A 58,484-nucleotide genomic window follows, 5' to 3' on the forward strand; every position below is an offset into this window, starting at 1 on the left:
TGTGGCTGATCAGAGTTGAAGGCCAGCGGAACCTTGAGGGTCACACAGGTCCCCTGGCCTTGCGCAACCCTGAAATGTCTCTTCTTATATCGATGCATCCTGGCTGCACTTTCAGAGGATGCCTGGCTGGCAATCCCAAGCAGGATGCTCCCTTGTCCCAGGGAGAGGCTGGACTACGCCTTTAAGGGGCAGGAGCGCACGGGGGCCAGCCTACTAGAGGAAGGAGGAGGCTGCTGCTGTATGTCTGCGCGCTTTGAGCCGGCGTCTCACTTTCGCGTCCTCGCAGCGCTTGCCATGTGGATGTACGCGCTCGTGGGCGCGCTCCTCCTCCTGGGCATTTGGAGAGCTTTAGGCACCCGGAGCGGCTCTTCCAACCCTTTCCGAGCAGATTCCAGGCGGCCGCCCGCGCCTCTGGTGACCGACAAAGATGCGCGCAAAAAGGTCCTCAAGCAAGGTAGCCACCGGCCAGCCCCAGCTAGCCAGCCCCGGCGTGGGGCGCTGCCAGGGTGGAAAGGGAGCCCCCCAAAAAAGGGCTGCTGGGTGGGGAATCAAGTGGCGTGTGAACGATGCTCAGTGGTGGTGGGCAGCGCGGGCGTTCTTAACTGCACTCGCCGTGCCAGCCTATGCATCTTTACTCCAGAGTAAAGTATGTTCAATGGGGTTTACTCTCGGGTAATAAGAGAAGGGCTCCTGCTGGTTTCTGTTGCTTCGTGCCCTGTTGAGTTCAGCTCTTGCTTTGCCTGCCAGAGTTCAGCAATCTGGGGAAAAGAATCTGAGTTAGAGGTGCAAAAAATCCTTCCTGCTGCCCCCTAGCTCTTCCTGGACCCTGACTACTGCAAACTTCTCCCCTTGCACAGTCGTAGCCAGGAATTTTTGTCACGGGGGTCAGGCCTTTTGTTGGGGGGGGGGGCAGAACCTCAGTTAGCTATGTATTTTTATTGTTTTTTGTTGACTGGGGGGCAGCTGCCCCTCTCTGCCCCCACATGGCTGCCTCCGTGTCCCCATGTCTCACTTTGACCTTAACTCTGCCCAACACTTTGCTCCCACAAGCATCCCCTTGTCACTCTTATCATCCGACACCCCTCCTTAAATCCTTAGACTGACATCCTATCTCGTCTCAAATTCCACACATGCTTCTAGTCCCTACAGGTCACTGGTCTCCCTCACCCCGCTTTCCACTTTTACATGAGCTCCCGGACCTTTGCTCTCGCAATTTGTCAGCACCCTCCGCTGTCCAAAGGTTTCATGGCCTTCCAAGCGTTCCAGGGACTCTCCCGGAATACCACCACTGTGTTCAGCCATGTGGGTGTACGCGCTCGTGGGCGCGCTCCTCCTCCTGGGCATTTGGAGAGCTCTAGGCACCCGGAGCGGCTCTTCCAACCCTTTCCGAGCAGATTCAAGGCGGCCGCCCGCGCCTCTGGTGACCGACAAAGATGCGCGCAGAAAGGTCCTCAAGCAAGGTAGCCACCGGCCAGCCCCAGCTAGTCAACCCCGGCGTGGGGCGCTGCCAGGGTGGCAAACGCAGCCCCCCCCCCAAAAAACGGGGCTGCTGGGTGGGGGATCAAGTGGCGCGTGAACGATGCTCAGTGGTGGTATAGCGAAGGGATCAATCCATTCCTAGGAATGCTTGCAGCGGATTAAAGCGCTGTTCCGTGGGGGCTCCCTGGCTGGCAAGAGAGCACAGGGCCGCAGCCTTAAAAAAAGGTTTTCTTCTCCCTCCCTTTGTTGCTTCGCGCGCTGTTTAGTTCAGGGCTTAGGGGGCTGTCGAGCTTAGTATAGATGGTTATCTCGTGTTTTGCTTGCCAAAGTCCCCAAATTCTGCCTCTTTGGTATTTTCAGTTTAAAAACATGCAATGGGAAAGAGCCACCTCTGTTGGAGACCCTTCCAATCAAAGTTGCCAGTGCTGGGCTAGATGGGAAATAGGCTAACCTGCTTCAAGGCAGCTTCTTTTTGTTGCCTTAGCACTGTAAGTTATATACCACATTTTTCACCATGGAGCTTTTGGTGGTTCTCCCCTCCCCATTTTTATCCTCGCAACAACTTCGTGAGGCAGGCTGCTGTTGAAAGCCACCCCCTGAATTTTACTGCTTTACCTTTAAAAACTAACTACTGTAGTTAAAATCTTCCTGGTTTTGCTCTGTCTGCTAACACTTTCATATTATACTGAATATTGTATATTACACAGATGTAAATAAAGTGATTACTTTCCCATCTAACAGAGGTTTAATTCAGCCAGCACTGAGCCCTTTGAGCTTGTTTGGAGGTTCTAGCAGGGGAGCGCAGCTATCGTATACCCTTGACTGAAGAACGGTACACTCCTTCTATCTGGGAAGGTCGTCCTCTTCCACCGAGCGTGCAGCTTTGGGAGGGACGCACATGAGCGTGCAGCTTTGGGAGGGACGCACATGGAGCGGTGAGGGAGGAAGGGGACACCCGCCTAGCCAGCCAGATCAGCCGAATCAACCCTGGTGATCAATGGGGTGACAGATGTCGCAGCCAGATCGCCCTCACATCCAGCACTGAGCCCTTTGAATGGAAGAGAGAGCTTTAGCCCTATGCAAACTTTCTTGGGAGTTGATACCATTGAACACTGCGTAAGCATGTATGGGATGCTGTTGTACAGCACATGTTTAACTTTCCAACTGGAATCAGTGGGGTGTTAAAATGCTTAGCTTCAATTGGCTTGCTCCCTTGGAGTTCAGTTTGCTAAAGGCTGTTAACTTCATCCCTCTTTCTTTTGATAACTTCTTAATTTTGGCTGGAGAACTTTCTGGTTTCCATCATTTTGCTAAAACTAGTCTGGTTGCTGTAGTGACATTATTACCGGTATTTTTTAATGACATTGAGACTGTAATTTGAAACTGGTGCCAAGACTAGTTTGGGGCGGGGTATACTGGTAAATAATAAATTATTATTATTATTATTATTATTACACTGATTTTGGGGGAGCCCAGTGCCAATCAGGACCCTGGCATGGGTGGCAAAGGGTTCAGCCCCCACTGCAGTGCCAAACAAGATCAACTGAATTCCCACTATTGCATTGGGAAGGAAACTCCCATTGGAATGAATGGAAGTGGGGTTGTTGTTGTTGTTGTTGTTTGCCCTGTGAAAATAGCACACATAGGGAGTCTGAGGCTGCAGCAGAGCAAAGGGCTGAATCCTCCTCCTCCCCATACCAGGGTACCAATTTGGGGGGCTGTACCTGCAGTTCATTCACACAATTCCATGAATGGCATTTCATCTTGTTTGATCCTAACTTGCTAACAGTGAGGGGGTCTACTTATTAAAATGAACTAGACTTGGGCAAGGGCGCTAGAGTGTTCAGATGCATATGCTCTAGTTCAGTTGCACAGCACGGAATTCCCAGTGGGCTGTCCCCCTGGTATATATCTCTCCTAAGCTACAAATGGTTACCTCCCAAACACATCTGATAAAATGACACTTTTGTGTCTCCACACACCCCTGCTTTGCCTCCAGGAAATTCCATCATTTATCCTAAGCAAATTGCAGTTGCTGGTAGCTGGGGTGCTTGTGTGTGTGTGTGGTGTGGTGGTGGTGTGTGTATCTCAATCTTCTCTGTTGTGGTGGATCTGAGAGTTCCTACACACAATCTAATTTTGGCTGTGATGTGGCAAATTAGGATAACCAGCAGGAAGAGGTGAGTGGGAGAGGTAGGTCGAGGATTATAGCAACAGGATTACTTCAGAGGTTGGGGGGTCAGGGAGAGAGGTGTGGGAACATGGCAGGGATAGTACATGCCAGATTATGTGGCTTTTAAATTCTTATGCTATAGCCTAATAGCTAGCCTGGCTACATGATACCGTAGGAAGATACTCATGTCTTCTGTGCCTGTCTTCCAGCTTTTTCCAGGGACAAGGTTCCTGACAGCCTGGACGCCATCGTCATTGGAAGCGGCTATGGGGGCCTGGCGGTGGCTGTGATGCTCTCTAAAGCTGGGAAGCGCGTGCTGGTCTTGGAGCAGCATGGGAAGGCAGGGGGCTGCTGCCATACCTTCAACGAGAAAGGTTTCGAGTTTGACGTAGGTAAGGTGACCCCCCACAATCAGGGAGTGGGCCTGAGCAGTTATGACTACGTACATGCAGCGGCGGAGCAAACCGATTGGGCGCCTGGGGTGGCGTGCATGCCCTGTGCCTGGGGGCGGGGCCAGCCGCCCCCAGGGGCTCTATGGGGCCTCTGAGGAGTCTGCCTTCCTCCTCCCACTCAGCCGCCCTGCAGCTGAGGGGGAGGCAACGGGCAGACTGTTTGGGGCAGCATGGAGCCTATGGGTGCCCATGCCACCGCGTCACTCACAGGAGAGACCCGTGGCTCAGGCGCGCTGCAGGCCCTGCGGTGAGTGCCGCCCAGCATTTTGTCACCCCTCTCAGTGATGACACCCGGGGCCAGCCGCATCTACCGCACCCCACCTTGCTACACCCCTGCACACATGTAGGGATGTTGGGGAACCCTCGCAGAAATTGCCGGTGTAGGCTTATTCATTTCCTATCCAGAAAAGAATTGATTCCAGCAAATACCGTTTGCTGCAGTTCAACTCCTGACAAAACTACATTTATCTCGCTGTCTGCTACAGGTGAAATTGGACACAATGTATGTCATCGCTACATTGTCCCCCATCCTTCATTTAAATGCAAAGGAAGCAGAATGCAAATTGCCGGGAAGAAGTCATCAATTATGCAGTGTTGCGTATCATTTGTGGACTAAAAATCAGTTGCTTGTTCCACCCCAACCCCCAAGCAGGCCAACTGTGAAAGATGCACAGCACACACGCACACCCCAGTTCTAAAATTTAGGACCTAATCTCTTTCGTTATCACTTTTCCGTTATGACACTTGACCCATTCATTGCCTTCCAGGGATCCATTACATAGGGCAGATGCAGGAGGACTCTATCCTACGCGTGATGATCGATCAACTCACGGACGGGCAGCTCCAATGGGCCCAGATGGACTCTCCCTTTGATACCGTCATTCTGGGAGATCTTGACAGCTGCAAGAGGTATTACCTGTACAGTGGAGAGAAGGAATATGTCAAAGGCCTAAAGAAGCAATTTCCTGGCGAAGAAGCTAATATTGACAGATTTGTGACGCTTGTCAAGGTAATCATTTTTTTCATTGCGCCTTGGTGAAAGACCTTTGATTTTTTGTTTTATGGCTGCAAAGTCTTAAACCCATTTGTTAGATTAAGTGATATATTTGAACTCAGCAGAGCTTACTTCTGAGAAGGTGTTCAAAGGATTTGCCGTAGATGAACTAAAAAGGTGCCCTAGTTCATCAGAGCAGGGATATTTTTAAAATACAAGTGCATATACAAATTGCAGAAAGCAAGCCACATCTTAAGGGGCAACCCCTCTTCTCTCCAACACAAGGGAAGTGCCCTTGTAAGCTGATGCCTGCTTTGATTGAGGTTGAATCCTAACAAGACGAAAGTACAGTTTGTGGGGGACAGGAGGCGGACAGGTGTGGAGGACTCCCTGGTCCTGAATGGGGTAACTGTGCCCCTGAAGGACCAGGTGCACAGCCTGGGAGTCGTTTTGGACTCACAGCTGTCCATGGAGATGCAGGTCAATTCTGTGTCCAGGGCACCTGTCTATCAGCTCCATCTGGTACGCAGGTTGAGACCCTACCTGCCTGCAGACTGTCTCGCCAGAGTGGAGCATGGTCTAGTTATCTCCCGCTTGGACTACTGCAATGCGCTCTACGTGGGGCTACCTTTGAAGGTGACCCGGAAACTACAACTAATCCAGAATGCGGCGGCTAGACTGGTGACTGGGAGCAGCCACCGAGACCACATAACACCGGTCTTGAAAGACCTACATTGGCTCCCAGTATGTTTCCGAGCACAATTCAAAGTGTTGGTGCTGACCTTTAAAGCCCTAAAAGGCCTCGGTCCAGTATACCTGAAGGAGCGTCTCCACCCCCATCGTTCTGCCTGGACACTGAGGTCCAGTACTGAGGGCCTTCTGGCGGTTCCCTCGTTGCGAGAAGCCAAGTTGCAGGGAACCAGGCAGAGGGCCTTCTCGGTAGTGGCGCCCGCCCTGTGGAATGCCCTCCCATCAGATGTCAAAGAGAAATACAACTACCAGACTCTTAGAAGACATCTGAAGGCAGCCCTGTTTAGGGAGGCTTTTAATGTTTAATCAATTATTTTATTTTATTTTTCTGTTGGAAACCGCCCAGGGTGGCTGGGGAAACCCAGCCAGATGGGCGGGGTATAAATAATAAATTATTATTATTGACGTATAAGTTCACCATCTAAGAACAAAGGACTATTTCTTGCTTTAAAAAGTTATGTGACAGCGCTGAAGCCAGTTTTCCTTTCTCGAAACAATGAAAAGGTAAACCACCGTGAGGTGCAAATATATGTATAAACAACCTTCACATATACAAGGAGATTCAAAAATGTGTGCAAAATCTCATGCTCGCAGTCATAAAAGTCCAGTATAACGTGCAATAATCAAGTCTGACAATAAAGTGCTATGATGTATCATGCGTTCTTATCTCTTCCCATATGTTCTTATCTCATCCGATGGGTGGCCAGCTTCTTGCCCGTTTCACAGGAATGGTTTCCTCAGGGGGCGGACTCGTTCTTAAATAATAAGAAGTTCATATGATGCACCATAAATGCTTATACATTTCTTTAAAATATCATACAGAAATGTTTAAAATTACTCACCAAAGGTTCATGTGTGAAGGCTTAACAAGACTGCCAAAGCTCACAATTCTCAAAGATTGGTAAAATGCAACAGTTGGTTACAAGGTTAAATACAAGGTTCAATCAGTAAATCATTTCAAATCACCAAATCCTTACAAGAAGTACAACACCAGCAACTCTTAAAGATATACAACTGTTAATAATCTCACGAATAGGATAAAAAACATTCCCCACCATATCCTTGAAATTCCTCGTTCATAGAAAGGCACTAAACTCTGCTTGGAGATTTAACCCTGCGGGTGCTAATGAACCGAATCTATGTATCCAGTATGCCTCTTTTTCCTTTCTCAGCTGAATCTACCTCACAAAATGTGTAATCTTAAATAACGCATATATTTACCGAGGTTATCAAAAGTGCCTTTACCAGCTGCAGCAAAAAGGAAGCAGCCTTGGACCCAACATAGAGGCTTCTAAATCCTGGAGGAATAATAATAATAATAATAATAATAATAATAATAATTTTTTAAAAAATATTACTACTTGTACCCCCACCCATCCCTAGGTTGTCTGGTTCTGAATATCCACCGTGCCTTCTGAACAAAGGAAGTTCCCTTCTTGGTCCATCTAGTCAAGTATCAAATATTCTGTCTAACAGAAGCTCTCCAGGATCTCGGGTGGGTTGTGGGGGGGGGGCAGTCTTTCCAACCACTTGCTAGCTGCATCACATGTGGTCTTCCGCTCAGCCGTGGCTGTGCTTCTGTTTTGCCGGTTGCTCTACAACCGCTTCTATCTTGCTAGCGAATGCCAAAGTCCTCAGTTCTTGTGCTTGTAACAGTGAGGTCTCATTGTGCTGCGTCTTTCAGGTGCGCATTAAACGCCATCTCTTTTCTCTCTTCCCACCTCTCCTCCCTGCTTTCCCGCCCTCCCGCAGAGAGTCGCCAAAGGGAGCGCCCACATGGCAATTCTGAAAATGCTCCCGATGCCCTTGGTCTGGTTTTTGCACTGCACTGGCTTGCTGGCTTTCATCTCCCCTTTCTTTAGGATGCTATCCAAAACCCTGTCAGAAGTGGCGGCTGAGTTCACGACCAATGCAGACCTGAGAGCAGTGTTCAGTTATATCTTCCCTACCTATGGTAGGTAATGCTGTCCCCTGCTGCCTCAAGGGCATGTGCATCATAAATTTATCATATCAAAGGGCAGTGTTTCTCAACCTTTTTTGGGCCAAGGCACACTTGTTCCATGAAAAATATCACGAGGCACACCACCATTTAAAAAGTTTAAAAAATTAACTCTGTGCTGCCCTATATTGACTATATAATTATGACTGTAAGAAACACTTGCCAATTGCTGTGTTGGTTGCAATCTCCTGTAATAAGGCTTCACAAGCCGCTGATTTCTCTGCCAGCACAATCCTTTGCTCAGCAAGTTTCAGGTTGAGCTCATCCAGCCAGCTTCTTTAAGTTTGTCTAAAACCACCCTCCCGTGGTGGTGGCTGTTGAGAGCTGCGCTCGCCCCGCGTCGTGACCCGGCCGGCTTCCTTTCCGGCGGGTTAGCGCTGCCTATTGGCAGCCGCCAGGCACGTGACAATGCAAATCGCCCTTCTCGTCGCCGCACATTGCGGCACACCAGCCAGCGTCTCGCGGCACACTAGTGTGCCGCGGAACAGCGGTTGAGAAATGCTGTCAAAGGGCAATCCCTTTGCCCCCTTTAAGGGGACTTAAACTTGTAACTGTGGGTGGAACTAGACAATGCAAAAGTATATCAACGTGGCTGCCATTGGAAGTGGTGGTCCTGAGTCTCTTCCTACCCTGGTATCGTTCAGTAAATATCAAAAGCACAACATGTCATTGTGTTGAATTTCCCTGTGCCTACGAATGGCCACAAATGAAGTGTGATAGAAGTGGAGAAGCTCAGCAGGGTAGCATCCTGTTTTTAATTTTTACACTGGAAGCTGAGGGAAAGTGTTGGGCCTAGGCACACCAGCCATTATCCTGGTTAGTTGAAACCAGGTTTTCTTGTCCCATATAAACCAGGAAACTGTTTTAATCTCTGCTTAGTCAGACTATCCCTTTTCTATAGGAGCCTTTTAAAATATGAGTGTATTTTATATGCAAGCTGATGAGGCAGCGGGAGACAGGTAAATATGTTGGATCGATGCTCTTTGTCAGCTTAATAAACTGGCTTCGTATATCTGAACCACCCCTCGAACAGAATGTGCCAGAAAACTTCAGCAAATGAAATAAAAGCTTAGGCAAATAGAAATGTCCCTGGCTGGCCTGAGAGAGGAATCATAATAGGTACCAGGTGAGCCTCCTTAGGAAGAGCATTCCTATAAGCAGGGGCCACAACCAAAAAGGCCTCCATCCTGTTCCCATTTGCCTAACTTCAGATGATAGGAGGGGGCAGAGGAGAGCCTCGTGGGATGAATGTAATGTTTGGGTAAGGAAGTAAAAAAAAATCCTCTAGGAAATAAAAAAGAGGCAGCTTTTATGCAGACACCCCCAGCCCTAAGTCCACAAACGACTATCTTTGATTAGACATGACATTATATATTTTGTGGTACCCTGTGAACTAATATTTTAATGGACTTAATTTCCAAGCTGCTGTGTGTGTAGACTTGGGCCATTCCTGTGTAGACCTTGCTTGGAAAGGACTTCAAGAGTGGGGGGCCCCTAAACCACAATTACAATTTCGGCTTTCTGATTTAATAAGCCTTGTTCTGTGTCTTACAGGAGTTATTCCAGAGAAGTCAAGCTTCCCTTTGCACGCAATCCTTGTCGATCATTTCTTGGAAGGTGCCTGGTACCCTCAGGGAGGTTCCAGTGAAATTGCATTTCACTCCATCCCCATCATTGAACACGCTGGAGGGGCTGTCCTCACCAAGGCACCTGTGCAGAGCATCTTGGTGAACTCGCAAGGAAAAGCCTGTGGTGAGCTCTTCCTCAGAGCTGTTTTAGTAGAGTAGCTGAGAGTCTCTATTTCAAATTCCATCCTGGTCCCAGTGTAGCAGGAGAGAGGAACTTGTGACCCACCCGATGGTGGTGGACTCCAGCTCCCATCAGCACCAGCCATCAAGGCCCATGATCAGAGCATACCTGCCAAGTTCCAGCCTGAGAAATAAGGGACTGGACCGGAAGTAGCAGGCCGGAAGTAGCGCTGCCGCCATTTTGGAACTGGGCGGAGCATGCTCAGAAGCTACTTTTGATGCTGCTCTGCCCTGTTCCAAAATGGCCGCCGCACCAGAAGTCACGCTGCAGCCATTTTGGAACTGGGCAAAGCAGCATCAAAAGTCACTTCTGAGCATGCTCCCCCCAGTTCCAAAATGGCCACCGCGCCAGAATAAACCGAGGGAAAACAAAAAAATCCATTTTTTCGGCTGGGAACAGCTGGAAAAACGGGGGGTTTCCCGGGGAATATGGGAGAGTTGGCAACTATGGATCAGAGGGGATGGGAGCTGTAGTCTAACAAATATATGGAAACCCCAGGTTTTCATGCATTATCGTTTCTGCCATGAATTCACCTGGCTAACTCAGGTAACCTTTGCCACATCTCTCCTTCCCCACCTGCAACATGAGGACAATACTGATCTGTATTAGAGGATTGCTTTGTGGATTATAACAAGAAGATCCAGAGCGCTTTGCATTGTGCCTTAAGCATCCCGTGTAGCCCAAGGAATTGCTGCGTGGATGGGGAAGAAATGGGAAGCCTCAGGGCTTATGTGCAACCCCTTGATCATGCTGCTTTAATTTCTACCCCGAGTGATTCTGGGGCTCTTAACCTTATTTACTTTTCCATGCAAGAGCTCCCTGTTGTAGGAAGCTGCTTTACTGGTCCATCAAGTTCAGGATTGGCTACACCAGGAGAGGGGACCACAGGCCTGGGGGCCTAAGTACTCTTTTCAGGCCGCACACCCCTCACCCCCCCTTGAGTGTTTTTTGTCTGGCTGCTAATGCATGCCTGGATGGAGGGCGCTGTGGTCTAAACCACTGAGCCTCTTGGGCTTGCCAATCAGAAGGTTGGCAGTTCGAATCCCCACAACGGGGTGAGCTCCCATTGCTCAGTCCCAGCTCCTGCCAACCTAGCAGTTCGAAAGCATGCCAATGCAAGTAGATCAATAGGTACCACTGTGGTGGGAAGGTAAACAGTGTTTCCGTGTGCTCTGGATTCTGTCATGGTGTTCCGTTGCACCAGAAGTGGTTTAGTCCTGCTGGCCACATGGCCCGGAAAGCTGTCTGCAGACAAACACTGGCTCCCTCGGCCTGAAAGTGAGATGAGCGCCACAACCCCATTGTCGCCTTTGACTGGACCTAACCGTCCAGGGGTCCTTTACCTTTTTGCCTTATTTAGGAGTCCCTTCTTTTGCTCTGTCTACCATTGGTATGTGCCTCCCATTGGTATGTGCCTCGTCCACCATTGGTATGTGCCTCCCAGGAGGCTGGCCGGAAGGGAATGCAGCCCTTGGGTTGAAAATAGTTCTCTATTCCTACATTGGTTGGCTGCAGCTCTCTTGGCTTAAAGTATTGGCCTCATTTGAATGTGGTTGTAAACCATGGTTGATGGCTTACTATGAACAAGCATGTCTCTGCTTTGTCCCTAGAACAAGCAGAAGTAGCAAGCCATGAAGCTTGTGACGTCTGAATGTTAGATCACATTTGCTTTTTCCCAAAGCAGACCACAATCTGGAGGCCAAGAACACACCTTGGCTTCTAATTGTGATTTGTTCCACAGTCAGCAGGTGAACCATGGTTTACTGTGGCATCTGCATGAGACCATTGTGTATAAGGATGTTTTCTGAGCTCGGCTGCTGGGTGTGGAAAGAGAAGCCTTTAGAGAAGGAATCATCAACATGCTCTTGCTTTCAGCTGCATTTCCCAGGATGCATTTAACTTGCAAAAATTAACATCACTCTGCCGTTTGTCTTGCCTGAAATTTAGGTGTGTCAGTGAGTCTCTTGTGAAGGACAATGGAAGAGGGGAGGCTTTGCACCTTCATGTGAACCAGGGCAATAAACAATCCTACCAAAGCTCTTCCCACCCACATTAAACTTCTCTGAAGGTGTTTAAGCTGCTTACATGCTTAAACCCTCCCTCTTAATTTCACTGAGCCTCTTTTGCCAGTTGAAGGATTGCCTGTAATATTGATTACCCTCCCCAACTCTTCTTCCTCTGACCATCTGCAAAATGAGGGTGACTGTATTGGCGTACTTTGCAAAGTTGCTGTAAAAACTAACAGAAACCCTTGGAACTTGAAGGTGCCACCGAAAAGAAGCATTAAAAAAAAAACTCACCTCCTTACCAGCTTCCACCTATGAATTGTCATTGGTTGAGACTTTTCTGTGATCGGCAGGAAAGGATTTCCTCCCTGCTCTTTGATTAGACCAATCAAAAAGAAACTTTATCTGGTCTGAACACATTTTGATCTTATTTTCAGGTGTAAGCGTAAAGAAAGGTCGAGATCTTGTCAACGTCTATGCTCCTGTTGTGATTTCTGATGCCGGCATCTTTAACACCTATGAGCAGCTCCTGCCAAAGGAATTGCTAGCTTTGCCAGGTAAGAGTACACAGGACAATTTGTGCTTCCATTGTGTAGGTGTATGGAAGGTTTGTAGCCGTGTAGGGGGCCAGATTTTACTAAAGGGAGGGGAAACACAGGTGGCTGTAATGTGGATTGTGTGCATATATTATACATCAAAATCTGAGCACCCCACCGCTACTCTTAAAAGAATCTTTAAGCCGGGATCAGAGGAATTTCTATACTACAGTTTTATCACGCTTGATATTTTACCTACTTACTTACTTAGCCTTATTAGCTGCAAGATTGTGGAAGATCTTACTTCAGCCTGCTATGACTCCTAAGCTCCTCTTTTGTACATTCCTCTGTACATACATTTTTGGCCTGTATTCCTTTATCCTGAATTCTATTCTCCCAATAATTAAAAGCTTGTTTGTACTAAAAATGTTTTTGTGGCTAGCTTAAACCAAGCCTTCAGTGCAAACAACATTTTCGTATGCCCTGGTTTCCGTCTCTGTGTCCCATTGCCCCAGAAGCAGTTTAGTCCTGCTGACCACATGACCTGGAAAGCTGCCTGTGGACAAATGCCAGCTCCCTCGGCCTGAAAGTGAGATGAGAGCCACAACCCCATAGTCGCCTTGGACTGGACGTAACCATCCAGGGGTCCTTTACTTTTAACTTTCCCCCAGTGCTTTCCATTGTGAAAGAAGGTGATGGAAAGGCTGAATAGGGCAGGCAGCTTGAAAAACAAGCCTTGCTATATTTTTGGTTTACCACTCATGGTTTGTTTGAGTGGTAAACCATGACAAATCATGCTATGCGTGTGTGTAGAGTCCTGGAAAACCGTCCAGAGGTCCTTTCAGTGCAATCCAGACCAGTCTTCAGACCTAGCTGTGTCTTAGCCAATTTCTTCCTGTTTTTGCCTATGATAATTTTTCCTCAGATATGTTCTGTTCTATTATTTCCTCCTTCTTAGTTATCCATCCACAGCATTGAAACAGGAATGTTTGTCCATTTTGATACTGTGAGAAAACATACTGTAGGTCCTACAACTTTCACCTGATAGGGCCTAAACTGAAATGGTTACACCAACCTCCTAGAATTCTCTGCAGGTTCTGGGATCTACTGCATATATAACACTTGGCTCTTCAATAGCTAACATTTTGCATCTCTGTAAGACCTTGGTCCATTTTGGATTCAGTGCATTCCCTGGGTTGCTCCACCTAGTCTGCTTTGCAGGACTGTGTATTCTATCACCAAAAGTATCCAAAGTGCCTATTATATAACTAAAGATCATAAAAGATGCAGTAATAAAATGACCAAGCTATTACAAGTTGGAATGAAATGACAGTAGAGGGCTCACCTAAAAGACTTCACAGGCCTCCCTTTCCAAGTGCTTGACAGAATTTGAAACACTGTGGATTTTAAAATATTTTATTTACCAAAATGTATATATCACTTATGTCAGGGTTGTTAAGACTACTCCTGAGTAATGACCTTCCACATACTTGTCTTTCAAAAGTCTTTATTGGTGCACATTGTTTACAGCAGGCATCCCCAAAACTTCGGCCCTCCAGATGTTTTGGACTACAATTCCCATCTTCCCTGACCACTGGTCCTGTTAGCTAGGGATCATGGGAGTTGTAGGCCAAAACATCTGGAGGGCCGCAGTTTGGGGATGCCTGATTTACAGTGTAGTGAGCTGTCGGTTTCATGTCTTCTCATTCCGTATCAGAATCCGGCACTGCCCCTTTTCGCGACTTTGACCAACATAAAAGCCTCGGGACAGTGAATCTCCTCCCCTTTCTCCTCCTCCTCAATACCGGTTTTGGGGGGAAGGGTCTACGGTCTGCCTTCTCCCTGTCCACCCTTCCCGCCTCTCTCTCTTCCTGCCTGTGGAGTAGGGGCTCTCCAATGTCCAATGCTGCCAGAGCCCTGGCACTCCTTCTCCGTCTCCTGACTCACCCCTTCAGACCCCGCGCTTTCATGACTGCTTGGAGACGGGCTGCTCCTGATGAGAGGGCGGGGTTCTCTATAATCCCTCCCCCTTACATCCTACTACAGGGATAGGCAATCTAAGGCCCATGGGCCACAAGCAGCCCACAGGGGTCATTTAACCGGCCCACGAGTTGCCCTGAACTGAACCACCCGCTCGGCGAGTCCCCACGTGCTGTGCTAAAATGGCGCGGTGCGCGGACTCACTTCTGTGGCGCCAAAAATCGCGTCTATGCAGACACAGACACCGGAAATCATGTCTACGCAGATGCCAGAAATCGCGGGCATGCGTGCTCACACACAATCCAGCCCACGGAGGAATCTCCGCTAGAGTGAACTGGCCCAGGCAAGGTAAACCTTGCTGACTGCAGTTCAACAGGTGATTCCCAGGAACCAGGAACCCTGTAAAAGAAAATAAACTGCAAAATTGGTACAATGGAGTACTAGAATGGTTTGCCTTGGTGTGCCACATTTTTCCTAGGCTTCCCCCCTCCCCCCAGTTATCTTCTGATTTTAACTATTTTAATCTGCTGCTGTTCAGAATTTTGTGTTGCTGCTTTTCAAAAGCAAAAAGTATGTTTTAGTTGAAAAGTGGGACAGAAGTTCTAGAATGCCATGTTCCTGCTTGCCCTCTGATCCCCACTATCAGAGGCTTCGGGTCAAAGGACTCAAATTATGGGGCCAATTCATAAGGGATGAAGGTGGGGTAAATATGAGATGAATTTATGCATTGGCTTGAATGGGATTCAACTTTTCCAAGACTCTAATAATAATATGTGTGGTTTTTCTTTCAAAACGGCCAATCCTCTGTTTCCCTAGCACAATCCTTCTAAATCTCACGAGAGTTTTTCATACTACCAGTATGCCCTGGAAGGATCAAATTGTAAGCAAATTTTAATAGCTTTGAAAGAAAGCTCACGTGTTGCTTCTGAGGCTCTTGATATATGGTAAACACAGTGTTGAATAGAAAGATTTCCTTTAACAAATGAACCTGAATGAAAGGGGGAAAGGCTGCCAAGTGCTTAACATGAGCTGTACAATGTTGGGTAGTGCAGAGCATTAATAATAATAATAATAATAATAATAATAATAATAATAATAATAATAATAATAATTTATTATTTATACCCCGCCCATCTGGCCGGGTTCCCCCAGCCACTCTGGGCGGCTTCCAATAAAACACTAAAATACAGAAATCCATCAAACATTAAAAGCTTCCCTAAACAGGGCTGCCTTGAGATGCCTTCTAAAGGTCTGGTAATTGTTGTTCTCTTTGACCTCTAGTGGGAGGGCATTCCACAGGGTGGGTGCCACTACCGAGAAGGCCCTCTGCCTGGTTCCCTGTAACTTGGCTTCTCGTAGCGATGGAACCGCCAGAAGGCCCTCGGAGCTGGACCTCAGTGTCCGGGCAGAACAATGGGGGTGGAGACGCTCCTTCAGGTATACCGGACCGAGGCCGCTTAGAAGTTACAGGTAATTTAAAAGTTACAGGTAAAGCTTCAGGTTTTTAAGTAATCTAAAGTGGGACAGGCAGCCCAAAAGCCAGGATGGCTTACAATAAGCTTATGATTGACACATGAGGAAAAGCGATGGGGAGGGAAGAGGGAGGAAAGCAAGTTGAGGCACCGGTTCTTATAATGACCAGCCAGGATAGAAACAGTTCAGGAAGCCTGAACTCACAGTTCAGGAAGCCTGAACTCACAGTTCAGGAAGCTGCTACTAGGTAAAAGTTCGTGGAAGACCAAAGGTCTTTTCCCACCTTAATTAAGCTGTTAAAATGAGGGACATTAATCAAGAGTGGACTTTTGTGTGACAGGACCATGAACTTAGTTTGATTCTAGTACCGAAAACAAAATCCTCAGCTCAGAGTGCCCTGTTCTATGTCTTATGCACCTGGCTCTGGTTGGTACCGTAAATCTTGGAGTTCTTCTAGAGAAACAAAAAGACGTAGTTCTGACAAGTCTGAAGTCTGTCCACCATTAATCTAAAGAACCCCCAAGAAACCTATCCCACACCAGAAAACACTGAGTACTAAATATATATTATGCCACATGCTCCCTGAGCTTTTCATAGATGGTCTGAGCATCAAGTCAGCAAAGTGTGTTACAGTAGATATTTTACAGGCAATCGATAGATGTAGTACTACAAAACTCAAAAGTGCCAAAGTCAAATACATGCTTGGGTGACAGCCAATGTTGTCATGCTTAGAGCAGTCCTACAGATGTCAGTGAACTTCAGTTATCCCTTTATATTGAATGACCTATGCTCAGTTAGTTTTTTTCACTCTATAACTTTAATACTAATACACTGTGCTGTGTGTCTGAAGCATCTTGTGTAAGTTATACATTCGTCTTTGGTTCAGTTGTTGTAATTGCAAGTTGCTTTATTGATAATAGTTAAAGAATAGTGTTTCCTTTTGTCTTTCTTTGCTTGTCTTTTTGTTTTTAGAGAACGTTGGCCAATCCCATCCATTCCAACCATGGCCCTGCCTAAGAAAAATACACAATACTACGCTGATCGTGCAAAAGGGGGTGGAGAACCTGCAGTTCTTCAGGTGCTGTTAGGACTTTGGCTCCCAATAGCCCCAGTCAGCATGGTCAGTGATCAGGGATGATGGGAGTTGTAGTCTAACAACATCCAGAGAGCTGCAGGTTCCTCAACCCTGATGTAATAAAAAAAATTAATTTGCCCTTACTCTGAACTTTACCTTACACTATTCTCCAGCGAATAAAATTAATAGGTATGCTATATAATACCTGGTGGTGGTGGTGGTTGTAACATAAATATTCTTCCAAACGTCACTGAAAATCTGCTCCTTGTAACATCTTGGCCACGCCCTTTACAATTTGCAATACTTGCATATAGGGGCAGAATTCAGTAAAGGATTCCATTTGTTTTCAAGGATATTGATATCTAGATTGAGAGATGCACAAACCTGTTTAATTAGTGCAATGTTTGAAAGCAGCAGATACCTTTTTCTTAAAAGTAAAAAATAACCCTGTATTTTATTGAATGAACAGCCACACACCTAAGAGGATTTGAGTCTCCTTCACGTGAGTTCCTGTGGCAGCAGTTGTTTATCCTTGACAAAGAGAACTTGAGGTGAAAAGTTGACACAAGATAACAGGAGTCCTAGTGAACTCCTGCAGAGTTCTTAAACAGTAAAAAAATTAACTTGAGGTGTCTAAGGCTAATGGGAGATTTAACTTGACCTACTATGTCACCTTGATTCTGTGATTAACTTTTAGCAGGAGATTATGGACCTGCTCACGCAAAACCATTTACCCTCAGTCAACCTCCCTTTCAGAGAGCCACTCCTGGAATTATCCCTTTTTCAGGAGTAAAAATGGTTTCGACCAAATAGGAGTCAAGATATGAGACAATCATTGAAATGAAGTGTTCCTCTAGGACACTTGGAGAACAATTCTGAATTGCCGATCCACTTTAATATTCCAATAGTTCAGAGGTTTCCATGAACTGAAAATTGGAATGTTGAATTAAATTAGGTTAAGTTTATCACAGTGAAGTAATACTGGGGGGAAATAAAGCAAGGTACAGGAAACTTTCTTATTCCACCCATCAATCAATCAATCAATCAATCAATTCTTCATTGTGGTCCAAAGACCCACAAATAGATTGCAATATGATAAAAACACATTAAAAGCACACATACTATTTGGACAATGAATAAAACTAGGCTTGTTTTAGACTTTTATCTAATACAAAATACTCTCTGATACTGACCACCTCAGAAAGAAAGTTGACAATTACAAGAGATAACGCTGGGAATCTTATTTCTAATAGGTACCTAACATAGAATTTTGCAGATAGGAAACTTTCTTATTGTAAATAAGGAGCCTAACCAAGTAAACTGGCAAAAATGTATAAATCTAAATCGAGTAAGTGTTGGAAATGTAAAAAGAAAGAAGGTTCTTTTTTATCATGTGTGGTGGTCTTGTAATAAGGTTAAAGCTTACTGGGAAATGATATACAATGAATTCTTTTGGGACTTAGGGGGACAGAACTACCTAAATTGTATAGAAATTTATTTATGTATGCTATGCTACAACAGCAGCAAGAATGCTACTTGCCCCAAAGTGAAAAGAAGCAGAAGTCCCAGCAAAGGAACAATGGATACAAAAACATATGGAATATGCAGAAATGGCGAAATCAAGATAACAAACTTTTTATAAAAGAATGGAAATGGTTTATTGAATATTTACAGATAAATTGCAAACATAAAAACATTGGCAGTATTATTGTAATAACCTGCAGTTTCATAAGAGTATATATTTAAAGTAGATAATTAAACGAGCACATTAAATGAACTTGGATATGTAGAAGAAACTAAAAAAATAAATTTAAGGAACCGCAGAAAGAGGGGGAAGAAATTCAAACTTTGAAACATTTTTTAAAATGTTTTTTATTAACTTTTCATTACAACACGCACGCACACAACACTTAAGAAACAAACTAAAAAAAAACACAAAACAAATGACAAACATACAGTGATGTCTCGCAAGACGAAATTAATTCGTTCCGCAAGTCACTTCGTCTTGTGATAATTTCGTCTTGCACGGTTTACCGCAGCAAAAAAACAAACAAAAACACCGCCAAAAACTTCATCTTGCGAAGCGCAGCCATAGAAAACTTCGTCTTGCGAGTCACCAAAAACATGTATGGAAGTGAGAGCTCGACCATAAAGAAGGCTGATCGCCAAATAATTGAAGCTTTTGAATTATGGTTTTTCGTTGCGCAAGGCATTTGTCTTGCGAGGTACCACTGTATAGCCATAAATCCTTACATATGGACTTATGTTACCCTATTTTCTCTTTCCGATTCTTATTCTATTCTAATAGACTTCCTTCCTCGTTAAAGCAGTTCTGGTTTCGTGTTTGATAAACTGTTTCTTTCTCATTTCATCATTTCTACCCTTCTCCTTTTTAAAAAATATAAAATAACTTTATTGATTTCTTCATTAAAAACATACATAAGAAAGAAAAGAAAAAGGGAAAAAAGAAAACACATACGTAAACAATATAAACAACATAACATAACTGAAAAAATTTTAAAGTAAACAAAATCTCCAAACATCTTGCAAAGAATTAAACTTAAATTATAACATAACCAATAATAAGTGAATGAATAATGTTAAATAATGAATTATGTTAAATAATAATATTAAATAATAATATAACAAAAAAAACTTAAAGTGAAACAACATTAATAATTAACCCCCTTGTTCCCCACACCCCCCTTCACCACTTATGACTTCCAGCCTCTCCTATATACTGATTTATGTTACCTTATTCAGTTGCATACTTATTCTATCAATCTTTTCCTTTTTTCTTTTTTGTGCCTTTCATACCTCTGCCATAAGATTCGCTTTTTCTATCTTTTTCTTGAAATATAATTTGAATGGTTCCCAATCATTTCCAGCTTTTTCCTCAGTTAACCCTTTCATTCTTCCTACTTTAACTGCTAAATTTTGGTAATTTGTTAATTTCATTTCTACCCTTCTCCATATACTATGCTTGTAGACCATAATTTGTTTTGCAAAAATTACTCAAAGCAAGTCCGGGTTTTGATTTGGGGGAACTGTTTTTTAAAAGTAATTTCTGTACACTCCCCATTCTTTTTGAATTTTTTTTGTTAGACTGTTCCCTAATTGCATCCGTCATTTTTGCCAATTCAAGATAATCAAATAATCTTGTCTTGCCACTCTTTTTTTTGTTGGTACTGTTTCACTTTTCCATTTTATTATTATTATTTTTGCAATTAATATTCTTGCTGCCGATGATGCATAAAGGAATATTCTCTTATTTTCATTTGGATTGCTAATATGCCCAATAAAAAGGCTTCTGGTTTCTTTATAAAAGTTTGTTTAAATATTTTTTTTCAACTCCGCATAAACAGTATCCCAGAAGCCCTTAATTTTGTTGTCAAACTTTGAAACGTTAAATTGATTGTAAAACTAATGAAATGTATAAACTTGAAAAGTATATAAAAAAAACTAAGATGTAAATAAGGAGAACGAGTTGGGCAGTTGCATCCCAAGGAGGGGTTAAAAGTTACCTTCACATGGCACAGGTCATACAGCAAAGGTAAGAGATGGAAATTAATGCTTGGCAGGAGGAAAAGCTAGTGATGTTTCATAAAAGGTAAAGGTAAAGGGACCCCTGACCATTAGGTCCAGTCGTGACTGACTCTGGGGTTGCGCGCTCATCTTGCATTATTGGCCAAGGGAGCCAGCGTATAGCTTCCAGGTCATGTGGCCAGCATGACAAAGCCGCTTCTGGCAAACCAGAGCAGCACATGGAAATGCCGTTTACCTTCCCGCTATAGCGGTTCCTATTTATCTACTTGCATTTTGATGTGCTTTCGAACTGCTGGGTTGGCAGGAGCTGGGACCAAGCAACGGGAGCTCACCCCGTCACAGGGATTCGAACCGCCGACCTTCTGATCAGCAAGCCCTAGGCTCAGTGGTTTAACCACAGCGCCACCTGGGTTGGCTTAAGAATGTTGCTTTTGCTCCAATTTCCCAATCTAAGATGCCAAATGGTGCTGTTTTGATTCATAATTTTACTTCTAGAGCTTACCTGCCTTGTCTTCCCCCATTTTCCTTCCCTCTGTTGGTCGTTGGGCAGGTGTTCAGAACCAGCTCTCCATGATCAGCCATGGCATAGCAGGAATCAGCCTCTTCATCGGACTCAAAGGTTCCAACGAAGAACTGGGATTTGAAGCTAAGAACTACTACATCTACCGACACAACAACCTCAGTGAAGCGTAAGGTGTCACTTTGCTACCAAAGCAGCTAAGAGTTAGGGAAAATTCGAAATCTATTTGACCACAGCGATATGTGGGTGAAGAGAACCTTCTCTCAACTTTTGGATCATATGGCCAAAATTGTAGAAGTTATATCCAGGATGACATCACACTTGGCTCATTCTTCAGTATGCATGAAACCAGTGCTTTTTTTCTTTAAGAAAATGTTTAGGGGTACTCTCGTTTTCCTACTCATATTGAAACATTTCCCCTCAATGAGGCCAAACTTGGAATCACAAAATGTTTAGGGGTATGCGTACCCCTGCGTGCCCCCAGAAAAAAAGCACTGCATGAAACCAAAATGACCTAGGAGTTTCCTAATGAGGAAATGAAAATTTGGGGACTTTTTATTTGAGGGGGGGGCGAAGGAATAAAGTGACCCAAGGAGGGGTAGGTAGTGAGAGAAGTCTGCCAGTGGACTTTTCTATCCGTCACTCAGTAGATCCGATTAGCAGGAGACAAAAGAAAATGCTTTTTCATTTATTGGATAGCTAAACTATGGAATTAATCAGGCAACAATGTGGTGTTGTGGCCGCTAACTTTTTAGAAGGTCGTTTTTTCTGATAGATCTTTTTCAATAACCTCTAAGTGGCTTTTGGCTGTTGGCTACTGTGTCCATAGCTCCTTGTCTGTAGAAAAAGCACCTGAAATGACCTTGCATGATGGCTTTATGGAGTGGGCCTCTATGGTAGGTGCAGAACTAAACTTTAGCACTCTAAATTCTAATTCTCTTGACTGTATTCGGATTGGGTGGATCTGAACGGAATTTTCAAAACTTTCTCCTGGTTCAACACATTTTTAATTTATTTTTAACTGGCTGTGAAAATGGTATATCTGAATTGGTAAGCACAAGTGCTCTGAGATGTTTCCTCCTGGAGCCTGGTACAGATTTTTCTTCTTCTATGCTTACACTCCAAAGGAATGTAGCTTTCATCGCAGCACAACATGCTTTCCCCCCAAAGACATTCAACAGTGTACACTGCCCCCACCTGGCTTTTCCCTTGTGGGAGACTGAAGGGAGGGCCTAAAAATTTAGGCCAGCCAAAAGTTACAAGCCCCAGAAATTGTAGACACCTTCAACTCTCTCAAGCTTTTTCCTCTCTCCAGCATTAATAGTATAGTTTGATAATTTGTACACTTTATGAAGTCAAGGTTCAGAGTAAGTCTTCTTTCTTGATAGGTTTGTTACTTACTTTAATTGTTCGAGAGAAACCGCTCCAGAGAATATTCCCTTGCTATACATTGGTTCTCCATCGGCTAAGGACCCCCTCTGGGAGAAGAGGTACCCAGGTATGGGTGCTGTTTGAACCAGCAATGCAACATTGTGTTTCTTAAGGGGTGGGAGGGAATGGAGCCCAGAGCTGGGCAACCTGTGGCCCTAAAGCTACGTGCAAATCTTAGCTTGGAATTCTGGAATAGCCTGGAATGAAAGGAGGAGGGGAGGAAAAGAGAGAAAAGGTGCCCCACCTGCTTTGGCTTGCGGTCCTGCCCACAACTTGAACTCACCCACTGCCAGTGAGCAGCCCCTATGAGATTGTCCTCAATGGGGGGGGGGAGTTCTCTTCCCTCGACACCCTACCCCTACCCCAAACTACCATAGACGACAGAATCTTGGAAATGCAGAGAGCAATCTAAAGGAGAGTGGATCTTAGGATCCAGAATCATGCTGGGCCCATGACTTACTTTGTTAAAGGGTTTGGATTTGACGTAGGGTGATGGGCTTGAGATATGAATCATGAATGGACTGGAATACCAGATCAGGGAAACAAGGCGGCGTAGTCACAAAGGCCAGATACCAGACTGAACAGTTGGGTCACTGAGTGAGGCCAATACGATTTGTTCAGATAGCCAAACCAGACTAGGAGGAAGAACTTTATATGCCTCTCCATTGGGCTGTGAAGTCAGATAGCCAATTTCAGGCTAGCTGACAGTCTTCAGGTCAATACAGCTTGGGTTGCTGGCCAGAGGACCCAGAGTGCTGATGGTTGTATGAGATGAGGTGTCACAGAATGCCCAGGTTTGTGAGACGCGCACCCTCGACACCTGCCAAATCTTCTGCAATAAACTGGGGTGGTAAGATGTCCCTTTGTGGCAACCACATTACTAATGAAACGCTTTGTGCTCTTTTCATTATAGGCAAGTCCACTCTAATTGTCCTGGCAGTTGCAAAATATGAATGGTTTGAGGAATGGAAGGAGGAAAAGGTTACTAAGAGGGGAGCGGAGTATGAGGCCTTCAAAAACTGTTTTGTGGACAACATAATGGAAACGGTTCTGAAATTTTACCCTCAAATAAAAGATAAGGTAAGGGCGCTCCTTGTCTTACACCATCAGTTGTGCAAACAGCAGCAAACAAGGAACTTCTCAGCTCTCTTTAAACAATTTCTAGCATGGTGTTTTAGAAATTGTTTGCACATAAAGTCCTAGATCTGACATAGCCTAAGGATAGTGCTGCCCCCATCCTTTTGAGGTCAACTGAGGTTAGAGACATTAAAGGTAAAGGTACCCCTGACCGCTAGGTCCAGTTGCAGAGGAGTCTGGGGTTGCGGCACTCATCTCGCTCTATAGGCCAAGGGAGCCGGCATTTGTCCGCAGACAGCTTCCAGGTCATGTGGCCAAAATGACAAAGCCGCTTCTGGTGAACCAGAGCTGCACACGGAAGTGCCATTTACCTTCCCGCCAGAGCGGTACCTATTTATCTACTTGCACTTTGACGTGCTTTCAAACTCCTAGGTTGGCAGGAGCTGGGACCGAGCAAAGGGAGCTCACCCCGTCGCGGGGATTCAAACCGCTGGCCTTCCGATCAGCAAGCCCGAGGCTCTGTGGTTTAGACCACAGCGCCACTCGCGTCCCTCATTAGTGACATTACTGATAGCTTATTCAGCAAGCTCATAAGATCAGCTAGGGTTCAGGATGAGTGTCTCTGTCCTTTTGTTATTCTCTTAGAAGCAAGGCTTGCCTTCTACTATTCATTATACTTTCTGTCTATCTGTTGCTTTTGCTCCGTTTCCATTTTTCTTCTTAATTTAAAGCCCCAAGGTTTCTTAAGGAGATGGTACAGTTCCCGAGATGTTCTGGCCCCAAACTGTGAACAGTTCGGGACCAGAACATCTCGACCAAGTTTAAAATACTGTAGCAGCAAGAAGATTGCAAAAGTCAAGATGGACTAGGAGCAAAACGTTGCAGTGTGGAATGTTCCCATTCAGAGCACCAGCCAGCCATGCTGATTTTGGTGATATTCTTTATTTTATTCCACTTAACCCCTTCCCAACAGACAGGCTGCAATCCCACTGAGCATATTCCCTGTCCTCCCTGTGCTCTCCTTAAATTCTTTTAAAGTTTCCCCCTGATCCTACTGAATAAATAACAATGAACCTCCCTGGCCATTTGATCTCTTTCTCTGAACAGATTGAGTATGTCTCTGCGGGAACTCCTCTCACCAATAAGCACTACATAGCTTCTGTCCAAGGAGAGATGTATGGTGCAGATCACAGCATCTCCCGCCTCCAGGTGGAAGTCATGGCCACAATACGCCCTCAGACCCCTGTCCCAAACCTCTACCTAACAGGTAAACGCTACTTACTTACCAATTCCAGCCTGCCACAACCCTTCACTGTTAGTCTTATTTAACTTCTTTAGCCTGTCCCATCCCGAGTGCATAGAATAGATGAAGTTTCTGCACTAGTCTTGACTTTGAAAAATAAGGGTTGTCTATTCAGAGTAGGCCCATTGATGGGCAGGGTTCACCTAGGCTCATTAATGGCCGCTCACCAGGTCCCGACAGTGGGCGACATTTGTGGCCCGGCGCACAGCCCCGCCATCTTCTTGGAGCCATGATGGAGAGGTGGGCTGTTGCTTCACCCCCTGGGCTTGCCATGGGGAGCTCTGGGTTCCCACCAAACCCAGGTGCTTTAAATCGGCCAATCCGTGGTGGGCCGGTGGGGGAGCTAGAGGCGTGAACCGAGCGAGCACAGACTTTGCCTTAGGCAGGCCTAACAGAGTACACCTGACTGTGCTGGGGAATGAACATTGGTTGCAGGCTGTGAAGCAGGGCCTCCAGGATTGGTTGGCAGCCGTCTGTTTTTTTGTGGTTTCAGTTGTAGGTAGTCTTGGTGGCCAGATCACAAGTTCGCGGTCTCGGGTGGTGCTTTTAAGCCTAGGGCAGAATCCTTTAATCCAGGCACGTCCAACAGGTAGATCGTGATCTACTGGTAGATCACTGGATGTCTGTGGTAGATCACTGGTAGATCACTGACTCCCCCCCCCAAAAGAAGCTCAAGAACTTTGGCTCCCCTAAAAAATGCTCAACATTTTAGCCCTTCACCTCCCAAAAAGAGGGCTTTCCTCCCACCTCAGAAAAGCTCTACAACTCTGACCTGAACCCCTAAAAATGGACCTTCCTCCTTCCTAAAAAATCTCAACAACTTTGACCTGAACCCCTAAAAAACGGGGCTTTCCTCCTCCCTAAAAAAAGCCAGTTTTTAACTCTGTGAGTAGATTGCAGTCTCTTCGGAGTTGGCCACCCCTGCTCTAGTCCATCATCCAATAATAAATGGGGTGGCGTGGTGACACACCCCCTCCGGTAGCAGCAATAACAGGATCCACATTAAAGAGGATAGTAAGGGGAGTCTATGGCCACGGGCATATAGTGGTGGGTTACAGAACTCCGATAAGCAACTTGGAATGGGGGCCAGCTGTGTAAACGCACATTTCGCAGTGTCCCCATATTCATGACTAACCCTGTCTTGCCTCAGACCCCCACCGGAGGACTGAGAGGGATACACGCCCAATGCCTAAGAAAAGGTTTTCCTACATCTGAAATTAATAAAAATTGTGTTCATTTTAATCCCAATTATGTGTCATGTGTTTTCATTGATGTGTGGTCTGGCTCCCAGGAGAGGGGGGGGGCGCGGGTCTACTCTAAGTGGAGCTTGGGAACAAAAGCTACATTGGGGGGCATTCTCTTCCTCCAGCCTTGTTGCCCTAGAGGTGCAGATGAGTGAATGAACTGGCAAAGGAAGAATGGGAATTAACCCAAGCAGATATTGCTGGCCATTTCCCCTAAGCCACGCCCACCTGCTCCACACATGACATGATGTGACATGAGGGGAGGACCAAGTAAAGATGCAACTGCAAAGGAACTACTAGGAGCCTTAAAGTGCCTAATGCAAGCCCTGTGGGATTTGTCTTGCTCAGGAGCTGCCGGTCAGAGATCTTGAGTTCAGCCAAATCCTGGTGCAGAGAGGGGCTTGCAGTAGGGGCTGAACTTAATTTCTCTAAATGTGAATCACCTGGTACCTGGTGTCTGTCTGACCCACCTGTCAAAGTGGCCCTCGTGGAGTGGGAAAGCTTTGGGTGCTTGATCCAATTCCCCACCCCTGAGCTATAGTGTACCCAAAGCCATTGCTTCTTTGTAGAAACAGCGCCCACTTTTTCCTTGCTTCACAGCAGAAGTACTTTGGTGAGTTTAAAGCAAGTGGCTTTCCTCTACGATTGCAGATGTAGCAATGCCATCCCTATACAGTGGTACCTCTGGTTGCGAACGGGATCCGTTCTGGAGGTCCGGCTGCATCCCGAGGAATTTGCAACCAGAGGTGCTGCTTCTGCACATGCGCGCGGGGTGAAACCCAGAAAAATACTTCCGGATTTGCCGCATTCGCATCCTGAAAGATATTGATATAGGATAGTATCATTGACACTTGTGCCACCTAGTTTAGATGTTAAGCCGACTTTGTTTGTTTCCTTAGATTCAGACCGTCAGCATCTCATACTTAGAGTGCAGGGGACCTCGAGAGTTACATCTTTATAACTTTATCTAATGCAGTGCTGCATTGATTACTTTTTTCCCCAGGAGTACAATTTTTAAAACCCCTCTTGTAAAGTTAGAAGACACTTTCAGTCTGGAGGGACAATTTCTCCCTAGTCCCTGGAATAGCAGGAAGCCACTCCCAAAGGTTAGGTCTTGTTCAAACATGAAAGTGGCATATTAAACTCGATTAGAAAAATAGAATGAACTAGGTCTTGGGGTGTCTGGGTTTCTTTTTAAAGTTGCCTGATCTTTCTGTGTGTCCCTTTCTTAGCTTTTCCTACCGGCTATACAAGTGCCTTAAGGGGTTTCTGCAAGTGACCTTCTGCATAATATAACTCAGCTGCACTTTGCAGCACTGGGGTGCTCTCCCAAACAACATTCCTGGCTATTGACAAGAGGGGTGGCAATGAGGAAAAAGATAGTCAAGAGTAAAGACTGACAAGAGGCAATTATGCCCATGCTCTCTGTCCGTAAAGCATGAGACTCTTAATCACAGGGTTGTGGGTTTGAGCCCCATGTCGGGGAAAAGATTCCTGCATTGTGGGGGGCTGGACTAGATCACCCTTGTGGTCCCTTCCAACTCTACGATTCTATGACTCCTTGTCTTTGTTTCCCCCTGCCAGGTCAGGATGTCTTTGTTGGTGGCTTTCCAGGAGCACTTCATGGAGCCATTGTCTGCGCTTCTGCTGTCCTGAAGCGTAATCTCTACATCGACATCATGTGGTTATACGGAAAAATCAAAGCCAACGGTGCCAAGAAGAAAAACTGAGCCTTCAACCTCCACCTCAGAAAGAAAATTTGCTCCTCTTTCTATGTAGACTACCTGCTACCTGGTTTTTCCATTTCCCCTCCAGGGGATGTCAACAGGGACCAAAACTAGCCATATACCTTGGTTCATTATTGCAGAGAGTTCCAGTTCATGAGTGTTGCTGTGGAACAGGTTGCAGTTTAGTAAGTAGGTCCATTAAGCTGTTCTGATAGGTTTGTTGTGACAGAAATGAGGACTCTACCTTCCAAGTCCTCACAAGTCGGTTTTAAGCATCTTAGTGGTACCGTAGTGGCCTAATCGGGGTGGCACTGACAGGTACATGGGCTTCAGTGCCAAGGAGAAATGTTGAAGCTACTAGAGGCACCATTTCCTATATTTGGTGACTGACTGAGAATTTGTTGTCTCAGGTGATGCAGACCTGAATTGCCCTTTCTCCACAGGGAAGGGTTTCCCTATCAAGTACCATAACGCAGCGGTAGAAAGCATGTTTTAGATGCAGCAGCTTCCAGGTTCAGTTATTGGCATCCTCAGTTAAAGGATCTCAGGGAGCAGGAAAAGCATTTTCTTAAGACCCTGAATGCTGCTGGTACTTGATCAGAGCAGCTAGACCAGTACATCTGGCTTGTTTTTAAGGCAGCTTTCGTATGTCCATGGTGCTAAAGACCAGGATGCAGCACTCTTATGAAATGGTACTGGTGCTACTACCTATGGGAGCAATATAGGCTAGATCACTCGTAGAGGAATAAGCCAAGAGAAAAGGTTAATACAAAACAGGTGATAGAAATGTAAACCAATTGCAGACGTTTCCACAATTGCAGAAATACCCACATTCACCACTGCCGTTTCCCCAGCTGCCACATACAGTGGAAGTAGATGTGCAACTGTCTCCATGTTCCATCTGGTTCATGTTCATACTTTTTCATGTTGTGGACATATGACAATGTGAGGAAAATAAGCAGGCTCAACAGAAGAATGGGTGGCTTCAATGCACTTGCTTCTATGAGGGGATAGAGCGCTTGTGGCAGTGCACAGTGTAAACATGTAAGGACCTGAAAATGTAGAGCAGTGTTCAGGCAGAGATGAAGCACAGCATTTTGCCTCCTCTCTCCTCCCGCCCCTAACACCTTGTTATTTTTTAAAGATTAGGGTGGGTACAAATGTTCTGTTCCACTTGCGGTTGCCATCTGCTCACAAAGCACCATTTTTTAAGCTCTGGGATAGAGGGTTGTGTGAGAAAAGTGAAAATTTAAACCCAAATACAGTGGTACCTTGGTTCTCAAACTTAATCTGTTCTGGAAGTCCGTTCCAAAACCAAAGCATTCCAAAACCAAGACACGCTTTCCCACAGAAAGTAATGCAAAATGGTTTAATCCATTCCAGACTTTTAAAAACAACCCCTAAAGCAGCAATTTAACATGAATTTTACTATCTAATGAGACCATTGATCCATAAAATGGAAGCAATAAACAATGTACTGCAGTCACACAATCAATCAGTAGCTGAACTGGGTTCCACACAGTCACAAAAACAAAAAAAAGCCGCTAAAACAGAAACGCAAAATAAATAGCAAAAACAGACAGCCCTAAGCATAAACACTCAAAACAGAAGTGTGGCACTCAGATCGGAAGCGTAACACTCAAAACAGAGCATGTTCGGCTTCCGAAAAAAGTTCGCAAACCAGAACACTTACTTCTGGGTTTGCAGTGTTTGGGTTCCAAGTTGTTTTGAGTACCAAGACGTTTGAGAACCAAGGTACCACTGCATGTGTTCCTCTGCTTAAGAACGCAAGGGAAGTCCTGCTTTTCTCTCTCTCTCTCTCTCTCTCTCTCTCTCTCTCTCTCTCTCTCTCTCTCTCTCTCTCTCTATATATATATATATATATATATATATATACAGTATAAATTTTACTTTAAAAATTGACAAAACATCCATCTTACATATATATATAAACCACTTGGCCATTCTGTTTTCCAAAAAAGCCAGCCCCATGCCTGTTGCCAGCAAGCTTAGTTCAGCTGAAACACTGCATATGCAGAATTATGTGTTTGTTTTAGCTTTTCTCTGAGCAATGAGTACAGCACTATAGCAAAGGAATCAGATAAAGCTGTAATAATTCAAGCCAAGTGTCCTCCCACCAAGGGAAGCCCTTGTTGTGGTTCCCACCAAATGCCCTCTTCTCTAGCAGGCATTGTATGGGGAATTTTCCACAAAAGCAGGTGTGCATAATGAGCACATCCCTGGATAACATGAGTGCAAAAGCCCAATTACGCCCTGGAATTTCAGCCATATATCATGCAAGTAGACACCCTTATCGATGAACACGAAGAAATAAACATCCTCCAGCAAACATATTCCACTGATAATTGGACTAAGTTTCAATTTTCCTGACTGGAAAACATTTCCACCTTTTCCCAAAACTGACAGCTCAATCAACTGACAGCGAAGTCTGACCCTTATGACTCAGCCTCTTTCCAGTGGGATAATTGTATTGTGATTTCTGTCCTTTTATCATTTAACATCCTTTCCTTTCGGCCAGTTTTGCTAGAGCTAAGGGTGCAGAGGGAAGTTCCTTTGCACAATCAAAAGTCCTCTTGCTAGCACATCTGTTTAGTTGGATGCTGCCCATCATCTTTGTTCAAGGCTGTAAAAATAACTTGCACATAACCAAGAATTCTGTTGCTGATCATAAAGAGCAAACGGCTTGAGGGAACTGGGGCAGATGATGTCAATGGCAAAGTCAATGCAATTTGTATGTTAGTTTAGGTAGAGAATATGCAGGTCAGACTTTTATGGAAATGTACATGGTGCCCGATATATGTATTTATTTTTTCCTTTGATTTATGGTTTCATTGGTTAACGAAAATTAGATCGGTACTTCCCTCCCCCCTTGCTGTCCTTTTATGGGGAGGGGCCATCACTCACAAGGCAGGACCACAGCTCAGTGATAGGGAATGTGGTTTTGCCTTCAGAAGATTACAGGTTCGCCCCCTGATATCTCCAGAAAGAGAGAGTTCTTTCATATTTGAGAAAGCCATTTTCAATCAGAGATGGACAGTACTGGGCAAGATGAACTGGCATAAAGTCGTGTTAAATGTTTTGTCTCTTAGTTTTGTAGAAGAATACAGTTCATGTTTTACAGTGTGTATTTTCTATAGAAAAATATATATAACGTGTGGACCAGCTCTGTGTCTCAGTCTTGCAATTGTTTTGAACTACTTTTTCTTTTTTTTAAAAAAATATATATACATATTTCTTCCATCGTGGAACACAAGGCAGTGATTTGCATGTGGTTCCCAGGCAGTTACCTATCAGGGCACTCTGACCGGACTCTCACCTGCTTTAGCTGCAACAAGGTGGTGGCTTCATGTGTCTTCAGACCATACCCTACCAAAAAAAAAAATGCAAGGGAAGGTGGGGTAGAATGAGAGTCTGGAACTGCATATGGGTGTTGAATGAGAGGCAGGAGGACCATGCTGCTCGTGAAAAGATGTACCCAGAGTAAAAGACACTGGGGAGATTTGGAGTGTTGATTGAGGATTGAAGCTGGTTTCAGGTGGTTAATTCCCTTTGCACGCTGCACAGGTTATTGTACTCTGAGCGCAGCATAGTCCTGCAAAGCAACTATTTTATCTTTCACATTGCACACACACACTAGGAGGGTAGGAAGATGAAATATACTCTGAGTCCTGTAGTGACTTCATGCTCTTTACTGCAGCTTGTAAAACAGTGAATGAAATGCCCCCCCCCCCAAAAAAAACCTCAGGCTTTTATATACATTATTTACACAATGAGTCCCGTCTGATTGGCTGGTTCTGCTTCCCTCCTGGAGCCTGATTGGTCTTTTCCTGCAGACCAATCAGTTGTTGCATTCTACGATACTACCAGCCTAATAGGCTGATTAACTTCTTCCTAGAGCCTGATTGGTCTTCTCCTGCAAGCCAGTCAGTTGTTGCATTCTAGGATCCTACTTGTCTCTTGTTCTGGGATCCAAGCGTAGTACGTAACAGAAGATCATGAGCTCTTCTGTGGTGTGGGGGGGGGGGGAATTAAGTAGTTGCCTTGGAGTCATAGCTGCCAAGTTTTCCCTTTTCTCACGAGGAAGCCTATTCAGCATAAGGGAATTTCCCTTAAAAAAAGGGAGAACTTGGCAGCTATGCTTGGAGTGGAGGGCAAAACAATAACGATGCTTCATCTGCCTGGTTCAGAAGGAACAGGTGGGGGGAAGTTCAAGAGCTGATCTATGTTCCCTAGAGCAGTGGTATAGTTATATAAGTCTGGAGCCTTTAAAAGTCTTGAGGGCAGAGCTCTTTAGGTGGTAAATGTATATTCACTCACTGCAAAATATGATAACTGCAAAATGTCTGTTGCCCCACACATTTTACTGAGCACGGGACCCAAATGTCTGCCACAAAGTGCTTTCCTTACAGCACCAGTGTGTTAGAGACAAAATTAGTCCATCCTTCATAGATTTCTAGACACCTTGAGGAGAGCCAATGGGCGAGAGGGATATCCAGGTTCTAAGTCCTAACTCAGCCACACAAGCACAGCCTAGTCTACCTCGGAGGATAAAGTGGAGGGTGGAGAACTCTGTATGTTGCATTGAGATCTTTGCAGGAAAGGCAAAGGTTTGTTTTTTAAGACTTATCTACTGTATAAGTAAACAGCACCTAAATAGTAGACCTCCTTGGCCCATGAGACTCAGTTGGACCAATCTTTATTGAATTTTGTTTATTTTATGTATTTATAAACTACTGCACAGCCTGAAGCCGCTAAAGACAAAAGTGAGATGAAGTACAAAAAAAAATGTAAGCTCTAAAAACAAAACCATTTCTACAGATGGTGTTTTGCCATATGGGAAAAAATAAAAGCAACAAGCACTTTTTGTTTAGACACACTTTTTTTTAATTGCTTAAAATAAAAAAATCTGACACCTGTTTTATCTACCACAGCTGTCTGTTTACATTATATAGTCTCTGTTATTACATTGTATTTTATTATATTAAAATATTGCATTGTAGTTATTTGAATTGTTGTTAGCTGTTAGCGGTGGTGTGTAAGCACTGGAATGAATCCACTGCAGGAGTTGCCAGAAGGAGCAGTACAAGGCATCATCCAACCATAATAATAATAATCATTTATTATTTATTCCCTGCCCATCTGGCTAGATTTCCCCAGCCACTCTGGGTGGCTTCCAACAAAATATTAAAATACAATAGTCCGTCATTAAAAGCTTCCCTAAACAGGGACCATCTTAGGGACCACTAAGGATTTGTGTAAGGTTTACTCCCTAGCCTCTTCTCCCGCTATCCCTGCTCAGAGTTTTCCTTCTCCCAGATGGGCTCCCTTCCCAGGTTGACAAGCCACACCTGCCCCTGAAAGTGGCATGACACCTGCTTTAAATGCATAGCGCAATGAGACGAAAAAGTATTGTAGCACCTTCTCTGCCCTGTGCCCTGTGTTCCGTTGTCTGTCAGGTCCGATCTCATGTCTATGCAGAATTCTGCTGGCCAAGCTGTCCACGTCTCGTCGCTCCTGCTCCTCCTTAAAATCCCAGGCTGACTTCTCTCCTCTCTGGACCAGCTATTCCAGCCTTTCCCTTGCTCTCCCCTTCCTTATCTTTTTTTTGTTCCTGTCTCCTGATAAACCTCTGACTCACTAGCCTTCCTTCTTCCAACCCTGCCTCCTCCTCCTCCTTCTTTGGTGATCACACGTAGCCGAGTAAGATTGGCTTCCATGAACACGGTCTTAACAGTGAGTCTGTAAGTGACTGTGGAGGCCAATTCTGGATCCACACATACTTCCACGGTGGGGACACAGGTTTCTGGGCAGGAGTTGATCACGGTGTTTGCCAAGCATGCCTTCCTCTTAGCACGTTTCTCCCTTTCGTCCTGAGTTCGAGCGTCTTCAAAGCCCATGACACCTTTGGTAAAGGCTGTTCTCCAATTGGAGCACTCACAGGCCAGTGTTTCCCAGTTGTCAGTGTTTATACTACATTTTTTAAGATTTGCGTTGAGAGAGTCTTTAAACCTCTTTAAACCAGCATTACGCTTTCCATTTTTAAAGTTTGGAATAGAGTAGTTGCTTTGGAAGATGATAATCAGGCATCCGCACAACATGACAAAGTTGATGTTAAAGAATCATTGCTTCCACTGGTGACCTTTGCTTCTTCGAGTACACTGGCATTAGTTCACCTGCCTTCCCAAGTAATGCGTAAAAATTTTCGGAGGCACCATTGATGGAATCTTTTGAGGAGTTGGAGATGGCATTTATAAGTGGTCCATGTTTCACAGGCATACAGTAAGGTTGGTAGTACAATAGCTTTGTAAACAAGCATTTTGGTTTCCCAGTGAATGTCCTGGTCCTCAAACACTCTGCACTTAAAGCAAAATTTAACAATTCCAAAATACAGATGTGCTTTCACTTTCGCAAGATTGAATATACTGCCTTCGGCTGGTTGATTTCAAAAAATTCCACTGGAAAAAACAGTTGTGTCTATCTGGAGATGGCAGTATTGAGTCAGTGGCTCATGTGTTTGCACATTGCACTCTTTATAAAGATTTGAGGAGTGAGGTTATTACCCCTCTACTATTGTCCATGCCGGGACGCTCCACCATTGCCCCCCTGTCCTTACTTTTAGAAGATCAAGATGATCAGGTGACAGCAAAAACTGCAAGGTTTTTAGCGGGGCAATTAGAATAAGATCTATTATTTGATTGTTGCTATAAACCCCCAAAATATATTTTCTAAGTTTTTACCTCTGTCCTCAGTACATCTTATTTTATTGCTATGGCTAGTGGCTGATGCAAATAAAGATTCCATCTATCTGATCTCTGCACTTTAATCGGGAAAGCTGCGTTCGCAGAGCTCACCGACCCTTAGCTCGCCAAGGTCTCGCGCGCCCTCAGAGGATGTCTGTGGCGCTCCTCCCAAGTTCAAGTGCAAGGCTGGACTGCACCTTTAAGGGGCAGGAGCGCGCGGGGGCCAGCCTACTAGAGGAAGGAGGAGGCTGCTGCTGTAGGTCTGCGCGCTTTGAGCCAGCGTCTCACTTTCGCGTCCTCGCAGCGCTTGCCATGTGGGTGTACGCGCTCGTGGGCGCGCTCCTCCTCCTGGGCATTTGGAGAGCTCTAGGCACCCGGAGCGGCTCTTCCAACCCTTTCCGAGCAGATTCAAGGCGGCCGCCCGCGCCTCTGGTGACCGACAAAGATGCGCGCAAAAAGGTCCTCAAGCAAGGTAGCCACCGGCCAGCCCCAGCTAGCCAACCCCGGCGTGGGGCGCTGCCAGGGTGGCAAAGGGAGCCCCCCCAAAAAAAAACGGGCTGCTGGGTGGGGGATCAAGTGGCGTGTGAACGATGCCCAGTGGTGGTGGGCAGCGCGGGAGTTCTTAACATGTTTACTCCAGAGTAAAGTCTGTGTTCAATGGGGTTTACTCTCGGGTAATAAGAGAAGGGCTCCTGCTGGTTTCTGTTGCTTCGTGCCCTGTTGAGTTCAGCTCTTGCTTTGCCTGCCAGAGTTCAGCAATCTGGGGAAAAGAATCTGAGTTAGAGGTGCAATAAATCCTTCCTGCTGCCCCCTAGCTCTTCCTGGACCCTGACTACTGCAAATTTCTCCCCTTGCACAGGCGTAGCCAGGAATTTTTGTCACGGGGGTCAGGCCTTTTGTGGGGGGGGGCAGAACCTCAGCTATGTATTTTTATTGTTTTTGTTTTCCTGGGGGGCAGCTGCCCCTCCCTGCCCCCACATGTCTGCCTCCGTGTCCCCATGTCTCACTTTGACCTTAACTCTGCCCAACACTTTGCTCCCACAAGCATCCCCTTGTCACTCTTATCATCCGACACCCCTCCTTAAATCCTTAGACTGACATCCTCTCTCGTCTCAAATCCCACACATGCTTCTAGTCCCTACAGGTCACTGGCCTCCCTCGCCCCGCTTTCCACTTTTACATGAGCTCCCGGACCTTTGCTCTCCCAATTTGTCAGCACCTTCCGCTGTCCAAAGGTTTCCTGGCCTTCCAAGCGTGCCAGGGACTCTCCCGGAATACCAGCACGGTGTTTGGGTGCGACTTAAGGGGGTGGGAGCACTCTGGAGCCGGCCTTTAGGGTGGAGGAAGTAGCAGCATCCCTGCTAGTGCCTTCAATAGCCAACCTCCAAACCTCTGCAACACTTCAGGGATTAAAATGGTGGGTGGTCCTGCTCCCCTCCTCCTTGCCATTTCCAGAGATTTCAGCACTCTGGCCAGGCTCCCCTGCCTTGCAGTCGATGTCATCACTGCCTGCTGGTGCCAAGGTCCTGTGCTTTTACAACCATCACCCCAGTCAGCCAATACGGTAGTTGAACTCTTGCCCAACCGTGTTCATAGCACATGGGCAAAGGAGAATGATATTAGACTGATGCCAGGTGATTGACAAATGGATAGCCCTGTCTAGGTGTCAATAATCCCTGGGGTTTGGGGGAGGTCACGCTCTTGCCTGCTCTCTGAATCTGGTCCTTCTCCTGCCCTGTCCCCTGCCCTCCGGTTTAGGAGAACTAATCAGATTGACCCCAGAGTTCAGTCTACTGTCAGTTTGTTTCACTGAGGCAAAAAAAAGCACACCAAGCACAAAACATCCCAAGCGTTCAACCATGTGCTCAGTGAGCACAAAGAGAGAGAGAGAGCTTTGAATGAAAGGGTGTGCTGTGCTGTTTTTAATTGTAATTATCTGTATGTTTTAAATAGTTTTATTTTTAGCTCTATCAAAAATTTTATTGTATTGAATTATTGGGGGTTTTTCCTATGTTTTCAGCTGTTCTTATTTTTATCTGTATGCCACCTTGTGTCCCTGTCAGGGGAAAAGGTGGGGTATAATTAAATTTATAATTATAATATACATTATACACATATTGACATACACATATCAAGCTCTTTCTTGCAATGAGGGACCCTGGTTGGCCTCACGTGGAAGGTATGTAGGGCCCTTCTCATGGTTGCCAAATGACACAGCCAGCAGATGTGCGTCTAATCCGTACGTCGACATCAGGTGCCAACTCTAAGCCCCACTTATCTGGCCCTCCGAACTCTCCCCTGTCCTTGCTTTGCACCTCAAAGGATTTTGCCTTGCTGGAATATGTCCTGGGAGTCTTAGAATGCTTCTTGCTTGTCTGGGTGGAGGTTAGAAAATGGGAGGAGGAAATGTGGCCCTCAGGCTGAAAAATGTTCTCCACCCCTGGATTAGTGTGATGTAGAAATCAGAAATCAATGGCTAAGTAGTTCTCTCCCAAACGGTGGACTAGCTACCATTCTTAAGCAGTTGCCTAAACAGGAATGAGGAAGGAAAGGCCTTCGTTTTATATACTGTAATCTGGTTAAATTAACTGCAGCTAGTGCCTTGTAAAACAGACACGATGTGCCGCAGGTGGTTTTTACCTTTCGGTTGTCGCTTCACATTAATGGAAATACAGCCAGCAGGCAAGGAGTATGGATCAAGCATGCATATATAAAAGCTAAATGCTGCTTTAACAGAGTCATCGGTTCTCGCCCTTTATCAGCTGGTGCATAAGGGCATCGCCTAACAATCAAGTCTCAAGATCCGTGGCAAAATTATGAGGTCCTCGGTGCCTTTCTTTTAAAGAAAATTTTGTACATTGAGCAACTTTAATGGGGGTGGGGAATTTTGCAAGATTTCCAGCTCATCGGGTATTTTTGCTTTTGAAACAAATCTTTTTTAAAAAACGTGAACAGTAGGAAGCTGTCATGGGCAGAATCAGACCAGTGCTATGTCTAGTTCAGTACAGTCGTACCTTGGAAGTCAAACAGAATCCATTCGGAAGTCCTTTCGACTTCCGAAACGTTCAACTTCCAAAGCACGGCTTCCGATTGGCTGCAGGAAGCTCCTGCAGCCAATCGGAAGCCGTGGAAACCCTGTCGGAGGTTCGGCTTCCGAAAGAACGTTTGGAAACCGGAACACTCACTTCTGGTTTTCGATCGTTCGGAAGCTTGCTAGGGTTTCAGACAAGGGTCTTCTCCAGTGGTGGCCATTTTAATGGAAACCTTGAGCTGTTTTGCAAAGAGAGAGGAACCCGGTAGGGACTTTTTGCTTTACATTGACAGTAGAGGAGGGAAGCAGCTGTAGTATCTTAGACAGGTGAAGACCAGAGGAAGGCGAAGGAGGTTCAGTCGTAGGTGCAGAGCAGATGTAGAAGTTGTAAGTGTTTGCAAACAGCTTGGATGTGGTATAGCAGGAGAGGGGAGGGGAGAAAATAGTGCATTCTTTGGAGACATGGGAACATTCATTTTGGTCATACTCACCTGGAAAAAAATGGAAAATCCAGGATGAAGGCCCAATAGAAAGCACCAAGAATTGACAGAATTGATGAACTATGCTGAAGAGGAGGTCTTTAATAAAGAATGGGGAAAGTTTGTAATTTATTTTGAATGCTATTGTAAACAACTACGTACATACGTTGGTAGGACTGACAGAAAACTTGTAAAAAATTTGAACTATGGATTGAGAAAGAATTCATGGTGTTTCAAAAGAGATGCAGAGGGGAAAATCATTACATTAAGATCCACAATTGGGGGGGGGGTGGAGTCAGAAGGGATTATATGTCTATATATTTAATTCATTTATGTAAAATAAATCTCCTTTCCCTTCCTTCAGAGAAGTGTGACTAGTCCAAGGTCACCCAGTAGCTGCATGTGGGGGAGCAGGGAAGCGAACCCAGTTCACCAGATTACTATTAGTCCACCGCTCTTAACCACTACACCACGCTGGTTCTATAAGAACTTTATAGGTCAAAACCAACACCTATCTTGCCTGGAAGAAGACGAGAGAGAGAGAGAGAGAGAGAGAGAGAGAGAGAGAGAGAGAGAGAGAGAGAGAGAGAGAGAGAGAGAGAGAGAACTGATTGATCCTGGAGCACTGATGAAACGCCCTCCTTTCAACCACTTCAAAATGGCTCCCTCATTCTAAAAACAAAAAGACCTGTATGTTTATGTGTGTGTTTTCAGCTCTGATCTTGTTCGTCGTCCATTCTTGTATTGGGCTCTCCTCCTGGATTTTCTATTGATTCCCCCAAAGTAACATTTCCATGTCTCCAAATAGTGTACTCTTCTTCCTCTACAATGATGCCGAGTTATTCATGCCTTTTGTTTCTCTTTCCCCTCCAGGCTTCTCCAGGGACAAGGTTCCTGACAGCCTGGACGCCATCGTCATTGGAAGCGGCTATGGGGGCCTGGCGGTGGCTGTGATGCTCTCTAAAGCTGGGAAGCGTGTGCTGGTCTTGGAGCAGCATGGGAAGGCAGGGGGCTGCTGCCATACCTTCAACGAGAAAGGTTTTGAGTTTGACGTAGGTAAGGTGACCTAGTCAGGCTGGGCATGGGCCGGAGCAGTTATGACTATATATATATATATATATATATATATATATATATATATATATATATATATCCTTGGACTTGTAATGAGGACTAAATCTTGCTTGTACTCCCAGTATGTTTTGAAGCACAAATCAAAGTGTTGGTGCTGACCTTTAAAGCCCTAAACGGCCTTGGCCCATTATACCTGAAGGAGCGTCTCCACCCCCATTGTTCTGCCCGGACACTGAGATCCAGCTCCAAGGGCCTTCTGGTGGTTCCCTCCCTGCGAGAAGCGAGGTCACAGGGAACCAGGCAGAGGGCCTTCTCGGTAGTGGCACCCTCCCTGTGGAACGCTCTCCCATCAGATGTCAAGGAAATAAACAACTAACTGACATTTAGAAGACATCTAAAGGCAGCCCTCTTTAAGGAAGTTTTTAATGTTTGACATTTTATTGTGTTTTAATATTCTGTTGGGAGCCGCCCAGAGTGGCTGGGGACACCCAGCCAGATGGGCGGGGTATAAATAATTTTACTATTATTGTTATTATTTAATTGCATTAGCTTTATACGACCTCTAAATTGAACCAGTAGACTGCATTTTGCACCAGTTGATGTTCCCAAATCATCTTCAAGGACGGCCCCATGTACAATGCATTACACCAGTCAAATCAGGAGCTTACCAGAGCATGGAGTACAGTAGGACTGGCTTTGGGTCTTGGTTCAGAAACTGCAACTAGCGCAGAATACTTTGACTGGTGGGGGCAGCTTCCCAGCAACAGGTAAAAACAGCGCTGAACGCTCTGCAATGGCTGCCAATGTGCCACCGAGCCAGATTGAAAGTGCTTGTTTTGACATATAAGGCAGCTCAGGACCCAGATACCTGAAAGACCACCTGCTCCTTGATATACCTCCCTAGGCTTTGAGGCCTTTGGTGGTTGCCCTTCTCAAGCGGTGACTCATGAGGGGGCATTCTCAGAAGTGGCAGCCCAGCTCTGCCCTTCCTTCACAGATGTGAGCAGCACAATCACTTAATGGTGTTTCAAAACAAAGCAGCTCTCCACCCAAAAGTGGTGTGCCTCAGTTGGATGATATGGTTTCAGTGCTAAATAATTTAATTTTTTTTTAAATGAGAGCATTAAGACTAAAACAGGTCTTGCATGATATCTAGCACAGGGCTGGAGTACCTCAGGTCTGTAGGGTCAACTATGGCCCTCAGAACCTTCTCCAGACCATGTGTTCCTCACTGACCCTGCTTCACACCCCAAATGTTTTTGCTTGGCTGGAATCATAGAATTGTAGAGTTGGAAGGGACCCTGAGGGTCATCTAGTCCAACCCCCTGCAACGCGTAGCCGTCCCGTGCGAAAATGCAAGCTTGGCGTTATCAGCACCGTGCTCTATCCAGGCATATGTATGCTTGAACTCTGACAATGCCTCAGTGCTTTTCTGGGTGGAGGATAGAAAGTGGTTTGCTGTACACAGGTAACATTTAGATAGAATTGTTCTACCCACCTTTGTCTCTGCCCCACCCACTAGTGGCATGTGGCCCTTGGAAGGGTTGCCCAGAAGGGAGTGTGGCCCTCAGGCTGAAAAGGAAGCAAATCCCTTGATCTAACTTGACGTTCTCTCCCTCACTTGAGCGCTCTCTTTCTCTCTTTCCTTCTTTCTTTCTTTCTCTCTCTTCTCCTTCCCTATCCTGTCCAGCTATCCACGTCCTGTACTTTAAAAGTCCCCTGGACACATGATATCCAGCATCCTTAAATCAAAACTACCTGTGCCACAACCAGAAAGCAGGTAATGTGTCAGGCCCACTCTGTTGGCCATACTGGCTTGTGGTTCCTTAAATTTATTTTTCATATCTTCTGCATATCCAAATTAACCTGATTTGCTCATATATTCATCTTCTTTAAATATACACTCCTATAAAACTGCAGGTTATTACAATAATCCTGCCAGTGTTTTTATCTGTTTGCAATTTATCTGTAAATATTCAATAAACCATTTCCATTCCTTTATAAAAAGTTGATTTCTTATTCTTCCAGTAAGTTTCACCATTTCTGCATATTCCATAGGTTTTTGCATCCATTTTTCCTTTGCTGAGACTTCTGCTTCTTTCCATTTTGGGGCAAGTAACATTCTTGCTGCTGTAGCAGCATAAATGAATAAGTTTCTATACAGTTTAGGTAGTTCTGTCCCTATAATTCCCAAAAGAATTATATACAGTATATTTCTTTTGAGATCCCACCTTTCCATGAAAAAAAATGAAATCAAAGCTCCAAGTATATTTTTTATTTTAAAAAAATCAAATTTAAAAAAAGCATAACCCTAAAAGCAAAGCAGTAAAACAGCACCATAGCTACCAAATCAATTATTTCAGATATTATGCTGGTATTTTATTAAGCTAGTTCATTTTATTCATTTAAAAAGATATATATGCCGTAAAATATCTAAATATCTAAGCCAGGCATCCCCAAACTTCGGCCCTCCAGATGTTTTGTACTACAATTCCCATCATCCCTGACCACTGGTCCTCTTAGCTAGGGATCATGGGAGTTGTAGGCCAAAACAGCTGGAGGGCCGCAGTTTGGGGATGCCTGATCTAAGCAGTTTATCTCTAAGTCCAGATAAGTATACCCCTCCTAGATCCTAAAATTTAGGAGCTACAGTGGTACCTCTACTTACGAATTTAATGTGTTCCGAACACACATTTGTAAGTCGAAAAAATTTGTAAGTCGAATCCCATAGGAATGCATTGGGAGAGAAAATTCGTAAGTAGAAGCAATCCTATCTAAAAATTCGTAAGTAGAAAAAAATCCTATCTAAACCGCTTCCAAGATGGCGGACGGAGCTCCATTTGTAAGTAGAAAAATTCGTAAGTAGAGTTATTTGTAAGTGGAGGTACCACTGTAATCTGTTGCTATTGTTCTTTCACTATAACGCTTCGTGGGTTGTCTTCCAGGGATCCATTACATAGGGCGGATGCAAGAGAATTCTTCCCAGCGCATGATTGTTGACCAACTTACCGACGGGCAGCTCCAATGGGCCCAGATGGACTCTCCCTTTGATACTGTTATTTTGGGAGATCCTGGCAACTGCAAGAAGTATTACCTATACAGTGGGAAGAAGAAATATACAGAAGGCCTAAAGAAACAATTTCCTGGTGAAGAAGCTAATATTGATAGATTTGTGACACTTATAAAGGTAATCCTTTTAAAAGTGGTTCTGGTGAAAGGCCTCTTAAACTGGCTCTCGAGTCTTAATAGGTTTACATTGATAAGGTTTCTTTTAACCAAAAAACCCCAGTTGATTTATTACATTTATATAGTATATTTTCCTCCAAGTTGCTCAAGGCAGTGCACCACACTTCTCCCCTCCCTATTTTATCCTCAGAACAACCTTGTATGGTAGGTTGAGATGAGAGGCAGTGAACGTACCCAAAATCACCCAGTAAGTTTCATATGCTCTTCCACTCAGTTATGGCCCCACTTTGCTGTTTTGCTCTACAGCCACTTCCTTGTGCTTAGCAGAAAAAAATGCCAAAATCCTCAGCCTTACTGATGTCGTCGTTTTTTAAAAAAAGAATTTTTATTCAGTTTTTTAACAATTTAACAGCGCATAACACTTATACGTTCTCAATCTAGATAACAACTAAGAAACATTTCTGATCGAAATATAATAGTACAGTGGTACCTCAGTTTTTGAAAATAATCCATTCTGGAAGACCGTTTGAGTTCTGAAAGGTTCAAAAACTGAAAAGTCAGCAGCTGACAGCTAGGCCTCAGGATCATGCACTCAGCAGAACCCATGTGGCATGTTAGACATCTAAGGCGTGTTCGAAAACCGAAGCATTTACTCCAGGTTTACGGTATCCGTAAACCAAAATGTTCATCAACGGAGACGTTCGGAAACCGAGGTACCACGGTATAGCTATTTAGTTAACATCAAGAAAACAAAGCATAAAAGAAAGAAGGAAAGGGAAAGCTGGGAAGGGGAAAAACAAGAAGAGAGATGAAGAATCTGTTTGTTGAAAATCAGACATTTCTTATGTATGTTCAGGGCCGGTGCGTCCATTTAGGCGGACTAGGCCATTGCCTAGGGCAGGCATCCCCAAACTTCGGCCCTCCAGATGTTTTGGACTACAATTCCCATCCTCCCCGACCACTGGTCCTGTTAGCTAGGGATCATGGGAGTTGTAGGCCAAAACATCTGGAGGGCCACAGTTTGGGGATGCTTGGCCTAGGGCGTCAAAATGGAGGGGGCGCTGCCGAGCCTGCCCCGCAATACCCCCGCGCCGCCGCCACCTGCCCGCTCCCCGAGGAGCTCACAGCGTCCCCTCCACAGGCGAGAGGAGCGCGAGCCAAAAGGAGAGCTCAGCGCCCTCCCGCCTTTGGAGGGGACTCCGAGAGCTCCCCAGCGGTGGCCGCAGTGAGCGAGCGGCAGCGGTAGTGGCGGCAAGCGCCCGCAGCCGAAGCCTTCAGCTATGGGCGCTGCCGCGGCCGCCCACCCGCTCGCCGAGGAGCCCCCAGCGTCTCCTCCACAGGTGGGAGGAGCGCGAGCCAAAAAGAGAGCTCAGTGCCCTCCCGCCCACGGAGGGGATGCTGTGAGCTCCCCAGTGGCTGCAGTGAGCAAGCGGCGGCAGCGCCCGCAGCTGAAGCCTTCAGCTATGGGCGCGGCTGCCGCTGCTCACTCACTGCAGCCGCCGCCGCTGAGGAGCTCAAAGCGTCCCCTCCACAGGCGGGAGGGCGCCGAGCTCCCCCCTTGGCCCGCGCTCCTCCCGCCAATGGAGGGGACGCAGGGGCATCAGTGGCGTGTGTGCGTCATGACGCATGCACCCGGGGGGCGCCAGAAAGAGTTTTTGTCTAGGGCGCAAAAAGCCCTAGCACCGCTCCTGTGTATGTTCATTAACATTAAGATGGAGGTCCTCTGCTGCCTCACTGTGTGCCTCACTGTTTTTCTCTCTTTCTCTGCCCCTCCACCTTGCAGAAAACTGCCAGCGGGAGCACCTACATGGGGATTCTGAAAATGCTCCCGATGCCCTTGGTCTGGTTTGTGCACCACACTGGCCTGCTGGCCTGGATCTCGCCTTTCTTTAGAATGTCAGTCAAAAGCCTTTCAGAAGTGGTGGCTGAGCTGACGGCAAATGCAGACCTGAGAGCCGTCTTCAGTTATATCTTCCCTACCTATGGTAAGCGATATGCCCTCCCCTGCCATCTGAAATTAGCATATGTTACATAAGGACAGTCCCTTTGCCCTTTCTAAGGAGGCAAAAAGGAGCCTCTTCTATGTGTGGGTGGAACTTGACAATGAAGAGAATATCAACACGGCAGCCGCTGATATCAAGAGTCCAGGGTCTCCTCCTTGCCTTTGTAAAGGTAAAGGGACCCCTGACCATTAGGTCCAGTCGTGACCGACTCTGGGGTTGCGGCGCTCATCTCACGTTATTGGCTGAGGGGAGCCGGCGTACAGCTTCCAGGTCATGGGGCCAGCATGACAAAGCCGCTTCTGGCAAACCAGAGCAGCACATGGAAACGCCATTTACCTTCCCGCTGTTGTTGTTGTTTAGTCGTTCAGTCGTGTCCAACTCTTCGTGACCCCATGGACCATAGCACGCCAGGCACTCCTGTCTTCCACTGCCTCCCGCAGTTTGGTCAAACTCATGTTCGTAGCTTCGAGAACACTGTCCAACCACCTCGTCCTCTGTCGTCCCCTTCTCCTAGTGCCCTCCATCTTTCCCAACATCAAGGTCTTTTCCAAGGATTCTTCTCTTCTCATGAGGTGGCCAAAGTATTGGAGCCTCAGCTTCATGATCTGTCCTTCCAGTGAGCACTCAGGGCTGATTTCCTTAAGAATTTATAGGTTTGATCTTCTTGCAGTCCATGGGACTCTCAAGAGTCTCCTCCAGCACCATAATTCAAAAGCATCAATTCTTCGGCGATCAGCCTTCTTTATGGTCCAGCTCTCACTTCCATACATCACTACTGGGAAAACCATAGCTTTAACTATACGGACCTTTTCCCACTGTAGTGGTACCTTTTTATCTACTTGCACTTTGACGTGCTTTCGAACTGCTAGGTTGGCAGGAGCTGGGACCGAGCAACGGGAGCTCACCCCGTCACGGGGATTCGAACCGCCGACCTTCTGATCAGCAAGCCCTAGGCTCTGTGGTTTAACCCACAGCGCCACCTGCGTCCCCCTTGCCTTTGTACTGTCCAGTACTTGTCATTGTGTTGAGTTTTCCCGGGCCTACAAATGACAGCCTATAAGGGTAAAGGGGGGGAGAGCTTAGCATGATAACCTCTTGTCATATGTTGAAATTGACCCTATGTCACCAGCAGAGAAGGGACAAAGAGACAAAAGGCCTTTGACTTCACCTTCTGCCTGATCCTTTTTTTTAACCGGGGTGCAGGCTGGGGGTTAAACCTAGGACCTTCTGCATGCATGCAAAGCATGTGCTCTGTCAATCCACTCTTGATAGATTCAAAGAACCACTGGATTTAGCTTACACCAGTGCAAACAGGACGAGACGAAATGGATTATAAAAATGTTCGTGCAAGTAACTTGCAATTTATTGCTGAGACGGGATAGTAACCAGCACAAGACCTTGACACATGCAAAGATGAGCAAAACATTGTGATTAATGGAAACTACGAAGAGCACAGTATCTGTAGAAGCCATAACATGCTTGGTTTTGTTTTGAGAAAGATGCTGATAGGAAATAAGTTTCTGATATGAGACCTCTTCTGGCATTCAGAGAATATATATGTGCAGGAAAGCTGTATGCAAAGAAATCTTTTTCCGCTTTTGTTTACACAAGTTTCAGTTCTTTTGCTTTGTCTTACAGGGGTGATTCCTGCAGAGTGCAGCTTCCCTTTGCATGCAATCCTTGTCAATCATTTCTTGGAAGGTGCCTGGTACCCTCAGGGAGGTTCCAGTGAAATTGCATTTCACTCCATCCCCATCATTGAACGCACTGGAGGGGCTGTCCTCACCAAGGCACCTGTGCAGAGAATCTTGGTGGATTCACAAGGAAAAGCCTGTGGTGAGTTGCTGCCTGGATAGAGCTCTCTGTAAGAGTCATCGTGATATGTGGCTAAGATACCAGGCTAATAAGTCAAGCTCCTGGTTCAAATACATACCTGCCAAGTTGCTGTCGGAGAAATAAGGGACCGGGCGGAAGTAGCAGACCGGAAGCAGCGCTGCCGCCATTTTGGAACTGGGCGGAGCATGCTCAGAAGTGACTTTTGATGCTGCTTTGCCCAGTTCCAAAATGGCCCCCGCTCCAGAAGTCGCACTGCAGCCATTTTGGAACTGGGCAGAGCAGCATCAAAAGTCACTTCTGAGCATGCTCCGCCCAGTTCCAAAATGGCCGTCGCGCCAGAATAAACCTGGGAAAAACAAAAATATCCATTTTTTCAGCTAGGAACAGCTGGAAAAACGGGGATTTCCCGGGGAATACGGGAGACTTGGCAGCTATGTTCAAATATAGACTCTGCCATGAGTTAGCTCAATTATCTTAGGTAAGCTTCTCAGCCTTGTACCCTCCCCATTTCCGACATGAGGATAATACTGATCTGTCCTACAAGGTTATTATTGTAAGGATTATAACAAGGTGATATTATAATATGAATGCTAATGTGCTATATAAATATGTGTTTAAGTCTTAATAATGTTATCTGTTCTCTCCAAGCGCTTGGCATAGATAGACCCACTTTGCAAGTAACACTAAGCCCCATATTCATCAAATGCAGAGCTGTTTCTGTTCTGCTGCAGTTCAGCTTCCAACCAAAAAACCCCATTGTTCATCTCACTGTCTGATATGGCGAAATTTTACATAATTAATTGCAAAATTAATTTCGTATGGGTTGCACTCTTCCACACCCTTTATTTCAATGCCAAGAAAACTCAGCAAATGGGGAAAGGGGAAGAGGAGACTCTTATCTTCCTAAGAACTAAGGGGAAAAAGAATCCTGCCAAAGCTCTTCCCACCCACATTAAACTTCCTTAAAGACATATAAGCTGCTTACCTGCTTAAACCCTCCCTTTTAATTACACTGACCCTCCTGTGCTGGTGGAAATCATATCAGTATTTTTTATAAATATCCTCCAGCATGCAATACATCTAAAAAAAAATATGGCTGATAGCATGACTTGCCTTGCAAGGTTGTTGTAAGAATTAATGGAAACCCTTGCAACATTGAGGGCCACCCCACAAAAAAACACCTTTTTTAAAAGTACCTCCTTACCCATCAGTTTCTAGCTTCTACCTAGAAATGGTCATTTGTTGAGACTTCCCTGCGACCAGCAGGAAATGATTCCTCCTTTTTTCTTGTTTAGAGAAATCTAAAAGAAATCTTTTATGGACTACAGTACATACATTTTTGCATCTTTCAGGTGTAAGCGTAAAGCAAGGTCAGGATCTTGTCAACGTCTATGCTCCTGTTGTGATTTCTGATGCCGGCATCTTTAACACCTACGAACAGCTCCTGCCAAAGGAATTGCGAACTTTGCCAGGTAAGAGGACACAGGACAATTTGTGCTTCCACTATTGTAGATGTATGGTGGACTTGTGTGGTGTGTGTGTGTGTGTGTGTGTGTGTGTGTGTGTGTGTGTGAGAGAGAGAGAGAGAGAGAGAGAGCATAAAATGCAGACATCTTTGCCAGTTTTCATTCCACAGGGTGGGTGGGTTTGCCCACACACACACACAGAGAAAGAGAGTTTTGTAATTTCCAGCATTATACTGCCAGTAACTACAATTTGCATTTGTGGGTTTTGTTTTGTTTTTTAGAAAGACTACATATCCTAAAGACGTAAGAGATCAAAATATACAATCCTCAACTGATTGTGCCCTTTGATTCAACTGCTAGGAGGAGCTTGCATTTTGTGTGTGCGCTTAGCACTGAATGTAGCATAGCTGGTAAATGTTGCTTTCCCTAAGCTTTCCCATAGTAGACTTTTGCTGTTCTTGGGCTGCTCGTATCAGCCCCAGACAGCTAGGGATAATAGGAGTAGTGATTTACCATCCGGAGGTCCACTCTTAAAACAATAAGTCATTCTTGTCTGTCTTCTCGAGCCTTTTGTTTCTTCCGTCCTCTTTATTACTATACTGTTAGCCTAGGCGTTGCTTGACTTAAGCCTGTCGTTTTCCTCCAGTTTTCCTGTCTGGAACAGCTGTTGCTTGGATTCTTAACTCTGCTTCATCTGTCCCACTTCCTCCCTCCCTCCTTACACCCCTCTGTTCCTCTTTGGGCAGGTGTTCAGAACCAGGTCTCTAGGATAGATCATAGCGTCGGAGGATTCTCTGTCTTCATAGGACTCAAGGGTTCCAAGGAAGAATTGGGGTTGGAAGCCAAAAACTACTACGTCTACCCACACAACAACCTCAATGAAGCGTAAGTTGCAGCAGTTGAGAACCCTGTTGGTTTGCGGTGGTTTGGTTTGGTTTTTTTTAAAAACGGCAATACAAGTTAATCCAGCAGGCCTCTTCTTAAAGTAAGTTGTGTTCGGAGGGCAAATCGGTGAAGAATGCAGCCAGAGGTTCAAGGCATGGAATCTTAGTGCACCATTTCAAATTAGATACTTGTCATGTTCAGTTTCTGTTAATTGGTTCTCATGGGAAACTTACAGGTTCTTGCTTCATACAATTAACTCAAGGCAGTGTCAATTTACTCTTGGCAGAAAGCCAAGGTCTGCCTGGCCTGGAAACTACTCTGATTGGTTAATGACCAGCACTGAACTCTGTTATCTAGGAATGCTAGCACAGTTGTTTCTTGTTGGGTGTTAGGAGTAGGAGTGCTGCGTATGGTTGGAGAGAGAGAGACAGAGAGGATTTATTTTGCTTTGCTTTGTATGCAGAAACTCTGCTGCTTTTATTTTCTTTTAATAAATCTTGCAAATAGTTATTCTGCGTCTAGCCGACTAGTCATTTCCACCTCAACTAGCTTCTGCGCTGTGCAGGAAAACTCTGCTACATTTGAGCTAAAGCCACTAGAGCTATGCCTGACACTTCAAAATTCTAAGATGTCAGTAGGGGTGAGTAATGTCCATTTTGTTTCTTTAGCTACTGTACCCACAGCCCCCCAAACAACCTTGTACATTGGCTCTGAACTCAAGCATGCAAGATACACTTGACTGTGTTTGGGTTGGGTACATCTGAATTTAATGTTCACGTCTTTTTCTACTGGCTCAACCAAACTTTTTTTCTTTTTCTTAAAATAAAAACCTAGAATCATAGAGCTGGAAGAGACCACAAGGGCCATCCAGTCCAACCCCCTGCCAAGCAGGAAACACCATCAAAGCATTCCTGACAGATGGCTGTCAAGCCTCTGCTTAAAGACCTCCAAAGAAGGAGACTCCACCACACTCCTTGGCAGCAAATTCCACTGTCGAACAGCTCTTACTGTCAGGAAGTTCTTCCTAATGTTTTCCTGACCATGAATATTGAGAACTACAATCTGTTCACAGGAGAATGTTTTGGATTTTGGTGCAGAACGTGACTCAGATCAGCACAATGGATATGGCCTTTACCTCAGGAAAGATTGTGGTCAGGGCTTGAAAAGAGACACTGGCAACTAAAAGTTTTGGCCTAGCTAGCCAAAAATCGTAGATATTAGAAACTATGCCGCCTTTAACTGTCCGGAGATTCTTTTTATTTTTATTTTTGCCTCCAGCCTATATTTAGATGTTTAAAAGAGATGATAAGAAAAACTAGAACAACACAGTGAAAGAAATGAATGTATGTAATGGGTAAATGCAGAAATAATTTTTTTAATATATATATTTACTATAATACAAAAGTGACACATTAATAAGTTTTGTGAATCAAAGCTCAGGCAAAGTTTTCCTTCTTGATAGGTTCACTTCTTACATTAATTCTTCAAGAGAAACTGCTCCAGAAAAGATTCCTTTTCTGTATATTGGCTCTTCATCAGCAAAGGATCCCCTGTGGGAAAAGAGATACCCAGGTACAGTATTTGAACAAGTGGTGCAACTTTATTCTTTTTTAAAAGGGATGGGGGGGAGGGAGAAGATTTGGGAATTTGGGGCTCCAGGAAGGCAAGTAGTAGCCCTTGGCTTAATTTCATGCATGTGACGAAGAGGGAGGAAAAGGTAATAATAGTAATAATTTATTACTTTTACCCTACCCATCTGCCGGGCCTCCCCATCCACTCTGGACAGCTCCCAACAGAATATTAAAAACACAATAAAACATCAAATATTAAAAACTTCCCTAAACAGGTCTGCCTTCAGGTGTCTTCTAAAAGTCAGGTAGTTGTTTATTTCCTAAGGCTGAAGGGATGATAGAAATAAACCGAAAAAAGAGGTGTCCTGCCCAGTTTGGATTCTGTTCCTGCTCACCGCTGTGGCCCTGAGGGAATGTGGACCTCAGCATAAAAACAGTTTCCAGTCCAGTCCCTAATCAAAGACCGGCCTGGGGATCTGGCCAATGGTCCATCTAGCACAGCATCCTCTTCTCACAGTGGCCAGTCAGGTGCCCATGAGAAGTCTGCAAGCAGGGCATGAGCACAAGAGCGCTCTGCCCACTTGGGATTCCCAGCATAGCTGTCAAGTCTCCCGTTTCCCCCGGGAAATCCCCGTTTTTCCAGCTGTTCCTAGCTGAAAAACGGATTTTTTTGTTTTCCCCCGATTTATTCTGGCGCGGTGGCCATTTTGGAACTGGGCGAAGCATGCTCAGAAGCGACTTTTGATGCTGCTATGCCCAGTTCCAAAATGGCTGCAGTGCGACTTCTGGCGTGGCGGCTATTTTGGAACTGGGCAAAGCAGCATCAAAAGTCACTTCTGAGCATGCTCCGCCCAGTTCCAAAATGGCGGCAGCGCTACTTCCGGTCTGCTATTTCCAGCCCGGTCCCTTATTTCTCTGACAGCAACTTGGCAGGTATGATTCCCAGCAATTGGCATTTGGGGGCATTGTGCCTCTCGGCCACAGAGGTAGAACACAGCCATCGCGGTTAGTAGCTGTGGATAGCCTTCTCCTCGATGAATTTGTCTAAGCCTCTTTTAAAGCTGTCCCAAGTTGACAACCATCACTGCCTCCTGTGGGAGGGAGTTGCATCGTTTAAATATGCCCTGTGTGACTTTTTTCCCCAAGCCATCCTGTTTTGCTTCAGTCTGGGTTTGACTCAGGATGGTGGGCGTATGAGACAGAGGCCATAGTCATGAATGGGCTGGAGATCAGTTAGATCAAGGCAATGAGAGCTGATGGCAGAAGGCCTGCTCAAGGACAGGCTGGAGGTCAGACAGATACTGGACTGGATCACTGCAGCAGCATAAAGAGACAGAGTCTGCATTAATACTCTAAGGGGGAAATTACTCAAACTACCAGCCTAGAAGAAATGGGTTTTGTAGGGCTTGCTTCCAACAGTCAAGAAGGAAGTTTCTGCATGTGCTGTAGAGGGAAGTGAGGGGCAGATGGGACCCAGCCTGGGAAGGTAACCCATCTAGGAGAAGGGAGACTCTGATCCTAAACCTCCGCTGCCTTGTGGAAGAAGAAAAGGCCAAGGAGTAAACGCTATACAAACCAGTTGACCTACAGCTTGCCTGGGTTCTTCAAGATGTGGATCCTTATATTACTCTACAGGTTGCTAAATTCATAACAGCCGTCCTCTTGTACAAGAGGCGGAATGGAATGTTAGCTGATTATTGATAGTTATAAGAATTTTCTATAATGACGTCAGATATTGATTTTAGCGTGGTGCCTGATATTTTAATCTTAATCTTAAACTTTTCTTTTTGAATTGTTAATATTTGTCCCTGTGAGCTGTGAATTGTGTTATATTATTTGAGGCTTGTACGAGTCCGCTGTTTTATTTGTTTTGTTTTGTTGTGTTTTATGATGGGCGTAAAGCCGAATAAACATCTTTGCTTTGCTTTGCTTGCTATACAAATCCAGAGTACAGTCCCTAAGGTGGTTGGATGGTGGCAGGGCCGTCTTAAGCGCCCCTGGTGCCGTGGTGCGCCGGATCCCTCCGGCGCCCTCCCGCCCCGTTTCCCAGCGCGGCTGCCACAGGCGCTGCTGTGCGGCGGGCGGGCGGGCAGGCACAGCGCGGTTGCCGTGGGCGCGCAGCTGCACGGCGGACCGGCCGGCCAGCGGGCGGGTGCAGCTCACGACGCCCTCCTGGTGGGCAGGCACCGTGGTGCCCTGCGCCACCCAGCCTGGCCGTAGGGCCGGCCCTGGATGGTGGCTTGTATGACTCCTTAAGCTGGTGCCAAACATATTGCTCTGCTTTCCTTTGGACCCACATCAGTGAGGCTGAGAAAGGGGGTCTTGTCCTCTGGGCAGCCCAGGAACTCCATATGCACCCTTTGGTGCTGCTAAGGCACCTTTGTGACTTCGCCCTGGATGAAGACTCTGTTGTTTCTCAAGACAGTTGGATTCCAACAACTGCTTCCTCTTCAAAGAGCTGTAACAGCTGCTGGGAGCATTCAGGCCAATTCTGCAGCCTAGAGGACGCCCTTGCTGTATGGAGCCTGGCTGCCTGTGGTGGAAGAAGCATGATGCCACAGGAAGCCCCAGCAGGAGTCGTATCCTCACTTGACACCTTACAAATCTGTGCATATAGGATTGTGAGATGCCCCTTTGTGGCAACTACAGCGCTGATGAATGCTTTGCATCTCTTTTGTTATAGGCAAGTCCACTCTAATTGTCCTGACGGCTGCAAAATACGAATGGTTTGAGGAATGGAAGGAAGAAAAGGTTTCTAAGAGGGGAGCGGTGTATGAGGCCTTCAAAAACAGTTTTGTGGACAACATAATGGAAACGGTTTTGAAAGTTTACCCTCAAATAAAAGATCAGGTAAGAACACTTGTACCGTGTCGTCAAAGTGTGGTACATCAGAAAAGAGCCAACTTCCCAGGTCTGTAGATAACTTTAAGGATGTTGCTTTTTGGAATTGTTTACATAAGCACCTGGTTTTGGCATTCCTTATGTCTCCTTATGGAGATAGCTGCCCCTGTCCTTTTGAGGTCAACGGAGGAGAGATGGTCTACTGCAGGGGTCAGTAACCTTTTTCAGCCGTGGACAGCGCAAGTAGATAAATAGGTACCGCTGCAGCGGGAAGGTAAACGGTTTTCTGTGTGCTCTGGTTTCCGTCATGGAGTTCCGTTGTGCCAGAAGTGGTTTAGTCCTGCTGGCCACGTGACCCAGAAAACTGCCTGCAGACAAATGCCAGCTCCCTCGGCCTGAAAGTGAGAAACCCCATAGTCGCCTTTGACTGGACTTAACCATTATGGGGTCCTTACCTTTTACCTTCCTTTGATGCTGTTTCTCATCCTGGGTATGAACTTTGCTTCACACACATAGCTTAACCACAGCTTCTTCCACTGCCTTGTGGTTATGAGAGTTCCCATTATTGTCTGGAACATTTTCTGTGGGTATTTCGTGGTCAAAAAAGGAAACTAACTTATGTTGCAACCAGCAGCATTGCTTTGACTTGCCTCCTCTCCAACTACCACCACACATTCTTTTAATAAGCAAGTAGTAAACTGAACTCTGCTTCAGTCCTGTTGACCACTTATTTGATGTTTCACTGGTTACGTGTTCGTCCAGGTCCAAATAACCCTTTTAAAGCCTTAAAACAGTTGGAGACCAGCCTGTCTACGACCTTTGTTCCACTTTGGAGTTCAGATCCACCACTGCCTGAGATAAAGGAGAGGGCCTTAGCAGTTGTGGTACCCAGGATCTCGAGAGAAGTACGCCCGGCCCCTTTGCTTCCTGCTTCTAGGCAGAGAGTGAAGGTTTGGTTTAAGTGGCTTTTTTTCAGAATCTTGGTTTTATTGCGTATTCCGTTACTGGCTTTAAACAGATGTTAGTTTTGCTAGCTTGCTTGTCTTTAGGCTGTATTTTGCTTCCTATAATCCTGGTTTTTATGCAAGCCAGCTTTTATTTTATTTTGTCATTCACTTTCTGTACAGCCCTTCTGCCAAGGCAATCATAGTTGAATATACTAAATAAACAAACGAACATTACGAAAGGCAAGTGGGACCTACAGCCAAGAGTTGCCATGTAGTGTTTTCAAAGTGGCTGGCTGCACCGTTCCATTTCCCCACCCCAGCATTCAGTTTGCATTCTACAGGCCCTGAGCACTCATTCCTCCCTCCCAATGCTGCCTTCTTTTTTAATACCTTTATTTTATTTTATTTGTCCTCCTGCAAACCTTTTTTTTTTTAAAAAAAATATTTTATTAAGGTGATTTCAGTTAAAAGAAATAAAGTGATACGGAAAACAAAGAAGGAAAAGCAAGAGGGAGGAAAAACTACAAAAAAGATACATATAAAAATGAAAATAAACACACACCAAAAGCAATATACGATATTCCCATACATTCTTGTATAGATTGGCATAGTGTTATTGTCCTAGTGCTTATGTAAATGTTAACAGCCTACTACATTTTGTATAAATTCATTCCAAATGTTATCATATTTATCCATACAGAGTTCCCCCAAGCCTGCTGTTGCCTGCTCTTGTACGGTGATGGTGACATTTTGGCTAACTAAGGGTCAATGTTCAGAGAATGGGTTTAGTGTATCGTATGGATCAGGGATGGAGAATCTCTGCCCTCCATCAGCTATGGCCAATGGTCAGCAATGATGCGAGAGTTAGCATCCAGCAACATCCACAAGGTCAAAGGTTCTCTGTCCCTACTGTGTAGAATAGGACTCTTCCAGAAACATGGTTTTGGATTCTTCCCTTCTGCCTTCCACGGGGCAAATAGGTCTTGAGTAGTCCAATGGAGGTGGAGGAGTACCTTTCCCATTTTTTGTCTGATGATGTGAAAATGAATTAGCAGTAATAATGCTCCCCGGACACTTGATCTTTCTCTGTTCAGATTGCGTGTGTCTCTGCGGGAACTCCTCTCACCAATAAGCACTACATAGCTTCTCCGCGAGGAGAGATGTACGGCATACACCACAGTATGGCTCGCTTCCAGCCGGACTTCATAGCAACAGTACGACCTCAGACCCCTGTCCCAAACCTCTACCTTACAGGTAAATGCCACCTCCTTACTTATTCCAGTGTACCGCAACTATTGGCCGTTATAATTACTTTTATTTATTTTAACCTGCCTCATCTCAAGGGCATAGAATAAATAACTTTTCTGCACTGGGCCCGTGTTCAAGATTTGGAGATCTTCTTGCTAATTGGCAACAAAGGCAGCAAAAGCGAAATTCTAAAACGAGAGCAGAGTTGGGTGCTGCTGTCTTTTTCAATGGCATGAACACGACACAGTAGCACAAAAACTACATTAGTGGGGCATGCATTAGGGAGGGAGTGGGCAAGCAGAATAGTTTCCTAAGTGGGTCTTAGTTGGCATTTGAGCATTCCTTACACTTGCCCCAATTCCTGAGGCCTTTGTGGTTTGGTTGGACAGGTGGACACAGATAACTTTATTATTATGCTTTATCATTTTCAATTTTACAATATCTGCACAAATCAAGACAAACAAATGATACATTGCACATCGACTTGCCATCGACTTTCCATGGTTCATTTCAGTTTTCCTTTTCTGCTGCATATTCTAATGGTTCCTTATTCTTTCTCCTCCAGTTTTTCCTCCGTTATATAATTTTCCTGCATTATATAATTTTATTGGGCCCACCCAATATTTTATTCAATTGGGCACCCCTGCTCTCCACCAGTTTATGTACCTTCCCCCAGTGGGTTGTGGGCACACAGCCAGAGACTGCATCTGTGTGGAAACTTCTTCTGCTGCTTCCTTTTCAATAGGGGACAGGCGTTCAGGACATTCTAGAGAGGCTGGGGAAGCCCTTGGCCCTTCACTTGCCCTTCACTTGCCTGACCTGCCTCTTCTTCCTACCCATCCTGTGCTCCACCCTCCAGCTCTGAATCTTCCTCTGCCTCTGATTCTTGCCAGCTCACTGGTATAGGTCCCTGCAAACCACTGCCCAACCCTCTCCTGAGTCAGCGTCTAGCCGGTCCCTGACATCTGGCTACACAAGTCCCTTATGTAGCCCCGTGATGCTCTCCCAAGCGGAAAGTATGTACATTCCTGGCTGTTGACAAGGGGATGTGATGAGCAAAAGGATAGACCGAGTAGAGACTGACAAGTCGCTCTGATGTCTTTGTTTTCTCCTAGGTCAGGATGTCCTTTTAGGTGGTTTCGCAGGAGCCCTTCACGGAGCCATTCTCTGCGCTTCTGCTGTCCTGGAACGTAACCTCTACATCGACTTAATGTGGCTAGGCAAAAAAATCAAAGCCAGCGATGCCGAAAAGAGAAACTAAGCCTTCGGTCTCTACCACACAAATGAGATTTCCTCCTCCCTCCTCCCTTATCAGGGATCTGGAAGCTGCCTGCTTTTCTAGGTTCTTCATGTCCCCAGCAGGGGATGCTAACTGGTGCCAAAACTATACGCCTTAGTGTTATTGCACTCTGTTCCAGTGCTTGAGTTTTTGTATTGGTGTGGAGAAAATGAGCTGCTTCACCCATGCAAATTGCACGTGTACTGAAAAGAGGCACAAACTGGACGGCGCATTTAGTTAACACACACACACACAACACTTCTGCAGTCACAACTGCACTTTCTCCAGCTGCCACTTGATAGAAATAGGTGCAACTGTCTCCATGGTTCACCTGGTTCATGTCTGTGCTTTTTGACGCTCTTGTAGGCCTATGTCCACGTCAGAAAGGAGAAGATAAACAGGCTTAATAATGAAGAATGGATGGTTTTCAATGCATTTCATTATAGGGGAGGCCAGGGTGTCTTGTAACACTATCATCATCATCATTTTATTTGTATGCCGCTTTTCCACAAAAAGAATCAGGCTCAAAAAAGAAAACAGGAATACATCTCAAAATCAACCAGTGCCAAAACAATTTTGTAATAATACAGTGGACCCTCTAGTTACGTACCTCACTGGAGACGTAACTTTTGGGTTACGAACGCGGCAAACCCAGAAGTATATACTTCCCGGTTTTGCCATGCGCATGTGCACAGAAGCACTCAATCAAGCTGCATGCATGCGCAGAAACAGCGCCTCTGCCTACGAACTTTTCGGGTTGCGGACGAACCCCTGGAATGAATTTAATTCGTGTCCGGAGGGTCCACTGTATAATAAACCAACAACATAATAGCAGACATAACATTAAAAGAGCAATGTTTCAGTCCTGTAATTATAGCATTAACAGCATTACACTTCTCAGCAATAGCAAAGTACAGTGGTACCTCAGGTTACAAATGCTTCAGATTACAGACTCCGCTAACCCAGAAATAGTACCTCAGGTTAAGAACTTTGCTTCAGGATGAGAACAGAAATTGTGCTCTGGCGGCGCGAGGCCCCATTAGCTAAAATGGTTCTTCAGGTTAAGAACAGTTTCAGGTTAAGAACGGACCTCCAGAACAAATTAAGTTCTTAACCAGAGGTACCACTGAAATGGTTTTGACACATTCACCTTCGCCTTAGAAACACCTTTCTTTCCCAAGATGTCGCTGGCAGTATAAAGATACAAGGACCAGGAAATGTAGGCTGATGTCAAGTCAGGACAAGTTGAACCCGAGCATTTAGTCTTCCCTTTCCACACACCCCATCCAATCTGTGTCTCCATTCCTTGAGACAGATAAGCACCTTGCTCATGCTGTCCCTGTCCCTCCCTTTCCAATTACCCTAGTATTAAGGTCTCTGAACCTCCAAACCTCAGCCATGTACACTGAAGCTTTCTTGCCCCAGGCTTGCATAAAGTTCAGGCCTCCACTGCATGCTGCCTGGCCCCATAGCACTTGCCTTCATTCCACAGAAGACAACCTCCCCGCATCTCTTTTTCTCTGCTCCTAAAGTGGCTGCTCAAGGCAACAGGGCATTGCATAGCCTTTGTAACAACAAGCCGTTTTGTTCTTCTGTACTGATGCTTCAACCAGCAAAGACATTTTAATTGCTTTCCACGATATTGTGTAAATAAACTGTATTCATTTCTATTGCGTCTGTTGGTTCTTGCTCAGGGTAAGCAAGACAATATCAGTATTCGTAACGTAATTGGGTCTATTGCCTTTGCTACCTGCCGACACAGCTGACTTGGATGGGGCAAGGCAGGGCAGATGCCCTGGCAGAACTCAGCTGACACATCCACTGGTACACTGGTGCCACCTCCAGGGGACCCTAGGTGCCTGGGCACCCACAAAATTTTCACTGTGGGTGCCCGGCCTCTGCCCGCGGCTGTCCTCTACCTTACCTCCAGTGCCATGGCAGCAATCGGGCTAGGGCCTCCACCTCCACTTTTGGGCCTGCTGCAGCCACAGATGTGCACGAATGGTCTGCTATTCCGCCCCCCCCCCTCGGGTGCTGCTATGGAAGCATGGAAGCAGCATGCAATGAATTGATGGCACGTCGTGTGCGCTGCTAGGCACCCATGGTCTGGGGTCCAAGTCGGCTCCTCTGCACTGTTGTGGCCATGCATCCCCAGCCTTGTTGCTCCCCTGCCCCAGCCCAGTTCAGGTCATAGCTGCCAAGTACCCAGTTTCCCCTGGGAAACCCCCGTTTTTACTTACCTTTTCCCGATGGTCCCCCGTATCACTTCGTCTCCCGTTTTTCTCCGTTATTTTCTCCTGCCG

General features: G+C 45.5%; 2 protein-coding genes across 2 annotated transcripts; both read left to right on the top strand.

The window, feature by feature from the left end:
* The first annotated feature begins 265 nt into the window (after positions 1 to 265).
* On the top strand, positions 266 to 27,577 carry RETSAT (retinol saturase). The gene is made up of 11 exons (XM_035139724.2): positions 266 to 454; positions 3,862 to 4,044; positions 4,872 to 5,113; positions 7,601 to 7,802; positions 9,402 to 9,599; positions 12,100 to 12,219; positions 20,823 to 20,961; positions 22,181 to 22,290; positions 23,137 to 23,303; positions 24,408 to 24,567; positions 27,432 to 27,577. The coding sequence occupies exons 1-11, from the start codon at positions 295 to 297 to the stop codon at positions 27,575 to 27,577; spliced, it is 1,827 nt and encodes a 608-aa protein (XP_034995615.1). The 5' UTR covers positions 266 to 294.
* A 7,014-nt stretch (positions 27,578 to 34,591) lies between these two features.
* On the top strand, positions 34,592 to 57,867 carry LOC118097111 (all-trans-retinol 13,14-reductase). The gene is made up of 11 exons (XM_035139722.2): positions 34,592 to 34,807; positions 38,719 to 38,901; positions 41,865 to 42,106; positions 43,889 to 44,090; positions 45,747 to 45,944; positions 47,297 to 47,416; positions 48,157 to 48,295; positions 49,758 to 49,867; positions 52,550 to 52,716; positions 54,749 to 54,908; positions 56,018 to 57,867. The coding sequence occupies exons 1-11, from the start codon at positions 34,648 to 34,650 to the stop codon at positions 56,161 to 56,163; spliced, it is 1,827 nt and encodes a 608-aa protein (XP_034995613.2). The 5' UTR covers positions 34,592 to 34,647; the 3' UTR covers positions 56,164 to 57,867.
* The last annotated feature ends 617 nt before the right edge of the window (positions 57,868 to 58,484 follow it).

The sequence above is a fragment of the Zootoca vivipara genome, chromosome 15 (assembly GCF_963506605.1).
Source record: "Zootoca vivipara chromosome 15, rZooViv1.1, whole genome shotgun sequence".
In the NCBI taxonomy this organism is placed as follows: domain Eukaryota; kingdom Metazoa; phylum Chordata; class Lepidosauria; order Squamata; family Lacertidae; genus Zootoca; species Zootoca vivipara.

Bases quoted from the DNA above. Each gene is read 5' to 3' on its own strand.
- RETSAT (XM_035139724.2), top strand. From the start codon at position 295: ATGTGGATGTACGCGCTCGTGGGCGCGCTCCTCCTCCTGGGCATTTGG. The intron at 455-3,861 runs GTAGCCACCGGC...CCTGTCTTCCAG, and splicing joins CAAAAAGGTCCTCAAGCAAG to CTTTTTCCAGGGACAAGGTT. The intron at 9,600-12,099 runs GTGAGCTCTTCC...TCTTATTTTCAG, and splicing joins CTCGCAAGGAAAAGCCTGTG to GTGTAAGCGTAAAGAAAGGT.
- LOC118097111 (XM_035139722.2), top strand. From the start codon at position 34,648: ATGTGGGTGTACGCGCTCGTGGGCGCGCTCCTCCTCCTGGGCATTTGG. The intron at 47,417-48,156 runs GTAAGAGGACAC...CTCTTTGGGCAG, and splicing joins GGAATTGCGAACTTTGCCAG to GTGTTCAGAACCAGGTCTCT. The intron at 52,717-54,748 runs GTAAGAACACTT...TTCTCTGTTCAG, and splicing joins ACCCTCAAATAAAAGATCAG to ATTGCGTGTGTCTCTGCGGG.